This window comes from Callospermophilus lateralis, chromosome 11, assembly GCF_048772815.1.
Source record: "Callospermophilus lateralis isolate mCalLat2 chromosome 11, mCalLat2.hap1, whole genome shotgun sequence".
In the NCBI taxonomy this organism is placed as follows: domain Eukaryota; kingdom Metazoa; phylum Chordata; class Mammalia; order Rodentia; family Sciuridae; genus Callospermophilus; species Callospermophilus lateralis.
This window is the reverse complement of record NC_135315.1, coordinates 63,773,161-63,843,917: the sequence shown is the minus strand read 5'-3', so window position 1 is coordinate 63,843,917 and position 70,757 is coordinate 63,773,161. Positions and strand designations below refer to the sequence as shown.

Here is a 70,757-nt window from a genome sequence, read left to right as displayed (position 1 = left end):
TCATGACGGAAAATAATGGAGACCCAGTTTTGATCACTTATTTTCCAAATGCCATTCTCTTTGATCGGCAAATATATTCCCGTGACTGTAGAATTAGTAAATAATACAATACAAAGGCGAAAAAAAAGACAAGCTTAAAATTGCTAAACCCAGAAAAAATATTCATTCTTCATTGATGTTGACAATCTCATCTGATCCCTTGGCACCTTCCACGGAAATAATTTTAAGGGGATTTTTGTTATTTTTCTACCCTGCATCCTCTGCCGTCTTATTGATGAAAAAAAAGGATATTTGGATGTCTAGTGCTGGTGAAAATCAAAAGAGTTAGCTGTGCTGGTTAAGAATGTATGGACCTGCTACAGGTCCCAGAGTTACGTTAATAAGCAAACGTAGCAGAATCAAGGACATCAGAATGCCCAGAGTTTATTATTACTGTCCACAGGCTGAGCAACATTTTCCAGTGACTGATGTTTTTCTGCCCCCTACTGGCTCCAACTAGAATCCCTTGTTTAGGATAAGCCAGGACAAAGGCTTCAGGGTAGAATTTTGATGAGAGTTTTCCCCTTAAATTCAAAACCAATAAAAATAAAACAAATGAAAGTATGAAAAGCTTGATGTGTACTCTTAGTAGAACAGTCAAGGAGCAGAAAGTATTCTGGCCCTTTAGATCATTTGAAAGTCATCAAAAACTGCAATGCTTTGCCCAGAATCTTAAATTCATGGTTAAAAGTAGAGTTCGGTAATGACTACTCTGAGGAGTGACGTCCTCCGTGCCAGTTTCTGAACAGAGCCGCATCTGCAAGCCCTCACAGAGAAACCCTTTGCTAAGGCGGAAAAAAAAAAAAAAAAAAAAACGCACCCTTTGCTAACCCGGAAAAAATGTAAATATGCCACACATCCAAACATAAGCCTGACGATGTCTTCATCTTTCAAACGCTTTTTATTTGATTTTTGTACGTGTAAGCACCAGGATTTTCCCTGCTGACATCAGGGAGCTTTTGTTAGTTCATAAACTGGTAAAACACACACACACACACACACACACACACACACACACATACACCACACAGAACGGCTTCAGGACCACCTACCCCAGACTCACTCAGTACTGACTCAGGGCTCAGAGTTATCTGTGGCCTGGGACTTCGAGTTCCTTTCTCCAGACCCTTCTCTCTGCGGTTGCTAGGCTACCCCGAGTGCATTCCTTCTTAGGGTCTCTGCAGCTGTGGACAGATGTGCTGATGACCACGCCTGCTAATCAGGCTCCACACGGCACGGTCCAGCCTCCCCAAAGGAGGGATGGGGATGGTAACTTGCAGAATGAGTTGGACAAACAGCTGATGAAACTGACCAGGTCTGGGACTCGGGTTCTGAGGTTTTCTATTTTTATGTGCACATTTCTACTTCTTGTCCCTAAGAAGATACTCGGCCCTTTCCAGATGAGGTGGCGCACACCTGTAATCCCAGCTTCCCAGGAGGCTGAGGCAGAAGGATGGCCAATCTGAGGCCAGCCTGGGCAACTGAACCCCTCTACCGATTTTATTTGTACACACGCCCACCTGGAGAGGGCCCTGTGTCCAGCTCAGGGAGGATACACAGGTAATGCCAGCCCACCCTGCTCTCCTGGGTCCCCCCCGCCCAGGACAGGTTTGGCTGTAACTTAATCAGGCAGATTCTAGGTTCAGTCAATGCCAGGCAACATAGATCCAAAAGCACTGGAGGAAAAAAAAAAAAATGAGGATGTGCCTTTTAAGCAGACACCTGTCCATCTATCTGTCTGCCTGCCAGTCTGTCTTCTTTCTGTGTCTGTGCACCTGTCTCACAAGCTGTTGGTCTTGCCATCCATCTGTCCACTTCTCTGCATTTGTTTCTGTCTTTATATCTGCCTGTCTGTCCACCTTTCCATCTGTTTGTCTATCTATCCGTCGTTCAGCTGTTTGTTTTCATATAATCCATTTGTTAGTCTTCTGTCTAGATATGTGTCCAACTGTCTCTCTCTCTCTCTCTGTTCTGTGTTTGTAGTGCTCTGTTTAGCGATGTTGGAGTGTGTTTTAGTTAGCTTTTTCGTTGTTATGACCAACAAGAACAACTTTACGAGGAAAAGTTTATTTGAAGCTCACCATTTCAGAAGCCTCAGTCCTTAGACAGCCAATTCCATTATTCTGGGTCCAAGATGAGACAGGACATCATGGCCTAAAGGCCCAGCATCGAGAGGGGGAAGATGCACACTTCCAGACACACTCCCAGTGATCCACCTCCTCCAGACACAGCCCACCTTCCTAGAGATACCAGGCAGCCAGTCCCTTCAAACTAGGATGGACCAACTAGGTTACAGCTCTCAGAATCTAATCATTTTACCTCTGACTATTTCTGTATGAACAGGAGCTTTAGGGGGGGGGGGACACCTCATATCCAAATCCTAACAATATGGGACACTACTTAGTGGCTTGTGTGCTGTCTGCAGGGAAGGCAGATGGGATTAGGGGGGCAAGATATGGTCTCAAGGTGGTGGTGACAGAAGCCCAGGGGCAGGGCTTAGGGTTTGGCTCAACAATTACAGAACTTGACTCTGCCAAGAGCCATTGGAAGGACCAAGATTATAAGGGCTGTGGTTTTCATGGTCTGGGTGTGTGTGTGTGTCTGGGTGTAGGCAAGAAGTGTAGTTGGGAGAGGGGAGCCACAGTTGTGAGTGAGGAATCCAGAGGCAGATGCATGGACCCTGAACTCAGCTCCGCCCCCAGATACCTCATCTGGACCACCCCCAACTCCAGCTGCTGTGCTGCCGGTTCCCAATGCCTAGACCCCCCCCACTCCTTGTTGCTTGTCCGGCTGGACATCTTAATGAGGTCTTTAACATCTCCTGATCAATCAGTCCCATCCACACCTTTGACTTCCCAGCCCCCAGCCTCAGACCTGATCTCTTCTCTGAAACCCATACACACCACTGTCTTGGCATGTGAACTTTATCACCAACTTCTTTTTCTTTCCCATAAATTTCATAAAATAAGGTATAATTTACTTATATGCATCCCTTATTGTACGCAGTCTTGCCAGTTCTAACCCAACGCACATACATCCACGTAACTAACCATCCTTACAATCAAGATGCAGTAACTGTTATCCACTCCTGAATTCCCTCTTGCCTCCTGTGGTCCACCAGTCCTCCACCCCATACCCTTGGATGAGTTCTCCTTTGCCTATGGCGCTGCCGTTTCCAGAATGTTCTGTGAAGGTCACATTATTGGATTCCCCCAGCAGGAAGCCTATCGGGTCTGGCTTCTCCCATTCAGCTTGATGCCTTTGAGAGCTTTCCTATTGTACCCATTCCTTCTCGTCACTCAGTGGGATTCCATCACGGGGATGGACCACCATTTGGTTACCCATGAAGGCGTTAAGGACCTGCTAGCGTAAACCATCCTGACTTGGTATACTGATTCTTTTGAACTGAAAACATTGGAGACACTATAGTTGCAGAGAGAGTCATCCTTTCCCTACATGCACGGGCTGTAAGGATCCCTTTATGGAAGAGGGCTGCTTACCTCACACTAGAGGGAGAGAAGAGTCATTTTCACTACAGACTGGGAATTGGGGCTGCAGTGGATCTTAATACATAAATCTGCTGCTATAACCCTTATCCTCCAGTAGCTTCATACCCCCATATATCTTAGTCACTCCCCTGAAATCTGCTTCCTCTAGATTTGAAATCTCTTTGTTCTGTCATTGTTCATTGTCTACAAAGTGTGAAAGTATCTTGTTCCAACAGTGTCTTCCCTCTCTTGTGAGGGTAGAGACCCTGTAAAATTAATAAAACTTGGATGCTTGGGCTGGGGATGTGGCTCAGTGGTAGAGCCCCTGCCTAGCATGTGCAGGGTTATGGGTTCCATCCCCAGCACCACAAAAAAAAAAAAAAAAAAAAAATGAAACAAAAATAAAACAACTCGAATGCTTTTCTCTGTGTTAAACAGTCGTGTGCTCATTTGGTTCTTAGACTCATCCAATAACCCCACTTTAGACCAGTGATGGGTCACTATGAGCATCCCCTCCGCCCATTCACCAGGTGAGAGGCATTGGCATTGCTTCTTGGTCTTGATGAGTCCAGATAAAGCTGCTCTAAACACCCACTTACAAGTTTTTGTGTGAACATAAAAGTCGTCGTTTCGCATAAGCTGCACCTGGTTGTGGAATGGCTGGATCGCCTGCAAAGTGTGTGTGATTTTTATTAATAAACTGCAGACTGAGGGTGTAGCTCAGTGGTAGAGCATGTGCTTAGCAGGAGCAAGTCCCTGGGTTCAATATCCAGTATCAAAAAAATAAAAATTAAAAAAAAAAACAACTGCCAACCTGGTTTTTAAGGTAGCTGGGTCTTTTTTTTTTTTTTTTTTGGCATCTTAAGTTACCCAGAGGCACCCTGCTTGCCCCCAGATCATCTAATCTACAGGGTTAAAGTTGTAGTTAGGTGGCCTCTCTGTGTGCCAGGCTCTTTTACTAACAGTTTCTCTGATTCTTTCTCATTTAATCCTCACATGCTGCTTTGTGATTCCCCTCCCATTTCACAGAGGAGAAAACTGAGGCTCCTAGAAATGAGCTCACCGCAGTCAAGGGCACAAAGTTGGGGAGAGGAAGAGCCAGAGCCACTCCTGAATCCAGAGACCTCAGGCACCGTCTCTGGGTGGCTTCCGGGCTGGCACGAAGACTCCCTCTCCTGAGCCCTCTCTCCCCACCCCACCCCCTCTACACTGCCCTTGTTCTCCACCATCTTCTGGGCAGCCCATTGGAAGGAGGAGTCCTCTGAATACCATTGAACAAAAAGCCTGGCAGCACTTTCCCTGCCTCGGAACAAGTGCTGGAGTGAGTTTGGGGGCTGCCACTTGGACTTTCTCACAGCCCCATGAAGCCATCTCTACCTGGTGGGATGGAGAGAAGGGGGCCGCTCTACCTCTGAAGTTCAATGGAGGGTTCAAGAAATGACCTCAGCCTAGTCCCGTCCCTGTACTCTGAATTGGCCTCAGAGTCCAGGGATAAAACTCAGGGAAGTTTCTTTCCTGCCCTCACGGATGAAAGCAATCCATGGCAGCCATGGTGACTACAGTTCTGTCCCTCTCCGAGCAGGAGGTATATCTGCACCTTGTCAGGACACATTTTTTTTTAAGTACTAGAAATTGAACCGGGGGATGCTTTATCAATGGTCTACCTACCCAGTCCTTTTTTATCATTTTTTTTTATATTTTGAGACAGGGTCTTACTTAAGTTTCCCAGATGGCCTCAGTCTTGCTGTGCTCTTGACTGAACCTTTAGCGTTGCTGGGATTACAGGTGTGCCCCTCTGTACCGTGTAGGGACCCCTTGGAAGAGCAGCAAGGGTCAGGGCAGATGGGCCCTGCCGGCCAGTGGAGAAACACAGCTATTCATATATCCCAAATGTATTTATTCATATTGGAATAACTGCATTTCAATAGAATGCATTTCCTTTGAAGCCCTATGTATTTTCTTCTATGTTCTATCTTTTCAAAATGTTATCCTGAAAGAAGATCACACACGGCACAGGGCATTTAAAAAAAAAAAAAAAAAAAAACCCGGTAGTGGATTCCCTGATCATCCAAGGCAGCTAGGGGCTGCTGGCTTCACAAAAGGGGCCTCTTGGACCTCTGTGGGTCTTACCCGTTTTTGTTCCAAGTCACCAATGGACACTGCCCTCCCCAACCCTGCAGCAGAGCCCAGATTCCTCCCAAGGACAAGAAACAGTGCAGACCTTTTACCTCCTCTGGTTCTTTTCTATCTGGTTGGAGCAGACAAGGATTTATGGAGCACCTACTGGGCACCAGGTGTTTGCTCTTCTGAGTATTGGGACACAGCCATGAAAAAAAATGTCATCTTGAGGATGATATTCGGGAGAGGACGATGCTGCAGCAGAAGCCTAGGAAATGAAGGCTGGGCCCTGCCTGGTGTCCATGGCCTCTGTGTACAGTCCATCGGGCTCTTTGTGATCTGTCCTACTTTGGCCCAGTCAAGCCGCCTCCTTTTACTCTCTCCCACCTCAGGGCCTTTGCTTGTGCTGATCCCTCTTCCTGGGCAGCATCTCCCCATGCACCTGGCATATACCCAGCGTAGCACTCAGACCTCCGAGGAAGCATGCTTCCCAGAAAAGCCCACCGGTCCCTCCAGCCATCCAGGCCTCCCTCTGCCTGCCCCCCACAGCACCCTGGGTGTTGTCCCATTCCAACCTTGGGATCTCACTGTTACTTACTGTTATAGCTCTGTGGTGCCAAGCCTGGACCCTGTCACTGGGAGAAGCACCCATGCCCGGTTAGTTTTCTTGGAAGAATCTCCTGGGTAGATAGGAGCCCTCTTGTTCAGAAATGGCATAGCCCCTCCCCCATTCTCAGGGTGGCCTCCGCCAAGAACCGACTGGTGAGGGGTACAAATCCAAGCCCCCTTGCCTTAATGCGGGATGGCCCCTCCGTGCTCGTCACACTGAGGAGGGTGCAGCGGAGCTGGATTCCAGGTAGACACCCATCACTCTTCATCCTTCCTACCCATGCTGTCTCCCTCCCCGATTCCCTGGAATATGCTCCCTTGGCCAGTCCTGTGCACTAGCATCCCCACTTGTAGGGGACTCAGAGCAAGTCCCTGTCACCCGCAGACTGAAAGCCCCTGAGAGCAGAAGCCAGGCTGGTCTGGCTTCTCCCCATGCCCCCAACGCCCAGCCACCTTCCGTACAAAGTGGCAGCTCATAACATATCAAGGGAGGGATGGAGCTCTCATTTCCTCAAACAGGCCCAGATAGGAGCACTTATAACATGACTTCAGGAGCGGAAGGAACCCAGGATTCAGGCCTTCCAGGTCTCAGCCCAACCTTGGGTGAAGTGGGCCCCCTTCTGTACTTTCTTGGCAGCGCAGAGAAAGAAAGTAGGTGGGGGACCCAGAGCCTTCCTAGGAACCAAGTCCCCTCCAGCCTAGGGCCCCCCCCCACCCTCCTCTGCTCTGAGTTCCCAGTTTCTGTAGCCTTTGACCTCAGGCTGGGCTGGTCTCTCCTGGGCTGATGACCAGAGGCTCTCCAGACTGGGTCAGGGAAAGGGGATCTGCAGGTTGATGAGGATTGCAGGACCCTGGAACCCTGTTGGGAGGTGGGAAACCCACAGGCACGGCACTCCATCCCCCAAGTACACCAGGAGCACATACTATCCCCCATTTAGCCCGAAGACCCAGGGCCAGGGCAGGATTGGGATCTTATTTTCAGTGTGACAGGAAGCGAGAGAAGGTTTTAGGCAGGGGCTTTATTTGGATTTTGAGACTTCTCTGGTGCTGAGTGGCGGTGGACTAGAGGAAGATGGGGGGGGTGTCCTTGGAGGTCCCCACATGGCCAGGAAGCAAATAGGCAGATCTGGTCCCTTGGTGGCAAGGCGACACCCATGGGTGCTTCCCCCACCCCAAGTTGTAGGGGCCTCCACTCCACAGAGTAGGGACCTGCCCCCCCACCCCCGCTGTCTTAGACTCTAGCTCTAGCCCTGTCCCTGGTAGGCAGAGGCCCCGAAGGGTCCACTGCGGCAGCTGGGTCACTTGACCCGACAAGAGAGCCACAGGACAGGTGGGGCTTGAGGTCTGGCTCAGATCCCAGCCCAGATAAAGACCCTCTTGGTAACCTTGGGCAAGGTTCTAATGCCCCACAACCAATTGCCTCCAAAACACAGTAACAGTATCTCCGGGACCTGCCTGGCAGGAGTAAGTCCAGGATCAACAGAAGTGCTTTTAGGATTCAGGGCTCGAGCCAGCAGGTGCTCAATTAACCTCACCCCCTCACCCCCAACCGCAGCCCGGTTCTGGCTGTCGGAAAAGCAGGGTGTGAGGTAGGTTCATTTCCTCTCTAGGGAGGCAGGACAGCGAGGGAAGAGGGCTGGCTCCGGCCCCACACAGGGCTGGGATAGGCCTGGGTACTATCTTTCCTGGCTGTGACCTTGAGCTGGCCCTACCCACTGTCACCAAATCTGTGAGCAACTGTTACAAATAGGCTTTTTACTGATAGGGGATAGTGATAGGGCTAAGGGGAAAGGAATCACTCTGGGTGTCCCAGCAAGCCAGTGGCTTGGAATCTGACCCAGGGGACCCCTGGGGTTTCAGCACAGCCAGGAGACAGGGGACAAGAGGCTGTGAGTTCAGATGGCGCACATTTAAACAATACGTGGTGCTAACAGGGGCCAGATGTCTATGCTCCTGGGGACCCGTGCCTAATGGTCAGTTCTGTGGGAATGTCTTTGGGATGAGAGGACGGAGCAAGGCTACAATGCTCTGACTCCGATTGGCTTAGATTGTACAATTTGGGGTTCCAGAGGAGCTCCAGAGCCAAGGGAAGGCATCTCTCACCAGACCAAGCCACAGGCTCTAAGGTCTCATCGGAGGGAAGTTCCTCCAAGAAGCCTCTATGACCAGTACTGCCCCAGCCCCACAAAAAAAAAACCCACCCGTGTACCCTAGAACATGTCCTCATGACCTAAGAATGACCAGGGGCTTTTTATTGGGTCACCTGGGATCAATATCTGAATCTTACAGAATGAGGATTCCCCGAGGTGCTTCACTGAGGCGGAGGAGTAGAGAACTGACAGGTGGAAACAGGTTGGACAAAGGAAAGGATGCTCCCATAGAATATGGAGATTCCAGAGTTCGAGCCCCTTGGTGCACAGGAGTCTGGTTTCCCGAAAATGTGCCATGCATGTCTTCTACTGGCAGCACTTGTCTGCAAGGGTCAGTCCTCCACCCCCAGCCCCACCCCCTCCTCTTTGCATCACCTGAGCAGGTGTACCATGGCACCCCCCAGTCCCACTTCAGACCCCAAGACCCTCTTCTCCTTTCTTTCAGTGGGAACAGTGTTGCCCGTTATCAGGGGCAGCTGCCCGCTTCTGAGGGAGCCCTGGGAGGGTCTGCTGGGCACAGCACATGTCTGCAGAAGGAAGGGAGATGGGCAGGGAGGTGTGATGTCCGTGGGAGAGAGTTCAGGGAGGCCGCATTCTGTCCCTTCACCCTGGTGCTGCTATGTCCCAAATCCAGCCCTGAAAATAGGCTCTGGGAGCCCCTGTGGCCCCTCCTGGGGCATTGAGGAGGCAGCATATGCCCAGCACTCAGCGCAGCCAGGCAGGGGACAGTCAGACACACATCTCGACACAGTGGCACTCAAAGAGATCAAAATGCATTTAATGTGATCTAGTCTCGTTGCCTACATCTTTAGATACCGCTATGTATTGAAAATAACATGAAAATTCTCCGGTTTCACCATTTAAAATAGATTTGACATTCTATTGACCTCACGCAGGGCAGACACCCCATACAGGGGCCTCCTGACGGTGGCTCCTTCCCGCCCGCCGCCCCAGAACCCTTGGTTGGGCGGGGACCGGGCGGCACAGCACCAGCAGGGTTGGGGGGGTGGCTGCCTGTGTTCTGAGCAGCAACCACACAGGCTGCACAAGGATTCACCACCCCACTGACACAGACACACACCTCCAGGACCCGCACACACTCACACGCCTCCAGGACCCACACACTCACACACACACACACACACACACACACACACGCATGGACATGTGTCCGCATGGACACACACACACCCACGGCCTCCAACACATAATCCAGACACAGATGCTCTCCTGCAATGCCCCACGGTGGCACACACACCCGTCCGTCCACAGACTATATCAGAGAGTCGGGAACCATCAGGTTGGATTGTACCAACAATCTGAGATCAGGGTCCAATCTGACCAGTGGGCGCCCAGCCTCAACATGATACCAGCATGCGCACCAACCGGTGGGTAGACACACGCACACACTAACAGATCCATGTTGTCACTCCAGAGACACATGTGGAGACAGTCATGCACATGCGCACACATGCCCACATGTGCACTGCACACACACACACACACACACACACACACACCTCCTTTCCCCACACACTCCCCGGGAGGCCAGTCTCCCGGACCCCACACACACATACAAGGCTCCCCACATCCTGCCTCCCGCATCCAGTGCACTAAAGAGGGGACTATTTTGGTCTTTAGCACAAGCAATAAATAAATAAATAAATAAATAAATAAATACAGGGACGGGGAAGAGGGCAGAAGCATTCGAAAACACGGATCTGCCTTGCCTTTGGTGAGAGATGAAAGACAGCACTGGGCTGCTCTCCCGCAGGGGCTGGAGGCTGACCATTCAGGCCCAGTGTGGTGGACCTGGGAGGACGGGCCTAAGAGGCAGATGATCACGCCTCAGGGATGGCTGGAGAGCAGACCCTGGGGGGACGCAGAGACCTTGGGTTCCGGTCTGGAGGTGGGGAGTAGGAGGCCCCCCCCCCACCCCCGTTCCTGGCCCGGAAGGACAAAGCAGGGCACAGACTCTAGGCAGGCACCCAGTGCCCGGGGGCCACCCTTGTCCCTCTCATCTCTCAGCCTGGCAATCTGAGCAGGAGTGGTGAGAACCAAGCACTCTCATGCCAACTCCACCCTCAAGACCCCCCCCCCAAAACGAAGGCTTATAAAAGCCAGGCTTTGGAGACAGGGGCCAAGCCCAGGAGCCCAGAAGGAGCTGAGGTTGCTCCAAAAAAACAGTCTGGGGCTGAAGCTTCCAGGCCAGAAGTTAGGGTAAGGTCAGAGGCTAGGGTGGAGTGCCTGGAGTCAGGCTTGCCTCCAGGTGGTGATGCGGGGCGGGGGGCGGGGGGCGCTGGGTGTCTCTGCCTCCTGCCCCAGGCACCTTGCAGAGAAGTGGTAGCCAGCGTTCCAAGCCTCGGTGGCCCGAAAGTGGAGAGAAGAGGCAGGAGCCCCTACCCCAGGGCCTTGGCCTTCCCCCGGCCCCCCTACACCCCACCCACCGCACACCACCCTTGCCACTCTCTGCCTCGGTTTCCCCACTTGGGCCAGAGAGTTCCCGGTGCTTTCCGGCTCCCGGCTGGTCTCGTGGGGCACAGGGGGTTGGAGCAATCTGGGCCGCCAGGGCAGGGGAGACTACCCGCTTTCTAATGATCGCCTCCCTGAGGGGGCGAGGCCCGGGGAGGACGGCCTTGCTCCTCAGTCCTGGGAAAGCTCTAGAAGGAGGGCGCTTCTTCCTGCCAGCGGTAGGCACCAGACAGGGCTGGCAGCACCAATGCCAGTGACCAGGGGCCCCCTTCCTGGTGAAGGATAAGGACGCGTGGTGGCAGGCCCACGGCAAGGCGCGGGAGCTGGGGTGACCCTGAGCATCCCCCGACCCCAGGCACCAAGCCAGTTAGACCCCCTTCATTGCTCTGAAGCCAGAGAGGGATTTCTTTGATTCACGGCCAAGGTCTCAGCTTGGCTCTAACCATCTCAGCGGGTAGGAGGAGGATGACCGTTCCTATCCCTTTCCTAAACTCGCATGAAGCAGCCTACCACAGCCTGGTGGTGGGCTGGGGGACGGGGGGGACCCTTCCTGGGTTCACCTGTCCAGCCCCAGGTCGGGGAGAGGAAGGGGCAGGCAGGATTGTAGCCCTGGGCCTGGCGGGCACAGCCTCTGCCACCACCTTCCCAGGGCAGACTCGAGAGGGGCTGGCAGGGGGACTTCAGAAGGGGAGACAGGGACCGCAGAGGAGGACGGGCAAGTCCAAGAAAAACAGAAACAACTCGAGTGGGACAACCCGAAGTCTCTAAGGCACGACTCACACTGTGGGCCCAGGGGGCGGGGGGAGATGGGGACAGATCTGCTTCCTTCTCAGGGTGGGGAATCTGGCTTCCCAACAAGAAGCCCCCGTCCACTCTGGCGTTTCCCAATTGCCCCTCCCCTGTGCCAGGGGTGGACGCTCCCCCCCCCCCGGCCCCCCGCCAGCAGAAATGAATAGGTGGGGGCTGTGAACCCTCAAGGGCCCGTCCTGTACCCAGCCCTGAAACGCACCTCTGAGGTACAAAGTCAAGCTCGGAAAGATCAAACCGGCTTCCTGCCAGCCTCCCCCCCACCCCACACCAGTGACATTTGAAAGCTTTTATTGTGATGATTAACATGGTTCTTCTATCACAAACATGACCTGAATTCACCCCTAAGCACTATAGACTGAGCCTGGAGTACTGTGCTTGCTTGGGCCTCCCCCCACCACCACCACCAAACACAGGGAGAGGCCAGTCCAACCTTGGGGAACCTTCTAGAGCTTCCATCCAACCACCTGCATCCTGGCAGGCCAATGGGATTCCAATTGTCCTCTCTCCCTCCCCACAAATTTAAAAAAAAAAGAATTTTGTTTCAATTGCATGTTGATGGTTTTTGTTTTTGTTTTGTAAACAGTCTTACTCAAGCTAAGATCGAGAAAGCCAAAATCCGGTGTTTCTCCCCAAGTTAAAAACCAGCAAGGTGCACTGCAGCCTGCCGGCCTTTGACCACAGAGTTGGGGCCCACTGCTGAGCCACTTCCAGGCAGGCTACCCAGCTCCATCTTCAGGCAGAGGATCTGGCTCTTATGGCCGGGCCCCCCGCCCACCGCCACTCCCCGTAGGAGACCACCTCCCTGCCCTGTCTGTGCCTGGTCAGCCTCTGAGGCTGGGGGCTGCCCAATCTGGCCGCCCACTCTCCCGCCAACCTTCCAAGACTATTGCGAAGAAACATAAAACAACTAAAACACTACTGAGTCTGCAACCCGGGGCACCTGGCCCATTTCTGCTCAAAACCCAGAGCCCTCCGAGGACGCCAGGCCTCTCCCTGGCGGGGTGGGTGCTGCACCTAGGCCCAAAGTGGCTCAGATCTCTGACTCCCTTCTGTAGGGCCGCTGTTCAAGGGCACCACCACCGCCAGGCTGGAGCCTGTCAAAGTCATGCCGGGGCTGGGGGCTGAGGCCATCTCGGCTGCGGCCATCCTGGTCTCCGTCCGCCTCGTCCTCCTCATCCCGGCTCAGGAAGGCCAGCTCATTCTCATAGCAGAAGGAGTTGGCGCTGGGCAAGAGGAACTTGTTCTCCACCAGTTCCTTGGCACTACAGCGGGGTGTGGAGGGCACCTCGTAGGTCTTATGGAAGTGGGAGTAGTCAATCTTATACTGATTCTTCTCCTCAAAGAGCACTGGCTCAAAGCGGTGGCCCCACAGGATCTCGTTGGCCAGGTAGGAGCTGCGGGCCTGCGTGGTCATGGCCGTGGCCTCCACCATGCCCTCCAGAATGACCACGATCTCAAAGTCGTCGGTCTCCAAGTCCTGCCGGCTGATGCCGAACAGCGGGCTGGCCTCGTCGATCTCGTGCAGGATGGTGATGGGTGACACCAGGAAGATGCGGTCCAGGCCCTTGTCAAAGCCCACATCGATGTCAATCTGATCCAGCGGGATGTACTCACCCTCCTCTGTGACCCTGGGCTTAATGAGCTGCGCCCGCACGTGGGCCTCCACGATGTGACTCTTGCGAAGGTTGCCCACCCGCCACATGAGGCAGAGCTTGCCGTCGCGCAGGGCCACCACGGCATTGTGGCTGAACAGCAGCGTCTGCGCCCGCTTCTTGGGACGCGCCATCTTGGCCATGATGGCGCCAATCATGAAGGAGTCAATGATGCAGCCCACGATGGACTGGGCCACCACCATAAAGACGGCCACTGGGCACTCCTCAGTCACACAGCGCAGCCCATAGCCAATGGTGGTCTGCGTCTCGATGGAGAAGAGGAAGGCCGCCATGAAGCCGTGCACCTGCAGCACGCAAGGGGTGCGGCCACGGCCCTCGGCCGGCTCCAGGTCGCCGTGTGCCACGGCGATGACCCAGAAGATGACGCCAAAGAGCAGCCAGGAAGCCAGGAAGGCCAGCGAGAAGATGAGCAACATGTAGCGCCAGCGGATGTCCACGCAGGTGGTGAACATGTCCGCCAGGTAGCGCTGCGACTTCTCGTCCATGTTGGCGAACTCAATGTTGCACTGGCCGTTCTTCTTGACAAAGCGGTTGCGGCACCGGCGCCGCGTGTGGACCTTGCCGTTGCCGAAGCCGTTGGCACCCGACATGGTGACCAGGTGCAGACCGTCCTCCTCGGACGACACGATGCTGTAGGGGTTGGCCCGGCTGGCCGCGGTCATCCCGGGGTTGGGGGGGCCCTGACCCGCCCCCCGGCTGCCTCCAGGTGGGAGGGCTCCTGCAACGAAAAGGACAGTGGGTGTGTGGCTGGCCCTGTCCCCTCCACTGTCCCCACCAGGGCTTCCCCACTTCCCCTCCAAAACTGAGCCCCCTCTGCCCTCTTATCCTAAGCCCACTCCCTACGCCACCTTCTCAGCTTGGAAAATGGCCTCCCTTGGCCTCCCGAAAACTCTTGGACTCATCTTAACTCCTCTGACCCCGACGCTAAGACCTGCTTTCAAAATATGTTTAGGATCCAACGCTTCCTCCCACCTTCACGGCCTCAGACCCCATCATCCACCCTCCTGGACCATACAGGGGCTGCTGCCTGGTCGCTGCCCAAATCCCTCAACTCCTGCGGTGGCCATGGGGAGCCGGAGGATGCTGTTGAATCCTTTGCATCCCTTGACCCCGCTGACCTCACTCGGAACGCCCCCCCTTCACCTGCCTGGCTGGGTGCCCCCCCCACCAGACGTCCCCCTGCTGCTCGCCCCCCCCCATCTCCGGAGGCCTCCGCACACCCCAGGAGGACTGGATGCCCCATCCCAGCTGTCACCCCACAGAATGGACCCTCTGATGGGACGACAATGGCAATAATAGCAAAATGTTGCAGACGGGGTTGCGCTGACCCAGTGTCCCCGCCAAAGACCGCCTGCTCCCTGACAGCAAGGCCCCTTTCTACCTGGTTTACTGCTCTCTCACCCACCCCAGGGCCTAGCACAGCGCCTGCCAGTCCCAGTCTCTGCACCCCTCACTTCAGACGCCTTAAGCTCTCCTCTGACGCCTGTGTACCTTGCCTATGGCGCCCATTCAGGCCCCCACAGGCCACACCTGGGGTCTCCTCATGGGCAGCACTGAGGGGTAGCCGTCCAGACAGGGATAACTTAACAGCTACCCAGAACCTCAGCCCAGGAGCCTCTCCATGCCCTGCTTTCCTAAATGAGGACCACGGGGCCCCTTACCCGGCCCTGTGGGAGTGCTTACAAGTGTCACCTGCTCCTTTCACCACCCTTGGCCCACTCGGAAGGGGACCCTAGCTCTGAGCCACCTGCCACACGCCATCATGCCTACAATACAGGCCCTCCCAGAGCAGGCCCTGCAGCACCTCTTGGTACCTGGGCAGCAGAACAACCTGCTCTCAGGCCCGGGATGCACAGGCTGAGTCACCCTTGCCCCTCACCCCACGGGTGCCACACAGTCCAATTGGTGTCATTCTAGGAGTCACAGCATTGCCTGGTCCTACGGCCGCTGACACCGTCTGGAGTACAGTAGTCTGTCTGGCTGGGCTGAGCTGGAAGAAGGAGAGAGCTGGGACCTGCTGCTGGATGCGGGATGCTGAGGAGCTGGGCCTGGCATGGAGGCCCCGTGTACCCCCCATCCCCACCTGGTCATGCCACAAGGTCAGAGCCAGACAGAGCCTCTAATACCTGCCTCCACAGAACCAGAAAGGCGCTGAGGCGTCCAGAAGGTCCCAAATGGCTGAGCCACCCACTATGGACACCAGGCCCAAGGTGGTAATGCCAGGATTCAGCCCATCTGTGCCACGCAGCTCCCGACCAAGTCCACAGGAGCCAGATACAGCCTCCAACCTCAGGAAAGGAGGAAGGCCACACTCCTAGCTACATCAGAAAGCACCCTCAGAGTCTGTGCTGGACCAGCGCTGCTGAGCCCTGTGGCCTGTTGGGTATAAGACGCTCAGAGCTATAGAGGCTTGAAAAACCAGAGCAAGAGCTGAACAGCTGGGTACCTTGAGACCAGACACAGCTAATGCCCTCAGATCATCTTCTGACAACCTACGGAGAGGTAACTACCATTGTCACATCTACTCCCTGAACGGAGGCTCAGAGAGGTTAAGTGATCGCCCTCAAGCCACCAAGCAGCAGAGCTGAGATTCAAACCCCTCCCGTCGAATGCAAAGTGCTCCACCAGGGAACAAGGCTCTGCAGGAGAACACCTGTCCTCCTCTGTCCTTCCCCCACAGCTGCTCCAGCTGACCACCTCACCATGGGTCTGAGGAGCTGAGGCCTGAGGCCATACTGGTAGATGCCCCTTCTGCCTGGGCCAGGAGGAGGGGAGTCGGCAGGGGTGGGGAACCCCGGGGCTGTTCTGGAGAGATGATTCAGCCCCAGATTCCCGGACCCTCCAGGGGGAGGTGGCCAGGGTCGGGGCACTCAGACGCCGGCGGGGGGCCGCCAGATCACAGGGGGCAGGTTTGTGTGGCCTGGAGGCCTGGAGGGATGTCCACCGAGTCATGGCTGCTCCAGCTAGTGCTCTGAGCAGATGGAGGCCTGCAGGAAACAGAATCGCAGAGCATCAAAGGCCAGGCCGGCCAGGCCGACCAGCCCGGCCCCTGTTCCCAGTGGCCAGAGGCAAAAGCTACCGGGCAGGCAAGGGTGCTACAAATGGCTCCTGGCATTTCTGCCAGGGCTGGACACCTGAGACCCACCTAGACAGTGTCATACAGGCCTGGGAACTCCCGCTTCAGTTGATGTTCCTCCTAAAAAAACCACACAGAGAAAAATCCGCAAGGTCAAGTTCACAACGGCTTCCCCATTTCTCAGAGCCAGAAACCGACTTGGAACAAAGTCTCTTGTCCAAAAAAAAAAAAAAAAAAAAAAACAAACCACCCCAAAACCAAATAGAGAAAGAGTTGGAACCCCCAGAGTGTCAGCCCTTAGCTTCTTGGGATCTTGTTTTACTCTGTGTGTGTGTGCACACGCCTGGGTATCAGAGACAGACTCCTAGAGATGTGGAGAGTCCCCTGGCCGAGTATGTAGTGAACACAGAACCACAAGAAAGACCCAGAAGAGGCCCGGGAGTAGGAACCTGGCACCACACACTTGCCAAATGCCCAATGGAACGCTCCCCACACAAACACAGGCGTGGCGGCAAGGTTACAAAACTCGGCAGCCTTTAAGGACTCAATTTAAGAAATGTAGGACAGAACCCTCAGCCCGAGGTAGGCAGGCCTGTCTGACTCTCGTTGAATGGGGTGCATATGGTAAAAATAAGCAAGGAAAGCCAGAGAACTTGTTTTTTTTTTTTTTTTTTTTTTTCTGGAAGAGACCTCAGCAAGCAACGAGGCTCGCTCCGTATTTCATAGGTAGGAAAACAAAGGCCAAAGGAGGAAAAAGAGGTTACAGAGGAATGCATGAGCCAGGAGGAGATGCTCCAGACAACAGCAGATGAGTTCCAGGCCTCACCGACGGGGGGCCACGGGGAGAGGCGCCGGGGTTGCTACCTGAGCCAGTCAAGGCGATTCATACCAGACAGGCGGCGTTCCAAGCAAATTCAGCAGGCGAGAGGACAGGGGGCACCGACCATGCGAGAGGTGGTGAAGCTGTCCCAGGACCGGCAGCCATGCAACCTGCTTCCTGAGAGCCGGGCTCCCGTAGATGCAGCCTCTCAGGACCCAGGCTGGAGCTTTTTAGAGAGGACACCAGACAGCAGCTGCTACCCGACCCAAGGGTGGGGCCTCAGAGTCACCGGGAGGTGTCTCCGGATGGATGGAGTAGGACACCCCATGCCCAGTCCCTGAGGCTCTGGGCAACTCAGGTTTCGGTAACATCCGGGAGGAACCAGGACAAGGCCCGGGCCCACATTCCCGGGTGACAGAGAAGCACAGACTGGAGGGGGATGGTAGAAGGACCCACGTGGCCCACGCAAAACCTCTCCTTTAGGGAACACTAGCTGGGGGGCAGGGGTACCCTTCCAGAGTTAGGAGTAAATGGTCAAAATCTATCAAATATTCACCATTCATCTGCTAGACAGTCTTCCAAAAGTTGAGATGAATTCAATTATGTCATGTGCGTGTGTGACTACGTCACAATGACTCCCACTGTTCTGTATAATTATACTGTACCGATAAAAAATCCTTAAAAAAAAATAAAAGTTCCAATAACCTCACTCATGTCATCCCTCTAATAACACCATGGCTATTAGCCCCCCAATTTCCCGGGATGGAAACTAAAGTTCCGAGAGATCAAGTCACTCATTGAGGGTCACACAGCCTTTAAGGAGTGGCACTTCCAATCTGGGGAGCAGAGGTGTAGACCAACACCCAAGGTTGTAAGTCCTGATGAACGGCAATGCTGCGGTCCAGTCTCAAGTCACCCAGGCCCCTGCAAAATCTGTTTTGACGATTAAGTCAGACAAACTGCCCGAATCTACTCTGTAAAGTGGAGATTTTTACACATCCTCACCAGCACGGACCCGTGGCCATTTGCCCCCCTCTCTTTGAAAGTCCAGGGACAAAGTACTCACTACCTCATGAGGAAGCCCCCCCGCCACGTCAGAAGACCCTTCCATGCAGGGAAGGCCAGGGGTGGCTTGCGTACACCTCTCCCGATAGCTAGCCCCCACGGTCATCGCCAATCAATCACAGAACTTTGGTCCACCAAGTGCCGGGCTGCCGCAGAATCTTTCTCATCTAGTTACTGTCCATCAGGCTTAGCATGAGAGGCTCTGAGAAGACCTCCTTGGTCAGTTCCACAGGACCTGAGAGGCTGGGGGCTGCAGAGTTCTCTCTTGTGCCAGGTCTTGCTCAAAGAATGGAACAGCAAAGGGCAGGCTATTAATGCAGGGGGCAGTGAAAAGGGTCATCCCTGTGGGGGCGTGGCCAGAGCGAGGAGCCAGGGGCCAGAGAAGAGGCTGGGGGCTGGCTGGCAAGAGCAGCGCATGGGTGTGGAGGGGGATGGAGAACTGGGAGGGACCTGCCATTTGTTGTTGTTGTTGTTGTTGTTGGTTTCTCCCAATCTAGAGAAAGGGATCTCTCTCGTGCCCGACCACCTTTCCAGACAGACTCCTCTACAGGTACTCCAGCAGCCTCTGCCCTTGGTGCTGGCCCGCGGCCGGCAGACACCTGGGATCCATGCGGTGGAGGCTCTCTGCACCAAGCCCACGCAGGGCCTGAGGAGAGAATCGGCCATGACAGGACAGGGTGCGCCAGGGCTGCGGACCCGGGGTTCAGTACCCGAGTCACCACTTCAAGGTCGGCCTACCCATTCCAACAGCCAACACGGGTGTCTTTTGGCCCCAAAGCTTTCTCCGGCCACTTTCTCCGGCCTGTGCACAGCCATGGGGAGGTCAGGAGCAGATGGCTCAAGACCCCCCTGCTCCCTGCCCCTTGGATAGATCACTCTGAGGATGTGTCTAAGGCTGCCTCCCCTGGAGTCCCCAGCCGGACTGAATTCCAACTCCCCAAGCGGTAACCATGACAACAACACACCCTTCCGTGGTCCCTTCTCTTCCTGAATTCACCTCCCCACGACTTACACTGGATCTTCCCTCTCCTGGGTTCCTGCTCACGGGGCCTCAGGTGGCAAAGACTCTTCCCCTCTTGGCTGTCCATACGGGGGCCAGTCTGCTTCTCTAAGACTTGCTCTTGCCCCACCTCTTCCTCTCCCCTCCTCTATTAAAGCCTTTTTTTAGGGTTCTCTAGCCCTGTTAGGGCCCAAAGCTACTTTCTACCTCGTGTGAGGGTTCATCTTGCCCAGACCCCACCATCTCTGACACCACCCCAGAGGCCCAGAGAGGCTGGCGCCAGGGCCTGCCCGGCACAGAGGAGGCACCCAAGAAATGGTCCCTGCCCAGAGGAAAGACTGAAGGTATAAAGCAGGGAATCGAGGGAGGGACGAGGAGGTGACAGAGCCATGAATGAGAGACAGACATATGCACAGGTGGGTGGTCAAGCAGATGGACGGATAAATCGGGCTGACAGATGGGTAGGTGGACGGATAGGGTGACCAGATACACGTATGGGTTAGGTAGGTGGAGAAGTGGGTGGACGGATAGTCGAGCAGAGGAATGGGTGGGGGAAAATGAGTAAGAAAATGGATAGGATGGGCGGGTGTATGGATGGATTAGTGAGTGGACGGATAAATGGGCAGGTCAGTGAATGGGTGAGTAGATGATGGATGGATGTGTGGACGGATAGCGAGGTGGGTGCATCAAACTACTGGATGGATAAAGGGTGAATGAGAGGTCAGAGAGGTGGGTGGACGAGCAGAAGAAGAGACAGAGAAGTGGGTGAGGGGACCTCCAATCAGCCTTTGGTGGACGGATGATGAGCCGGACGGGTTTGCCTCAGTAACCCTCATCTTACCTCTTGAACTCTATCTTCTAAGTAATGGTGCTAAGCGGACAAGTGACACTCTTCAGGGCTGGATGAGCAGCAGCTGCCATTTCCCAGGCACCAGTTGGAGAGGATCCGGTCACTAGAAGACCCTAAAGTGAACAAGGAAAACCCAAGTTACGGTGCGGGCCAATGCTCTCCCCAAAGGGAGAGTCAGAACTTTTCACACAAACCCACGTTTCTCTTCACTTCCCTCAAGACCCCCAGGAGAGGTGGAGGAGCCCCCCACCCCAGCCTGGGCCTCTGATACCCCCCCAACACATACACTTTCACAGTCTTCAGGCACTGTCCACAACCCCCGCACGAAGAGCCAGACAAGGGCAGAAGGAGATGGGTCATTTGAGAGAAGTAACAGCTGCCAATTTTAGCGCCCCCTGCAGGCGAGACATGGGCATAGATATTTTACAGGCGGAATCCTCAGGACCCCCCAAGGTTGGCACTATCTCTGTTCCCATTCTAGAGAGGCAGGTAATGGGGCAATGCTCCTAGTATTCCAGAGGCCCCCAGCCTGTGCTCCTGGCCATCACCTGCTGAGCCTTCCCCACGCCACCCTGGGGCCAGCTGTGGACAGCTGGAAGGGTGGGCATGTGAATGGATGAATTAACGGGGGTGGGGGTGGGGAGGGGGGCGGGATTGACAGAGGAATGGATGGATGAGGTGGTGCTCAGATGAGTGGCCTCAGAGCACGGACAGCTACACGAACGGACGGACACTTTCCAGGGACTTCCGTTGGGCATGCACACCTACCACGTGGTGTCAGCAATCCCCTAGAATCAACGTGGCCCTCGGTCAAAGGGGTCCCTTGCCTTCCCCCCGCCCCTTCCAGCATGCTGTGAGGATCAAGGGTAGATGGTGGGAAGGGACCCTGTGACTTTCCAGAGGTCAGCTCCCCTGAGCTACTTCCAATCTTCCCCTCCTCCCAGGCACTGGGTCCATATGCCCTGCCCTATCCAAGGGTACAGTCATGTCTTGTTTGTCACACTGTCCCACACTGGCTTTTCTGGCTAGGGATTAAGGGGAACGGTTGGTGAGTCACCTCCATATCATATAAGCCTCGAGGCAGGTGTGACGGTGGTAGGTTTTAGAGGTGCACAGGCAGGCGTTCAAATCCCAGTTCTGCCCCTCACAAGCTGGGTGACTCCAAGTGAGTCATTTCACCCCCCACCGAAGCCTCCCACAGCCCTCGGCTTCCTGATTCCCCACCCCCCCACCCCCCAATTACTCCCTTAGCAGCTGCAACGGACCAGGGTTGGTTGCTCGGCCCTTCCTCCTGAACCTTCTTTGGCTCCCTATTGCCCTGTGGCCACAGCCCACCTCCACAGAGTTCCAGCTCTCAAGACCTCATTCCTGACTCGCTCTGTTTCCTGGAAGGGGCTTCCTCCAGACTTAAAACTCCAGCCCTAACCTCCTCATCTTGTGAGTTCCACAGAGGAGCCCTGAGGCTCAGAGCAGAGCCAGCAAAGGAGTGTCCTAAAAACCCCCGGTCTCCAGACACCTTGTCCAGGATTTTCCTTGTCCACCCTGCAGTGGCCACACAACCCACCCAGTGAGCGAACCCTCCCAGGTTCACCAGATTCTTTCCTGGGTCATGATCACCACCCCGGATGAGGGAGGCCAGACCTGGGGGTGGGCAGTGCTTCTACTGGACAGAGGGCCAGACAGGCTGGCCTGGCCTGCGGCTTCCAGCAAGCGAGGAGGGCAGGGCAGGACTGATCCCGAACCTCCCTCCGTGCCAAACCTGGCAGCGGAGACCAAAGCTGAAACCACCCAGGGGACAGGGCAAGGCACTTCCCCTTCCTGAGGCTCAGCTTCCTCCTCCCAAAATGGGGATGAGGCCGCCCGCCTGCCTGGTTTCCCAGAGGATGTGCCCACGAAATTGAATGTGGTGTCGGGAGGCCCCAAGGCCAGGGACAGGACCTGACATCAGTAGGGTTCAGGAGGCAGCCACCATCATCATCAACAAGTCACCCCGGAGAGGCATGACACCCCCAGATTAGCGGGGCACCTCCCTGAGTCTCCGGTTCACCAGCCCAAAAAAAAAAAAAAATGGGAAGACCCCATCACCCCAGGAGGCTCTCATCAGGGATCCACCAAGACATGTCCCTGGTGTCTGGCACACAGCAAACACACAATAAGTGCAGGTTCCTAAAAAGTGGGGAGTGCCGGGATGTGGCACTTAGACGGCCCAACCCGACAGACAGCTGACATGTGCCTGACCCTCCCCCAGAGGACCCCGCCCAAGGTTTCATGGGGGGCAGGAACCAGGCTGCCTCCCTCCTCAGTGCCCAGAACATACCCAGCGCACAGACGGGGCTCAGTAAGTACTGGTTGCAGAAAATGCAAGGGATCTTTGCAATCTATAGTCCGGAGACAGGGGCTGGACCCGCTGACCTCACGGACAGCCTTGCACCAAGGGGCCAGGAGAGATGGACACCCACCCCCATGAGCCCTGAGGTGAGGCCAGGGCAAGAGGCTCTGGCCCCACCAAAGTGGATGACAGTCACATCACCAGACACCAGAGAATGTTTCTGGTTGTATTTTTATCTCGAGAACATCCTTTGCAGAGGGTGGGGGCAGGGGAGATAGGGTGTCCTTGGCCCCAGGCCCCCGGGAGCAACAGAGGACAGAGGTCCCTCTGTGTCCTCTCTGGGATGATGACTGCGGTCATCTTTCCTGGGCTTTTGTTGAATCCTAGGAGCGGGGGGCACCTAAAGGGTTTTGGGGGGCTTCATGGGGCTCCATCTTGTTGGTCACTGACAGGCCTCTCTGTCCCTCTCTGGCCTCTCTCTGACCGTCTAACCCTTCCTGGAGGCCTGCTCAATGCCAAGTTCAGCTCTGGGCACTGGGGACTTGAAGAGGAACCAGCAGGCACCCGCCTTCGCGGGACTCCCTGCCTAGCAGGGCAGACAGCAAGGAAATTAGCGGTCACGGCGCAGCCGGTCAGAGCCACGTCAGAGCCCTCGGGAGCCCGGGGGAGGTGTCTAGCCCAGTGGGGAGACATCAGGAAGGCTTCCTGGAGGAGGGTCAGTGGCCCCAGGAGCAGTGAGCAGGAACAGAGAGAGCCCAGACTGAGCCCCACCGCAGCCCAGGGGAGGAGCCAAGAGCCACTCAGGTCACCCTGGGTCTCGGAAGGGCCCTCAGAGTCCCCTCCGATCTGGGAGCAGATTCTGGCTCAGCTCCTCACATGCTGCATCTGGGGAAGGCTCTCTCCACCTCTGAGCTTCCCTGCTCTTGTCTGCAAATCCGGGGGGGGGGGGCATCGCGACACCCCAGCACCCTAAGGGATCTGGGCCTGGAGTCAGGGTGCACAGAAACAGGCAGGGGTACATCACTGTCATCCTAACAGGGAAGGGGAACACTCCTGAATGCCTGCTGTGTGCAGGCACGGGGGCCAAGGTGTCACACTGACAGCAGAAAGAAACCAAGGCCCCCCAAAGCACTGGGTATCCTATTAGCAAGCTTGAACTTGATCCCAAGGGGCTCCAGAGCCATAAGAGAGTTCTGCAACAGAAGGTCCTGGATCCAAGTCCCATCTCTGCTCCTTTTCTGTGTGGCCTTGGGCAAATCCCATTACCTCTCTGGACCCCAATTTTCTCGCCCGTAAAAATCAGACTAAATCAAGTTAAATACCATCTCACGAGGTTGCAATGAGTTAGCATATTGTGATTCCCCTGCGGAAACTTCCCGTCTCCCGGCCTATCCCTGTTGTCATCTGAGACCCTGCCCCACTTCAGAGATCGGGGCCTCAGTTGGACCCCCACTTCCGGCAGGAAGGAATGAGCAGATAGTCATGATGGGAAGGAACCCCAAAGGGATTTTTGACCCAGGTGGGCAAAGATCTCAGAGCTTCTGTTTTTCACACAGCTGTCATCTTTCCAATGTCCACTTAATTCAAGACTCAGATGTTTCCTGCACGTGCAGGGGACTCATGATCAAAGAGACAAGCGGCAACCTGGGTCCAGAAAGACTGCTGAAGAAAAGACTGGAAGTTTTGCCAAAATAAAAATGTTTATGGTGTGGCTTACCAAAAACCCATCATAAATAAAATAAAAGGCAAATGATAAATCTTTTGTGATTAAAAAAAAAAAAAGGATTCATGTACCCATATGCAAAGAGTTCTTACGAATCAACAAGAAAAGGACAGTGGGAATGAGCAGAGAGCTACAGAAGGACTCTTCTTTGACGTGACCCTCAACATCTCAGGAACATCCACACCTCAGGGCCTCAGGACAAGCCAGCCCCCTCGCCCTGAAATGCGTTTCTCTGCCTTTCAGAACTCAGGGTATGCTTTAGAAACTTCAAACGATGCTCCTCCCATCAAGGTTTCTCTGTTGTTCCTCCTTTAGTACCTTCCTGGGCCCCTGGAACTGAATCCCTGGCTCCGGCTCATTTTCTCAGAGTTCAAGAGGGATGGCACCGGCATGTTTGACGGCAGGAAATTAGCTGCCTAGAGGAGCCATGTCCCAATCTATGAGCCATCGAGCAAGGCCTACCATCTGTCCCTGGCCCCTCTGTGCTCCAGCCTCCATTCACCAAGATCCCCCCGGGGTCCACCTTGCTCCCAACAGGGTAGGCCCCAGTTTGGGGCTGAGTTTATCCCCCAATGAGCTGTACCAACCTAAAACCTGCAGGATCCGGGCTACAGCCTCCAAAATCCAACCCACTCTGCTGACAGAGCACAGAGATGGTTGCTTTCTTCGCTTCTCTTTTTCTCCCCTCCCTTCCTCCCCATTTTAAAATCTGGCCTTATTTCCGGAGTAGAATATCCCCTGGGAAGGCCTGACAGACGGCCGGGAGCCCTGGGGTCCGTCTGCCAAGGACAGGAGGCTGAGCTTTGAGATGAGGTGGCCAGGTAGAAAGGGTGACTTCCAGAGGGCCCGTCCCCACGCCTGCCCCCTTTTACCGCAGGGAACTGAGAGTACAGCCCAGGCCTGGGCCCAGGCATGCCCCCCCACCTCTCCACCTGCTGCAGCGGGTCCCACTCGGCCTTCAAATGGGGGAGTCCCTGCTCTGTGCAGATTCTAATGCTGGGGCCAACTCCTGGGGTGGAGCAAGACCAGCAAAATGTACTGAGAAGACAGAACCAGGGTGACTTCAGGGACCCGTGGGACCACTCCAAAGGCTTCTGAGGAGGAAGTGTTCGACTGGACACCTTAATGAGGAAAAAAAAAATGTGGGAACGGAGTATGAGTGGAAATGGGAACAGCAGATAAAGCCCCTGAGGCTGGGCTGGGCTGGGACTCCAGGTGCCAGACCAGGGACTGGAGCTGAGCATACCAGGGAGAGGGGAGGGCGGGCAGAGAAGGCTCCCCAGAGGACACACAGACAAGTTGGGCAGATCTGGCCTGTGCCCCCTCCCCCTGCACAGGACAGATCCCCTGCGGGAAGATCTTTCTTCTCCATTTGCCCTCAAACTCCTACACATCCTTCAACGCCCACTTTCAATTCCCCATTACCTATCCCTCTGAGTCCCCCACCACCACCTGGGTCTGGAGTTCCACCTGGTCTTGGAGCTGCAGCCAGTCCCAAGACACACCCCCCTCCTGGGACCCTCTCTAACACTGCCACCCTCTGGTCTCAGTTTTCCCGATGGCCAATTGAGATACCCCTCAGAATCCTGTTCACCTTGTCACAGGGAGAAGCCTGAGACCTGGAGGCGGGTGGTCACACACACACACACACACACACACACACACACACACACCTTATTAACCGCTCCCAGCAGGGCTACCCCAGCAGGAGGGCACAGAACTGTCATCCTCAGGGCACCAGCTGAGCTTGTCCCTCAGGACAGGAAATGTCAACTTTCTGCCAGGCCAGCCAAGAGGGGGGGCTCCGAGCCAAGCCCAGAAGTGAGGCGAAGGGGGGGTTCCTCCTGTCCCTGTGACCCTGCCGGGACTCTCCCAGGCCTGGCTTGGGCATCTCTAAGGGCCACATGAGTAGGTCTGGTGATGCAGCTGATCCCTGGCCCTTGATCTCCCACCACGGCCAGGAAACTAAAGCCCAGGTCACAGGATACTCTCTTGCCAAGGGCAGGCTCTGTGGTCCTTGCAAAACCCCAGCATGGTCCAGAAGGGCTCTGGATGGAACCCAGGTGTTGGGTAAACATCACAGGAGGCCATCGTTTTGGGACTCAGCTCCTGCACCCACCCTCCCAGACCAGACTAAAAACCAAAATGGAGTCACTCCTGCCAAAGCTCAATGTCCGCACTCTGAAACCAAGCTTTTTATCTGACCTCCCAAGAAACCAGGAATATGAGAGATTCTTCCCATTTTTATTTCCCCAGACAGCCCAGTTTTAATCTGCATGACAATGAAGTTCTCTCGGCCTTAATCCTTTCACACACAAAAATATATATATATATATATATAAGTGATGTTAACTAATCAGTTATTTTTTCGTTGTTCTGTCTCCTCTGCCCACCCTGCCTTCCCAAGTCGCTTCCCAATCTGTTTTTGTTTGGGCTCTGCTTTCTGCAGCCTTTCTCTGCCTGTAAAATCAACCTCCTCTGCTGGGTTCAGTTGGAACACTTTTATTCTATTTTACGGAATAAAGTGTTGCCCGATTATAAAGCCATCAAAGATATTTAAACTAAATTTTGTCATTTTGACCCTTTGACGGGATCTGGCCTCTAACCAAGGGACTCCAATGACATTGCTGATGATAACTGAGACCCCCTTGAGGGTGCTACTGGCCCCTTACAAGGTCCCCTGTCTTCCTCAGGGAGCTGCAAAGGTTCCAAGTCGGGTCTGGGAACTCGATGAGGAGCCAATGGCCATTTTGGCAATTTCGTCTCCCCCAGCCTCTCTGCAAACTGCAGGCTGTCCGGTTCCCCTGCGGCGCCTGGCCTCCGCCTAGGCACGGCCATGACACAGGCGGCGCTGCAGACGCTGTGGCTGCACCTGCTCCCCCCCTCCCTGCCTCCAGTGCAGCTGCTCCTAGAGCCTCAGCCAGGTCTGGATGGTTGTAGGCGCTCATCAGGCGGCTGCATGCTAATTACTACATCGCACATTTAGAGATACTGTCTGGATAAGCAGCACAACATTTCTGGTTTCCTTTGTAGTCCTAGGTGGGTTCTCTCATGCGTGAAGAGAATGTCATCCCGAAGCCAGGCATGGCGGTACACGCCTGTTAATCCCCGCAACTCCGAAAGCTGAGACAGGAGGATCCCAAGTCCAATCTAGGTAATTTAGCGAGACCCTGTCTCAAAATAAAATGAGAAGGCCAGGTACCGTTGCGTACGCCCTGCCCCTCAGTGCTCCTAACAGAGAGACAGACAGACATGCCAGGAGAAAATAAATGATAATGTAGAAGGTTGCAGGAAGTGCAGTTTGGCCACCCAGGAAGGTGAGATTCCAGGCTGACTGCGAGACAGTCAGGTCTTAAAGCAGGAAGCAGGGCTTCAAGGAGAGGTACAGCAAGTGCAAAGGCCCTGAGGCCAGAATAAGGAGCCAAGTCAGAGGGAAGTGAGATAGGACAGAGTTTGGGGGTGGGAAGGGCAGCTCAGAGGTCTGGGCAGGGTCAACCCAGAACTTGACCCTCCCACCCTCAAGTTTCCTCTTGTTGTCCCACGTCCCATCTCCCAGGTCAAACCCACAGTCACAGGGAGGGGGGGGCGGGCTGGAGGCCCAAGCCAGGAGCATGAAACTGAGGAAGTTTCCAGAAGGCAGGACGGGGGTGTCCACAGCATTGGCCTTCCAGGTATCACCTCATCTTGGTCCTGGGTGAGGTACAGCTCTCAATAGCTCCACCTCACAATGAGGAGACTAAGGCACCCCAGAGCCAGAGTGCAGTGAGCAGGTTCCTTGAGGCCATTCTGACCCCAGTGCCGCCTGGCACCAACCTCTAATGCCACTCATGCTTTTCCAACCCCAACAAACTGGTTCTGCATGCCTTCTGTGTGTGAGGAACGCCCCACACCATGACACACACCATTTCCTTCACGCTATTGTTTCTTCTTACAGAGGTATAAAACTGGGGCTCAGAGAGGGCAAGTTTCCTGCCCAAGGCCACAGAGCCCCAGCACAAAGTTCACAGCAGGCAGAAGTGAGAATTCAGGACTTGGCATAGACCCACGATGTTGGCTCTAATGTCTCCAATAGAACTCACAGCCACACACCTGGGTTAGAATCACCTTCCTGCCAGGAAGCTTTCTCTGATTATGTGGCTCCCAATGCTTGGGTGGCAGCAAACTGGTGCCTGAGAAGGCCGGTGATGACAGAAACTAGAGCTAGTGAGGCAGGGACCTAACATCTACCTCCTGTTGGGCCCTGCTGCTCTGTGACCTTGAGCTGGTGCCTCTCACCAAAGCTGGCCCTAGGAGGACAAGGTCAATTTTGGGGAGCAAGAGCACCATCAGCAGGTCTCCGCTCCAATAGCAGCAGGGCAGACATGAAGGGTCCCAGGGAAAGCTTTCCCTGCCCCACTCAGGAAGAAAGGAGTTTTTATTTTGTACCTGCTGTATGCACCTCTCAACGACTCGGGGACCACCCTACTCCTTCAAAAGAAAGAGATTCAGAGAGAGACCCCAGCAGCCCAGGACAGAATGACCAGCCAGTGCCTGGGAGCTGGGCATCCTGGGGAGGTCACTGAGGTGTATGACTGGGACGCTGCCAGCTGGGCTCTTCAGGGCGTAAAGACAAATATGGTGGCCCCCAGACCCCCGCGCTGGCTCCACCCCCTCTGGCTCCACCCCTCTGGCTCCACCCCTCTGGCTCCACCCCTCTGGCTCCACCCCTCTGGCTCCACCCCTCTGGTTCCACGCCCTGGCTCCACGCCCTGGCTCCACCCCCTCTGGCTCCACCCCTCTGGCTCCACCCCCTCTGGCTCCACCCCTCTGGCTCCACCCCCTCTGGCTCCACCCCTCTGGCTCCACCCCTCTGGCTCCACCCCCTGCACTGGCTCCACCCCCGCGCTGGCTCCACCCCCTGCAGCAGGGCAGGTGTTGAGCTGGGTGCAAGTTCTGTCTACAGCTGGTCCCAGCCTCAGCCAGCTTTAGCTTGTCTTCCTCCTTTTCTTTCTTCCTCCTACAGTGGGACTGGGAGCTGAGCCCAGGGGTGCTCTACCACTGAGCTCCATCTCCAGCCCTTTTTATTTTTTATTTTGAGACAGTCTCCCGAAGCTGCCCAGGCTGGTCTCCAAAGGACCAATCTCTTGCCTGGCCTCCCAGGTCTCTGCAGGCTCCCACCACCACACCCAGCCTCCGCCTCCGCCCTCTGGGCCCGGGCTGCCATCGTTGATCCTTGCCTCAGTTTCCACATCTATAAAGTGGGCCTCATCTGTACCCCTCCCTGGGGCAGCTGTGGGGAGTTCATGGCATCAGTCTCTGCTCAGGGCCCAGAACAGGGCCCAGCACACAGCAGGCAGCCTGCAGGTGATGAGAGCGCTGCACAAAACCCTTGCTGGTGGCGTGTCCCTGAGTGTGCCCAGCATGTAGCCTGGGGAGGGACTTGTGCTTTCCTAGCCTTTCCCCAGGGACAGACCTTGAGTCAAGGATTTGGGAACAAGATGTCTATTTTGGGATGTGACCCCAGAAAGCACCCTAAGGGGATATGAGACAGGAAAGAAGGGCAGCCAGCACTGGCGAGTGATGACCACTTGGACAGCCAGACATCAGTGCCCTGGGCATTATCCCCCTAGGTTATCCCCGCTGGTGGGAAAGGAAGCCCCTGGAGGATACTCCAGTGTGCTGTGAGTGGCAGGGCTGTGAGGTGGCCTGGTGTCAGGCACCATAGCTGCCAAGGGCTGAGAAGCAGCACATTCACTCCTATGGCCACTCGTGCAGGCTACTGGATCGGCCAGAGAAGCCTCTGGGCAGAGCCCGGTGCTGAAGGAAGTCTGAGAAGGGAGCAGTCAGCCAGCAGCTCCCGCCTCACACACAGGTACGGTGTTGAGTGTGCAACCCACCTACGTGTGCACTCCTGTGCATGCACAGGGGCCTGCGTCCTTCCCCGGACCCTGGCTCTGTGCGTGTCCACATGCAGCTGCCCACCTGGAGGCGTCCCCCTGTATCTGCTCTCACACACGTGTTCACACAGGCAAGCACGCACACGCATCCATGTCCATGGCTACGCACATGTGCACACCCCATGGTCCCTCACCCAACCCTGGCAATGGCCACAGGGCGGCAGAGCCACTTTGGTCACCTTGGCAACAGGGCAGGAAGAGGCTAGTCTGGGACAGCCTTGGTTCAAAAGCAGGGAAGAAAAAAAAAAAAAAAAAAAACCCAAACACTGAACACAAAGAGACTAGGTGACATAAAGGAGCTGAAAGTGGGCACGGCTAAGCCCCCTGCTTTGCCCGCAGCTCCTGATCCCCCCGTCCCCGGCCTGTTTGTCCTTGCCCCATCTGAGGGCTACCAGAGCAGGGGTGCTGGTCCACATCAAGCTGGCTGGGCTGAACTCCAGGAATGGGTCCCTTCAGAGTCCTGGGGAGTCCACTCAAGGCACAGTCAGCAGGAGAGAAATACCTTGCAGGTGCCTACTCCCCAAAACACAGAGCCCCAGAAACAGGCACCCCAGACATCAGGCACTCTGCAAACCTGGGGATGCTGGGCCGCACCCATACAAAAGTTGCCCTCTCTGGACAATTAATGCACTAATTGCACACACTGCCCGTGGCCAGTGCATTAGCCCAGATCATGTGATGATTAATTCACGAGCTCCCTTCTCTTGCTCATCCCCACGGCCAGCTCATCGGCCTCAGGTACCTTTGCTGGGCAGGGAGGGGAGGGAGGGAGGGAGGGAGGGCAGGGAGGAAGGGCCCGACCCACAGACGTTTTCCTATCCATGCTCGAAAACATTGCATGCTATTTATATTTCATCAGACAAGAGTGCTCCGGGATGAAACTGCCGGTGATCTGCTCCCTGCAGGCAGCGGGAGCCGCCACCCCCACTCGGGCGGTGGCGAGGATGTGGACTCTTGCTCTCCAGCCTGAAGAGCTAAGGTTTCCTGTATTCTCTGGGATGGCCCTTACTCCAGAGCCCATGGCAGGAACTTTGGTCACAGCTACCTGGACTGCCCTGCAGTGCCCCGAGAAAGCCCCTACAGGGCAGATTCAGCTATTATCCTATCTGACACATGAGGGAACTGACATTCAGAGAGGTCAAGTGATTCACCCAAGGCCACACAGCCTGGAAGAGGCAGAGCTGGGCAGGCAAACGCAGGCAGGTATATCCAGAGCCTGTGCCTTTAATGCCACAGCATTTGGCGCCCCCGATTTAGTCTCAACGGTAGCCTCAAGGGTTAGGCACATTATGATTCCTGTTTCACGCAGACGAGGAAACTGAGGCCCAGAGTAGCTAGAGACTTGCCTGGGGTCACACAGCCAAGAATGGAAATCAGACATGGCCTTGACGGACAATGTGCTCCTGTCCAGGTTCTGGGTGAGACCCCTGGACGGAACCCCTGGCCAGAGCCTCCCTAACACCTGGGTCCAGGGAGCGGCTCCAGAGAAAGTGAGAATGGTCCGGGGCGGAAGATGCAGCCAAAACAGAGTCCCCTCACCTGCTGGGGACATCTGTCTCAATGCCCAGCCCACCTCCAGACACCACATGGAGGCCCAGCCTGGCCAGCTCTATGACTGCAGGACATGACACATGGAATGGGCCCTTGAATCGGCCCTTAAATCCCAGCACCAACCTCTCCCTGTCACCCTCAGAAGCCCCGCAGCCTGGCCAGGACAGGCCTGTCCCGTCATCACTGGCCCGGGACCCCTGTCTACCTACCCCCCCCCCAGGGTATCCCACAACTACTGGCTTCTTCTGAGCTCTAGGAAGGCCAGCCCCTGCCCAGCAAGGCTCTGCCTGGGCTTCAGTGTCCCCATCAGTGGGCACCAATAGCCCCTCCAAGGGCTGAGGTGGGCATCGGGGACCAGACCCCCAGCACGAAGCCATCACCAAGTCACACCCAGCAGATGTAGCTACGGCCATCACACATGCTGTCTGCAGACGGGGCACCTGGCAGGGCACATGGCAGGCTCATCAGCGCGATGGCCCCCTGACTCCCTGTCTATGTACCAGCAGGTACCCTGCCACCCCCTCCGGGCCTCACTTTTCCCGCCCGTCACCTGGGGACTTCTCACAGGACTCCAGGACAACAAGACTCTAGATTTGTACAGCTCTCAGCTCCAACATCACCCCCACATTCTGACTCCAAGCCAGGACAGCTGGCACTTCTGAGTGTCCTCTGTCCCCTGCCCACGCTCTGAGGGCCCAGTGTGGCCACGGTGCCAGACCTCACCGGGACCCAGGTACAGCAGGACTGTGGCCCAGCTGAGGAATCGGGGGACAGCCCAGGCTGGCTACAGAGGCCCCAGGGCCCCGAGACGGCCTGGATCACACAGCAAGCCAGGCCAGACCACACTCTGAAGATGGCCCTGCCCACCAAGCACAGAGGCTCCTCCCTGGTCTCACCTAAACCCCAAACACACACCCTCCCCATCACCCCAGGGCAGTGCACAACCTTCCCCGGAGATCAGCAGCAGCTCGGTCACTGAAAACCCTTGGGCAGGCAGCTTCACCTCTCCGACCTCCGTCTTCCCATCTGTAACGTGGGTCGGCACAACGTGATTCTCGTGAGGATCACGGAGCTCACGAAGAGCGTAGAGTCAGGACTAGCATCAAGAAGTATTCCTATCATTAACTCTGCGGTCATCATTTCTGTGCCAGAAACCAGGGGTCGACAGGAGGTAGCCCATCCACCCCCGTGTGGACCACACCAGGTAGTTACGGTTGTGTCCACGCTTGGTAGAGCCTCAGGGGTCCTTCAATGCTGAATTCCCAGGAGTTCCCACCCAGCCGTTCTCCTCCCCAGGATGCGCAGCACCAGGGTGGCTCTGTGACAGCTGACCACATAACAGTCACTGTCCTCCCTCTCCCCACCCCCCCGAGCCTCAGTCTGAGCCCCCCAGTCCTCTCTGAAATCACTGCGTCCCCCCCAGGGCGGGGTGGGCACAGAGCAAGGGGCTCCACGTCCGTTTGCCCAACGAAAATCTATCGCGGGAGCTTACACTTAGGGAGCATCTGCCGGCCAGGTACTATAATTGGATTCTCGTTGAAACCTCGTAAGAGCCCTGGGTGTCAGATGGTCTAACTCTACAGATGAGGCACAGGGAGGGGACCTGCAAACACTGGAGACTCAAGTGGACCCCAGCACCCCGTCTGTTCCAGCACATCCTCTGTGGCCTCACCCAGCTCAGTGGGTGGGAAAGGAAAAACCTGGCACTGGTGACCAGGAGTGCCCTACAGAGGGACGGTGCCCACCGTCGCACCCTCATCAATCTGAGCTTGGAGAAGCCACATTCTGAGGCGCACAGGCACAGCTGAGTGGACCCGGGGAGGATGTGCCCAGCCTCAGACCAGGGGCCAGGCGTATACCCCAGTGCTCAGGGTGGGGGCTAGGTGGCAGGGGATTACGGGATTACGGGTATGGCGGCTGATCTACGAGATCCAATTGTGCACTCTGGGTCTAATACGGGCCTTGGGAGCCAGGTATGGAGGCACACGCCCGTAATCCCAGCCACTGAGAGGCTGAGGCAGGAGGATGGCGAGCTCGAGGTCAGCCTGAGAAACTTATCAAGACCCGGTCTCAAAATAAAATAAAAAGGGCTGGGGGCGCAGCTTGGTGATTGAGCATCTGCCTAACATGTGGGAGCCCCCTGGGTCCAATCCCTAATACTGGAGATGGACCTTAGGGGGACTAAGTGCAACAAGACCACCCGCTGGAGAGAGTGGGTGCTCAAGGACATGGTGGAAGGGCCCTCAAGGGGCTGCAGAAGCCGAGGAACAGGGCGGGTAGCAGGGCCAGCTGGGAGGGCACATCCAGCCACGGGTACAGATCATTTGGGAGGGTCCCGAAGCTGGGCTTCTGAGGGCTGAATCCTTTGATTATAGCTCAGGGAAGCATCAGGAGCCCCCCCTCCCCAAATCCCTCGGGGACCTCATCCACACAGTGGAGAACAAGAACCCTGACACTTTCCAAGGCTACTACGTGACAAGCCACGTGAGCCTCTGACCCAGGTGCTTCCACAAGCCCCAGCAGCCAAGGTGGGCGGGCAGCGGGTACAGCAGAGGCAGCCTCGCCAGGGACGTCACAGGAGACACGTGTGGGTTTGAGATTTCAACTCTGCAGCAGGTGGAGTGACCCCTCCCGGGGCAGCGGGCTGCACAGGAGGGGACGACAGAAGTTCCTAAGGTTCAGAACACAGAGCGCAAGGGAGCGACGGGTCCGTGGGACCTGGGGCCCCAGGTTGTCCACAGATGCCCTCCCTGCCGGTGACTGTCCACGCACAGGTGTCTACGCAGCACGCCACTCGCTCTGCCTGCAAAGTTCAGACAGGTGGACGCTGCCCGGGTCCTCCCCATGGTCCCAGAGCCCACACAACTAAGGCCGCACCTCAGTGTTGCCCACAACGTCAGCCTTTCCAGTTCTCTTCACAATCCACATCTGCCCAGGCCGCCCCAGTGCTGTAGCGACCAACGTCTCTACCATCTGCAGTGTAGACAGCCAAACCTGGTCTACACGACCCACCCCGGGCCCCATCTCCTGAACCCACTTGCCTGGGCTTCACTGGCTCCTTCACTTGCAAGGAGGGTCGGGGCCCATGAAACCCCCACTATACACAGCAGAAGAACCCCAGACTGAGGGGAGCAGCTGGCTTGGAGCCCCTCCAAATATAGCCTTTGGGCACAGCCCCAGAGGGGGCTCCTGCCAGCCCTCAATGCTGACAGGCTGATTAGGGGGTGGGGGATCTGCTGGGACCGCGCCCCCCGCCTCGAGCAGCTGCAGCTGGGGGGCAGGGTGCAGCACAAAGGGAGAGGGCCCCTGTTGAGGGCATCTGTCCATCTGTCATCTGTCTGCCTTGGTGACCCTTTCAAGCAACTAGACTGGTCCTTCCCTGGTGGGTCCCAGCCAACAGACTGTGACCCCCAAGTAAACACACACGGATCGCCAACTCCATGCCAGACCTGGGGGAACCCCCAGACACACGATTACACTGGGCCTTGGATGGGCAGCTTACACCTGGGGGCGCTGAAGCCGAGAAGCGCTGGTGGCATGGCCCGGAGAAGTCACAGCAACTCAGGAAGAGAGCTCCCCTGGACTCCTCCACCAGCCCCACTCCCAGCCCTGGGCACAAGTCAGCCTGGGTCACGGAAACCACAACCCTAGTAGGGAGACTACTGTCCCCTCTGCTGCTGCTCAGGTGAGGAGCTCCCAGACCCACAGGCACAGCAATGCCAGATCTGGGAACCGCCCAGCCAACCCCAACCATGGGCCCCAAGCTCAGCCCTCCCCACCCACTAACCAGAGCGGGCCAGGCCTGGACGGCCGACTGTAAGCATCCCACAGAGGTCGCTCAGCCCGCAGCAGCCCCAGCTTCCAGGGAAGGGTGGAGGTTCAGAGGTCAGAGCCGGTGCTGACCTCCAGGGGAGGGCTCACTGTGGCAAGTAAAATCTGGGCTAGAGATGATCCCAGGGTGCAGAGCCCAGGGGCTGACCACGGGGTGCAGGGGAAGGAGTGTGGATAAGAAGAGGCCTGAGCCCTGGGGAAGGAGTGGGAAGAAGGAGACGGAGGGTCAGGGAGCCAGGCTTCCGGGGCCAGGAGACTTTCAGTAAGGCAGGCCCAGGTGACACCCCAGGGCACCGAGACCCTGCTGTGAATATTTTCAGAGACATCGAAGTGGCGAAGGTCAAGAAAAGAAGTTGGGGTAAGCAAAGGAACCCCAGAGACGAGGCAGAGGCCGGAGGAAGGTCAAGAGCACATGCTCTCGAGCCGGGAGACGGCTTTCAAAGACCGATTCTCAAAAGCGAATCACAGCTACCACCTGCCCCTGCAATGGCACTCCTGGGTCTACAGCAAGACCATGGAGACAGGGGTTCAAACCAAACCACGCACGCGGCTGTGCACCGCGGCCTCGGTCCCAATTGCCAACGGTGGAAATAACCCTGGTGTCCATCAGGTGACACGCGGACAAAAATTCTGCGGGGTCTGTCCACACAGCGGTGTGCTGTCCGGCATTCTGACACACACAGCGCAACACGGGTGAACCTTGAAACCTGGACGCTCCATGAAAGAAGCCAGGCACCAGGAGCCACATGCTCCATGAAATGTCCTGATTGGGAAAATCCAGATACAGAAAGCAGCCTGGTGATTGCAGGGAGGGAATGAAGAGGGACTGCAGATGGCTATACGGGGGTTTACTACTGGGGTTAGGAAATGTCTGGGGGACTAGACAGACTGCTGAAATGTTCACTTCAAAATGATTCATTTGGCCTTTTTTTTTCTCTTTCTTTCTTTTTGGTAACAGAGATGGAACCCACAGAAGCCTGACCACGCATCTAGATCCCCAGTCCCTTTTAGCTTCCATTCTGAGACGGGGGTCTTGCTAAATTGCCGAGGGTCCCCATACGTTGCTGAGGCTGACCTTGAACTTGGGATCCTTCGGCCTCTGCCTCCTATATCGCCAGGGTGACAGGCGTGCGCCACCAGGCCCAGCCCTAATAGGGTTCCTTTTATATGATATGAACTTCAACTTCCCCCTTAAAAAAAAAAAAAAAAAAAAAAAAAAAAACTGGAGATGAAGAGATGCTCAAAGTTTGAACGAAATCACAGCCTGACAAATCCAAACCCAACAGCCCTCAGCAGAGCCACGGCTAACCCCTAGACCAGGCCATGGGGAAGGTATGCTCGCTGCTGTAAGAACGAGAGAACGTCAGAAATGCCACCCCCGTGGCCCCTCTTCCTTCAGACCCCCTCCCACTCCCTCCCTGACTGCCTGCAGGTCTCTGCTCCGATGGAGTCTATATGGTCCTTACCCTTGGAACATAAGCTCCCTGGGGCAGAACTCTGTTTTGTCCCCTGGAATGTCCCGAGGCCAGCGGGAGCCATGCCAGTCCCCCGTGAGCTCTCCGTGGTCACCTCTGGAAGGCATCCTTCCCGACCACCCTATAGCTGCTGTCTAGAGAAGGGTCCAGTAATAAGAGGGAGCCTGGATGCAGCAGCGGCCTTGGGTATGTGAGAGGTGCCAGGCCCCCCCCCCCGCCCCCCGAGAGACAGCGGGGTAACAAGCCGTCTGCAGGGAGGGGCAAGGCAGGTCCCAGAAGGTGAGCCGTCCTGGGGCGGCCAGGGGAAAGTCTCTTCTTTGATTTTCCCAGTTGAGAGGAACGGTCACACTGTCCAGAGGGTCTGGGACCTTAAAGAGACAGGAAGGTGGTCCCCCAGAAGGGAGCTCAAGTTCTGGAATAGGAGGGAAGGGGAGGATCCAGGATGACACCCCAAGCTCAGAAGCAGGCCTCCTGGCAGTGAGCAGAGGGGTCTGTGACCCAGAGGGCCACCCTAGCTGCCAGGACTGTGACCGAGCTCAGGGTTTGGTATTTTTTAATTTGTGCTCCCTGGCAAGTATCCAGGGGCCCCCACCCCAGGGTCGGCTCTGAAGGCTCCCGGGGCTGGACACCCCACCCCACCCCCGCCCCGTGGAGGGCACAGGTGTGACAGAAGCCCCCAGAAGGCAAGCACCCAGAGAGTCCCTTCCCCTGGAAGCCTTCTCTGCTCCACACCCAGCCAGCCTCTGCAGAGACTTCTACCCAACCCAGGGATCTGTGGGGACAGCTGCTTACCCACAGGACTAGGGATCCCCAAGTCAAACCGCGGACGAATTCATAAGCAACCGACAACTCAACTGTCCTCCCAAACGGCAAAGCGGCCCCATCACATCCTGGAGCATCCTGTAGTACTTACTTATAGACAGGTTTCTGGAAAAGACAGACAGGCCCCCACTTCACCTCCACAGAACCTGGAAGCCCGGCTCTGGTGAGCAGAGGGCTCTCGGGGACATGAGACAGTGCGGTCACTCTAGGCCAGAGACACTCTCTGGGACAAGACATCTCCTAGGATCCTGGGGGCAGGGGTCTCCCTCCTACTAAGGGAGAACCCAGCATGGCCCTGGGCCTCTTCCTGTGGGGCTTCCGGATCTGAGCTGACATCGGGTTTGGCCACCTGCCTCCCCGGGCAGCTCCCATGTCTCAAGTCTCTTTTCCTCGTCCAACCAGGACATTTTTTTGAGAATTAAATGAGATAATGTTCGGGAAAGCACTGAGCACAGCGCCTGGCACAAGCAGATGTGGGGTAAACAGTCATTTTCATTATTGTATTTGGGTGCCAAATCTCAGGGAGACGTCGCGCCACTTCCTGAGAAGTAAAGGGCGCCCAGTGACACCGCGGCGTACTGAAGCCACCATCAGGCATGTGCTGTGCTGGAGCCCCCCAAAATATCCTGATGGTGGCCAGGAGCCCAGGGAGAGGCAGGCGGCAGGCCAGCGCATCAGAGTGAGCCATCAAAAAAAAAAAACAACACAGGCCACCTCTAGGGGGACATGCCTGGCTGGTGGCCCAGGGAGGGGATCTGGAGGAGTGAAACCCAACCTCACCTCCCATGACTGCAGCTAATGGAGAAACTCCAAAGTCCCTGGACCCCTTAGACTCTAGGCACAGGCAGGGATGCTGGGAGATAAGCATGAGGTCACCCAGCAAGTGGGTGACCCCCACTTAGAGCCATGCCATCCTGGCCCACGCCCAGGTCCTCTGTGAAGTGGGGCAGCAGCTCCCTGTCCCTGAAGTCAGCCACAAAGACCCCAATAGGATGAGAAGTCTCCCACCCCACCCCCCCGCCATGAGGCAGGGACATCCCACCTGACTCCCTATGGTGGGGGGGGAGGTGGATATGGAGGTCTGAAAATACCCCCCACCCTGCCTGCCAGAGAAGAAACCTCAAGAAGATGCATTAACATGGAAAGATGTCCCACCATTAACATGGTTCCCACCTCGGAACCAAGAGAAATACACTCCCCTGTTAGACCTCCCTGTCTGCAAACTGGGAGGTGGGCCGTGGCAGAGGCAGACCCACAAACCCCAAGCCAGCACGACCCCATTGGAGGGCGCAGTGGTAACAGCTCTCAAAGTCACAAAGGCACGGCCCCTCCAACCTGGCAAGACCGCTTTTCCAGAACTTTCTGTTGGGACTGCCCAGGCACCGGGAACCTAAGTGTCACATTATGGCAGCAGCCGTATGTTAACAATAGCCGCCCCGCCAGGCTGGATAGAGACCTAGAAGTGAGTACATCACAGTGAGGCAGGTTAACCAAACGGAAATTCAGCCTCTTCCGGAAATACCAGTCCGATTTTTAAAGCCATTTTGCTGATTGCTGTAATCATAAAAGGCGTTGTCTCCCACACCCTCCCCTTGTCCCAGGGCTGCCTGAGAACTGATTGCTCCAAGCAGCCCCACAGGGAAAGGGCCATTACTATCTCCATGACACAGAGCAACTGGGTCATCTGCCCAAGGACATACAGATGGTAAGTGGCACCGACCAACAAACAGAACCCCAATGGTATGTGTCTCCAAGGTAGATTGCCCGAAAAGAACATTTTTCTTTTTTTTTTTTTTTTAAGACTTTGTTTTCCCCCGTGCTAGGGATGAAACCCAGGACTTTGCACAAGCTAGACAAGTGCTCTACCACTGAGCTACGCCCCCAACCCTTTTTATTTTTACTTTTTATTATTATTTTTTTTTATGATCATGTACATTGTTTATTTTTGTTTTCGATATTTAAATAATGTCAGGCTTTTTTGTGTGAGTTGCTTTCTTTTGATTTTTCTTTTTTTTTATTTATTTCTTATTAGTTGCTCACGACAATACAATGATCTTTGTTTTTAGACAGTGTCTCGCTAAGTTGCCCCGGCTGGCCTCCAAACTTGGAATCCTCCTGCCTCAGTCTCTCCCAAGCAATTGGGATTACAGGAGCGGGCCACCCACACCTGGCTACTCTAATTTTCTTTGAAGAAGACAATGTCAAGATACAGGGTGGTACTTCCAGGTAAGACCCTGTGTTGTGGGTCGACAAAAGATATGTCCACCCGGAAACTGTGAACGTGACCTTATGTAGGTAAAGGATTTTTTTTGCAAATGTAAATAGCTTAAAGGTCCAGAGATGAACTCCCCAGAATTAGGGTGGTTCTTAAATCCAACCCAAGCATCTTTCTAAGAGAAGGAAAGATAGTCTAAGGAGAAAGCCACGAAGCTACAAGCCAAGGGTCATCGCGAACGGCCAGCAGACACTAAAAGCCGGGAGAGGCCCAGAACAACTGTCTCTCAGAGGTGACAGAAGGAACCAACCCTGCCCACACCAGGATCCCAAACTTCGGGCCACCAAAACATTTGCACCAGTTTTTGAGCCTCCTTCATCCCCCAATCCAAAATCTCAAATGCTCAAACCTCCAGCCTTTTTGAACCCTGACATGACAATCCATTTGGGGTGTCCTCACCTAGCTACAGCTGGCTCTGAGGCCACCAGGAGGCAACAGGGTCGGGACCAGCCCAGAGCCTGGTCATCGGGTCCTGGTGCTACAGGGGCCAGGGCATCTGCTGTGGGGTCAGAGCCAAGACCCCTAAATGGACGAAGCTCTGCTCATCAGACCCAGGCCAGCTCACGCCCAGCAGAGGAAAGGAAGAGGGCACGCATCAGGGTGTCAGTCCTCTGTCACTGCATCCCCAGAGCGGGGCTTGGGTCACGCTAAGACTGCGGCACAGGTTCCTGGGGACGCTCCCTGAGATGATCCTCAAATCTCCCATGGCCCACGGAGGGACCTGGCTGCTCTGTCTGGCAGGTGCTCCTGACAGCTTGAGACCCAGCGGGGGTAAAGGGATGGCGTGGCTGAGCCTCCGGCCACACAGCAGAGAGGCGCAGGGAGGAGAGGAAGCCGCCCTGCCCCGCCCCGCCCTGCCCTGCCCACGGAGCCAACGCACTCAGGGGGGAGGCTGGTGCCCATTTCACAAATGGGAGAAACTGAAGCTTGAAGAGGAAGAACACTAGGGCGGGGGGGGGCGGTCATTATTCACACCCCCCCCCCAGAATCAGGGCATCAGATTCTTCTTCCTAAGTAGGAGCCCAATTCTTCTCACATCATTCCTTCAGGGATGACAGGGGGGTTGAACAGCAGAGGGGCACAGTGATCTGGGTCTCCCAGAAGGATCAGGGGGTGACCCTCCTCAGGACAAAGGATCTTCATCTGAAGACCATGAAGAAGCCAGCGATTCTCCCTCTGGGAGGTCAAGGGCACCAGAGAAGCAAAGAGTCTATCTGGAGAAGTGGTGGGTGCTCCCCCTTGGGAATCCAAGTGGGGGGGGCTCACTCTACCCTAAGAGGAAGCTGGACTCACCCCCATAAATTCCACAGCCTCAAAGGAATGGGACCTGCCCCGGGGGGCCTGGGGGCTTGACTGCGGCAAAGAATGGCTACTGGGCAAGATTAGAAACTGAACTCCCAGACGCCCCTCCAAACCCAGAATTCTCGGAATGGAGCCAGGGGGACCTTCGAAATTGCTAGTGGGATCTGAGAAAGGAGGTACCTAGGCAAAGAGTCAGCACCTCTCCTGGTGCTAAGATGCTCCAATTCTGCAGTTCAGGTTGCCTGTCTCAAAGCCGCAAAAACTCTACAAAGAATCCACGATGCATGAACTTCAGTGGCTCGGCGCGCATTCAAAGACTCCACAACTAGGATTCTGTGATCCAGAGACTCGGTGACTCAGCCCGCAACCCATATGCAAAGAAGACAGGATGGGTTCATCAGGCATTGGGACACCACACATTCAAAGGGACACAGTGGCATGGATGGGAAGGAAGGAAAGAAGGGAGGAGGGAAAATAGCATGCTTATATACCTACTTTGCATACTAACATTTGCACAACCACTGAGAAAATCCAGAAAGTTCTCTAATGATGGTCCCCTCAAGAACACGAAGCTTTTTTTGGGGGGGGTGGGGAGGGAGTGAGAAACAAAATTTGAAAAGGAGAGGGTCACTTTCCACCCTGCCGATGGCTAGATACTTAACCAGGAGCATGCAACCCTCTTGCAATTACAAACTGTAATGAGTGACAAAGGAATATGGGCACGCCTGTGATTCTTCCTGAGTGGGTTTACTTGTCCATTGGAACCTCCCTCACCCACCGAGATACCAGCCCCACAGCACAGACATGTGATAAGGCAAGACCTCTAGGATTCTCTGGGAAGGGAAAGGAGAGGCCGGAAAGAGCAGAGATGGGCCCGAGGATGGCCTGGAAGAGGGGTGTGTTCCCTGAGTTTGCCGCACCCCAGCCCTACCTAGACCCTATCTCCATATGGCTGAAGCCAGGACCTCTAGGAAGCTCCACCAATGAGCATTCGTCACCTGCCTCAGGACTCCAGCACCCCCCAAGCCCCAGGTGTCCACCCTGTCTCTGCCCTCCACGTGACCCATCAGGTCCCGCCACCCTGCTCCTTGGGCGATGCCAAGCCCCCCCTGAGCCCTCTACAGCTCCATACAGCCTGAGTGCGAGTCTGGCCTTGGCCTGGAACCAGGAGCCCAGAGGCAGAGGGTCGGGGCAGGGGGTGGCGCTGCTGCTGTCACCCAAAACGCCAGCTGCTGGCAGCGATTTATTTTTGCTTTAAGTGCTGGAGAATTGCAGGGCTGCAGCCGCCAGCTCAGGGGGGCCCAAGCTGCAGCTGGAAGGAGGAGGAGGTGGGGTGAGGGGCCCGCCCCAAACCTACAGCTCCTTCTCAACCAACCTCCCTTGCCCCAGTCTTTCAGCCTCCCTGACTCCCCGTCACACACCGCCCAGCCAGCACCTCCCTGTCTGCGTGCCCTCCCCCACTTCAAGTCTCCAAACAGCTGCAAGAAGGCCGAGCAGGGTGAAGTTCCTACCTTGCTTCTCATGAGCTGTGCAACCTTGGGCTGCGGCTCTCCCTCTCTGGCCTCAGGGTGCTCCATTTCACAAGGGAGGTGTCACCGTCACACATACACTCCCCGGGATACCCATTCAGGGGTGGGAACTCGGAGAGCTGCAAATGGCTCTGGTTCTCCCATTTCCTGGTCCGTCCTCTGTGTCCAGGTGAACTCCAGGAGCTGGTGACCTGTCCCTGCACACCTGGCTGAGCTGAGCTGAGTGGCTCACCACTAAGTGGCTCATGTTGGAAACACAAGCCCTGTCTTTTCAGAGGCCACCAAATATGAACTAACCAGTGTGCATCCGGGTCTCTTGACAACTAGGAAGCTGCTAACGTTGATCAGTGCCGATTTTAAAAAATCAATATACGTATATAATAGACATAGAGGGGTATGTGTGTGTGTGTGTGTGTGTGTGTGTGTGTGTGCATATAAACTTGGGTGGTGTGTCCAAAAAGAGGCTGGAAAAGAAAAGTCAAGTGCACTGACACAAAACACATACAGCCAGAAGTGTGAAAATGCTAAACTGGGCCAGGAATGGAGATCTCTCCCCATCAACCCCACCTTCTGAGGCCTCCATACGTTTTTATGATTTGTACGGAAGGAAGCTAAGATTCACTGATTCAAAAAAAAAAAAAAAAAAATTGGCTGAAGGTTAAGCGGTCCGCCTCCCCGGGCCTCAGTGCACTTAGATCTGCAATGGGAACAGCTTCTGCCCCTTGCAGGGTTGGGGCAGGGACATGGTGAGCTGGAAGCAGGCCAGGTGCCGGGGACGTGACGAACGAAGCTCAGAACTTGCAGCCAGTGAGGGCACCGATACAAAGAATTCAGTCCAGAACTGAAGCTTGACATAAATCCAACTCCTTTTCCCCGTAGCCGAACAGACGGTAGGCCAAAGGCCCCGGAGAAAAGGCCTGAATCTCAGCTCTGCCCTGGACCAGTCTACAATTCTGGAGCAGAAATGTCATCCTTCTGAGGCTCAGTCTTCTCCTCTGCAGAATGGGCAGCAATTCTAGCTAACCATGCCCACTGAGCGTTTGCTGGGTGTTAGGCATGATGCACGTCTGAAGCTGCCCATTCCACCCGATGTGTTTACTGAGCACCTACTATACGCGGGAGGGCAGGCCCTGGGGATAGAGCTAAGGGGGAACCACATAGTCGAGGAGTTTATATCCCCAGGGGAGGCAGACAATAAACAAGACAAAATGTATTGAAGCAGACGGCATCAAGAGAAAAAGGAGAGCAGGAGGGAGGGAATATGGGGTGAAGGAGGCCAGTCAGGGAGGCCTTAGAGAGGAGGTAGCATTTGGACTAGACCTGAAGGGCAGGAAGAAGTAGAGATCTGGGAAAGAGTGGCCCAGGCAGGGGGAATAGCATAGGCCATGGCCCTGAGGTCGGTGTGAGCCTCGTCTGTTGGAGGCTCAGCAAGAACAAGCGGAAGGAGAAAGGGTGGTAGGGGGGAATCCAAGCTGGGATGGAGGAAAGGCCCTGACACCCAGAGATCATCAAGAACATAGTAGGTGCTCAAGTAACCATGTTCCGGTGGGAGCCTCTCTGCTCCATACCATTTCTACCATTTCTTGTTTGCTCCGTGACCCCTGCCCGAGCCTGAGTCCTTCAAAGAAGTCCAGGCCACCAGTGAAGGGTGCAGAGGGGCTTCTGCTGCCCAAGGCCTGCAGGAGAGGTTGGGGCTTTTCTAGGCAGGATTCGGGAGGCTGTGCTCCACCGACTCTAGGAGCAGCCTTAAGGCCTAGCCAGGGCAGAACTGCTCCCTGGGGCACTAAGAAGGGAACTCTAGCTCCTGGTTAGCCATGCCACAGAGCACTGTCCAGTGCCACAGGGCGGAAGGCTAAGGAGGGGGCCCCGGGCCAGGGTCTGCAAAGTCCTCGCAGCCTCTTAACGCCCCTGCAGTCAAGCAGAAGGATTTGAGCTGTGGAACCTCAGAGGGGTGTGGAAGGAGGAGACACAGAGCACACACCAGGGCGGGAGGCCTGCGTGCGAGGCCTCTCTCACTGCAGCATACGCCTCCCCTCTCTGGGGCCATTTTCCACACCTCCATGGGAAGGGTGGGCTGGAACAGCAGACTCCCAAGGCTCCCCGGGTGCTCACACCCCCTCCTTCCAGGGCCTCTTTTGCACACCCCCCTTTCTGCTGAGACCACCACCCCTGGGCCTCAGAGGTACACACACCAAAGCTCACATTTCTTCTTCCCCATCCCAGGTAATCCCAGGGGCCTTCCTGTGGCTGGGGCATCAGATCCACTGCACGGTCAAGAAACCAAGGCCAAAGAGAAGCGAGGCCCAGAGAAGTGCATCTCCCTCACCCCACCTCCTCCCCGGCACTACTCCCCTCGAGTCTCCCTCCCACATAGTGAGCGCCATTCATTCAACAGCCATGTATGAAGCACTTCTGTTTATGCTGGACACACTGCACAGGGGACCACGGGGCACTTCACCCCCAGAGAGCATGTGCCTCCACAATTCGTGCCAGTCCAGCAAAGCCAGAGTCACTGAAGCATCTCTGGACACTTACTGAGCACCTACTACATGCCAGGCCTTCACTAGGTCCTGAGGATGAAGCTCTCTGGGGGCTGGAATGGCAGGCCCCCAGGGCCTGCGTGGGACCTTTCTCAGGGGCCAGCCTGGCACATACGTACCGCTGGGTGGGGTGTCTGCTGAGCAAGGAAGAGTAAGGTCAGTGCCTAGGAAAGTTCCAGGACTCTGGGTCAGAGGCTCACAGCTTATGGCCCCTCCAGAGCCTCCTCAGCCTCCAATCCCATCTGTAGAATGAAGCTAATGCCACCCTCTGCACTGGCAAGCCATTAGGAAATTAAATCAACTAGCAGAACGCTGGGCCCTCAGCCAGTGTGCCCAGTAAGGGCTCTGGTCCTGCCTGAGGCCTGGCTCCTCCAGAAAACCCACCTGCCCCCACCCAATCCCCCAACCCCCAACCCCATGGCTCCTCTTGAAGCCTCCGGCAGCCCTGCCCGCGGCCCAGTTTTCAGGCGGCTAGCTTTCATCTGCAGCCTTTCCCTCTGCAGGCTCCCTACCACACTGCCAATCCCCCACAGCAGCCTCTGTGGGGCTGAGCCCACGCCCACCACACCTTCCCCACGGCCGGCCCAGCCTCCCCCCCCTCCTGCTGCCCACAAGCTGCCCCCCTCCCAGCTTCTCCCTGGTGCCAGCCGTGGCAGGGCTCCAGCAGCAGGCCCCAGGGGACAGGCAGGTGTGCCCATGTGTCACTCACAGGAAAACCCTGGCCAAGTCTCAGCCACAGGCACCAGGTGCACCTGTCAAAGGGAGGGCCCAGCCCAGAGTTCCTGGGCACATGGGGGCTGAGGGGGACCGCTGGGCGAGCATAGAGGTGCAGCAGCAGCCCCTGCCTGCAGGCCTAGCAAGTAACCATACGGGTTACTAGGAGTGACAACACAGTCACTTTCGCCCCCCTACCTTGTGCCAAGGCCTCCAGTTTACCACGCATGGCGCTGCCAACTGTGGCCCAGGGCACCAGAGGCCTGGCCAGGGAAGAGGAAATTGCACACAGGCCGGCTGGCCCAGTGCTGAAGCACTGCAGGGTGCTGCTGTCCCCGATACTGGGGTTACTATTATCACCGCTGTTGTTATTATTTCACTGTCTTCGGGGCCACCTAGTGTCACCCCGTCCTTCTTGGAGCAGACTTGGGGAGATGGATATGGTAGCCCCGGGGCAGGAAGGCTGGCAGGGCAGCCCCAGGCCAGGAGAGAGCTACCTGAAGGTTTATTTCAACCCAACCTGCTGCAAGGCTTTGGGCAACAGCTTCTCCAGCACAGCTCAGCCCCCTGAACACCCCTCCACCAGGTATACGTCTGGAGGGACCCCCTGCCTCAGTCACCAGGTGGCCCTGTGGAGATCTGACATGGCAACTGGGCACAGCCAAGCAGCCAGAGATACCCCGACAAACTCAGGCCTTCCCCAAGAGAAGGCTCATTCTCTTCAGAGCGGAGGACGGAGCTCAACTAGGTTCTCACCACGGAGGGGAACAAGGAGGTGATCTGAAACTTGGGTTCCACTTCTTCTAGGCTTGGGCCAACTCTCAACATTTAGAGAGCGCCTACTGGATGTGCACAGAGCCCTTCCTTAAGGATGCTCAAGCTCCTCCCCCTTCACACCATGCTCTCTCTCAAGAGGCCTGGCCCCACCTGATGCCAGCCCTTCCAGGGTATCCCCCCGCCACTCCCCGGCAGCCAACCTGAGGTCCCCTAGCTGGTGGGAGGGGCCACCAGAAAACTGAGATGTCGACTCTAATGACAAGTCTCTTTGGAGATCCCCGGCAGACAAGGAGGGGGCTCTTCTGGGAATACAAGAGGGAGCACTCCTCCAAAAGACCCCCAAGTCTCTGGTGCTGAGCTGTCTCTCTCCTGCCACATGGCGGCGGTCCAGGGTGGAGCTTCGGGTGAGAAGGGGGCTGTCAACGTGCAACCTAGCGCAAAGTGAGGCTGAGGTCCGGTCCCGGGTGGGGGGGGGGTGGTCAGCACCCAGGGGCTGGCCTTTGCTGGCACCTCAGGGAGGGAGCCAAGGGTAGGCCGGAGGCTAACGCCTTCTGGGTTCGCACCTTCGAGGAGGCGGCTGCCGATTTCAGCGGCGTGTGGGCGCCTTGGCGCTCCCGGGAGACAGAGCCTAGGAACCCCGGTTCGGAGACGCGGATGTAGGGGCGCAGGAGGTCCCCCAGCGCTTTATAGCAAGGCTCAGACCCGGGCACAGGGGAGTGAAGAAGAAACTAGAAATGGCCCCAGGCAGCACCACACTCCGGGATGGGTACGCCCCCTGGGAAACGGGAAGGGGATGGCTCCAAGTCTCCACAAGTCCGGGCTGCAGGGAGGTAGAACCTCCCAGAAGGGGAGGCCACCTCCAAAGAAACACTTTCCTGTGACCCCATTCGTAACACAGGTTTTTAAGGCACTCACATGACATGTGCACAGAGGCACAGACACGGCCAAGGCCTCCAATCGCATTGGAAGCCCCCCCCACCCAAGGCGCTTCCCAGCCCAGTTGTCACTTGCCTTGAGCCGCTGAATCCCCTTCCAGCTTTCCCCCCACCCCAGGGCACGTAGAGCAGGCATGCCCGCTCAGGAGGGACCCTCAGCCCTGAAGCCCTGCGGGCTTCTCCAAAAGCAGAACGAACCTCTGGCTGAGAACCATTTCCAGAATGTTTTTACTCCAGGAGAGCACAAGAGACCGAAAGAGAAACGACTTCAAGGACCCCGCCGGTATCCAGCTGGGAACACCCCAGAGGCCAGCTCCTAAAACCCACGCGCCCTCTCAGTGGCCCCACCTTGATGGTGGGGTCTCTAGGAAGGTCACCGCCTGGAGAGACCAAAGCCGCGCGCCAAAGTAGCTCCTCCAGCTCCTTTCTGAGCCCCCCCCCCCCCGACCTCATGCAAACCGGCCAGAGGGGGGCCGAGGCTCCTCAAAGTTTTCCGGAGCGCCCCCCGGGACGAAGGTTAGCCCGGAGCAAAGTTCCCTGGTGGCGGTAGCCCGGAGACATGGCAGAGGAAGAAAAGCTCGCAGTCAGCATTTCCTCCGATGGTTCACCAAGGGAGGAAAAAAAAAAAAAAAGATGAAAAACGAGAGCGAGGAAGAACCCTCCTGCCCCACCTTCCCTGTTGCTGCACCGCCTCGTGCGCACACCGGGCCGGGAAGGCGGCCTGCGGGGAGCTGGGGGCCGGGTTCCTGGGGGTGGGGGGGAGGGTCCGTGCGCCCGCGGCCACACACTTACCTCGGTCAGTAGCCCGGGCGCGGCGCGCTCCGCGTCCTCCGAGCTCCGGGCGGCCGTTCCTGGCCCCGGCTGCCGCTGCGCTGGCTGCATCGCCGCCGCCGCCGCCGCCGCCGCCGCCTCCTCCTCAGGGCAGCCCCCGGGGGTGCTCCATGCCGAGGGGCGCGTCCGTCCCTGACGCGGATCGCCGGGGTCTAGCCACGGGTCGGGGGCGCGCGCCTGGACGGCGCCCCCGGCCGCAGGGCGCTCGCTCGGGCCAGCGCAGCTGGCGTCGGTCCCTCAGTCCCACTGTGAGCGCGGCCGGTCCACCCCCTCCCCCGCCGGCTGTTATCTGATCTCGGGCAGGGCCCGGCGCGCTCCCCTACGCCCCGGGAGTCCTGCACCTCCCGCGGGCTTCAGCCGCGCCAGGCCCCCCCCTCCCCCGGCTACCGTTCCCAGGGAGGCGGCCGCAGCGGCGGCAGCGGCGGCGTGGCCCGGGGAAGACGGGGAGCGAGGAATGGAGGCGAGGAGGCGGCGGGAGGCAGAAGCTCGGCGCGCACCCAGCTCCGCGCCCCGCTGCCACCGTTGCCCAGCTCGGCAACTCGTCTAACTCTCCGCCGAGAGCACGCCCGCCCTGCACCGCGGTGCTGCTGCTGCTGCTGCTGCTGCCCCCGCCCACCACGGCCCTGGCCTGGCCCTGCGCCCCCCTCCTAGCCCCAGGCTGCCCCCCCACAAACACACACTCCGCCAGCCACTTGCGCACTGGGACGCGCGCGCGCGCACACACACACACACACACACACACACACACAAGCACATCCTCCCGGGGACACGCGCACCACACACAGGTGCATGGCGAGCATACACACACAGGCATGCATACACAGGCAGGGGAATCTTGAACAGGAGTGCACACAGCCAGACACACAAGCCCAGGCATCGCGTCCACACACGCAAAACATGCGTCCTGACATGCGTGGTGGTCGCAGGTACACAGGTGCATACACACTTGCACGTGCACACAAATGGTGGTGTCTACACATGTGCACCCACACACATAGCTAAACTCATGCACTCTTCACATAATCCTTTCGCTTTGCACACCAGGCACACACATTCACGCACATACCACCACCTCCCCTTAATGCCATATCTCCCCTCCCCATCCTGTGCTCAGTTTGGCTTCTCCCATTTCCTGCTTTCTCCTCTGTGTTCCTCCCCCCCCCCTGCCCTCTCTCGGCTGACTTGACCGTCGTGTGACCCCCTCCTCTTGCCCACCCCTGTCTGGGAGGCTCAGGCTTCCTCCCCAGCCTGTCCCCAGGCGCCCTGCCCTCTCAGCCTCCTGGGGCCTATTGTCTGAGCCTCACATCTCTCTGCCTCCTGCAGGGCCCAGGCCTTTCATCCTGGCAGACAGACCAGCCTGGCTGGGCCCTGACCCAGGGAAGCCCCATTTTATCACTGGCCTGAACCCCCAGCTCAGCCCAGGGGCCAGAGAATTGGGCTGGGGAGGCAGGGTCTATGCCCAGAGCATAAATCTCAAAAGGGCTCCTAGGCCCCCCTCAGCCTCCAGCTTCCCCTTTAATGTGAAATATAATTATGTGTCTGCACAGCGGGGAGACTGGCTGCAGGATTCTAACCAAGGAGGACGGCTCTCTGGCCTCCGCCCAGATTGCTGGCAGGCAGCTCAGTGCAGAGCCGTCTGCAGGCTCCCCCCAGCCCAGGGCTCTGACCCAGGCTCTTCACCTAGGCTCCACAGTCATCTGGAGCACTCACCATCCTCAGGCTGTGCTGAGTTTGAAAATCCCACTTCTTCGACTGACAAGTTGGAGGCAAGTCATTTGCCACTCAGGGTTTCAGTTTCCCTATGGTCAAGTGAAGATACGGGGAATCCCTGTCTTACGGAGCTGGAGTGAGGGCTAAAGGAGATCAGTATACATAAAGTGCTCAGCATGGTGATAGGCTGGGTAAAATGGGCTCAGGTCACGGGGTGCTCAGCTCTATGCAAAGGTCCTGACTAGTTTTACACCATCACTTTGACCCTCTGGGGTAGATCCCCTCATTGCCACATTTTACAAATAAAGAAACTGAGACCCTGCCTTACAAGTGGAGAGAAAAGAGATATCCTAGAGGACTTGACCCCAACACCCCCACACCCGCCCTGGAGGGTCTCCTGGGACAGGGGGTGAGTCTAGGCTGTCATCAAGCCTGGATAATCAATATGCATGAACACATGCACCAGCACGCCCGAGCACGCACACATACACACACACACACACACACACACACACACACACACACCCCTCCCAGTTGTTCTCCAAGATGGCCCATGGAAGGCAGGTGGGGGGGTCTTCTTCCTGGGCCCCATTCTCAGACTCATTTCACAGAAAGAGCAAGTGTCTTGCCCAAGGTCAGCCAGCGGAGAATGCCCCAGGAGAGAAGCAAACCAAATGGTCCAGGTCACTGCCTTTAGGTTTCACACTTTACGCACCCAACCCACTAGCAAGGTTGGAGTTCAATTCTTAATGGCCCACGGCTGTTGTGGGTCCTCTGCCAGGCATAGGGGCACCAACCTCCCTTTGAGGAACATTCCCATGCTCCAGACGCAGAGACTGAGGACCAGGAGGACAGACACACAGCAGACCTCTAATCAGTACACACACCTGCACTGGTGGGCTCCACCTGTGGGCAGAAGGGCTCATGACTTCCCCCTGCAAGAGCAGAGGCATGCTGCCTGCTTCCTGTTGAGCTAGCAGTGTTTGGGAGTGTCCCAAGGTGGACCCACACCCCAGCACTGCCACTCCCAGGAGACAGCCCTTGGATACATCCCTCGCTGAGGTCCCACTTCCTTCTCTGTAAACTGGGGAGGTAACAGCCCCAGCAATAAGAATAATAACCTCCCCCTCTGACACAACCAGAGGAGAAGCCAGCGAGATGGGCCTATGCAGGGTGTCCTGTGGCACTGCCTTGTACCCAACTGTCCCTTAACCTGAAATTCCCCTTCTTCCCCTCCAGGGAAGGAGGTGCCCCAGGACAAGGATGTTGTCAAGGTACTTCCCAACCCTGTCCTCAGTACATAACCAACAAAGGTATGCAAGGTGAGCATCCCTAGAGCCACAGTCTAGGAGGTCAGAGGAGCCCCTCGTATCATTTTTGATCTCTCCATTTTGAGGACAGTGAGGCTCACCAAGTGGCTCCCAGAGAGTGCCTCCAAGCCTGGGTTGTGTTGTCTGTGCACAGCAGGGTCAGAGCCTCAGCTCTCTATGCTACAATTGCCAGTTCTCTTTTTCTTTCTTTCTATTTTCCTTTTTGTTTTGTTTTGTTTTGTTTTTCATACTGGGGATTGAACCCAGGAGCACTCTATACTGCGCTTTTTATTGTTTAATTTTCTTTGGAGACAGGGTCTCATTAAACTGCCGACTCTGGCCTCCTGCCTCTGCCTCCCGAGTTGCTGGGATTACAGGTGTGTGCCGTCATACCTGGCTAGCTGCTGGCTCTTAGGATCGTCACATCTTCATAAAACGCCACTGCTTTTATTTTAGGCATACGTCAAGCATTTGCTATTATCAACTGAGACCCCGAACCCAGATGACCCCTGGCCGGTATCTCTTCTCAGCCAGACAGACAGCTGCACCTACCTGATGCTCCCCAGGAATGCTTCCTCCAGAGACACGTCAGGATTTCTCCTGCCTGCCCTAGACCATGGCCTGGACTCAGCACTCGGGGCCTCTCCTGGCCAGCAGAAGACGATCAAAATGCACAATGGATATGAAATCTCCCAGGCTGGGGACCTGCCACTCTCAAGACAACCCAGGGCCCTGGGACTCCCTCTTCCAGACCCACTGGCTGGCCATGCAGGCCGGCTACCGGCTGGGTCTCAGCAACCCACTGACCGTGCTGGGTCAAGAATGGTGTTTCTTAGAATCATTCTTCCTTTAGAACAGCTAGTTCAGCCAGCTCCCCTGAAAGAGATCTACCCCTGGGACTCTTCCACCTCACTACTCTGAGGTGTCAAGTTTAATGTTTCTCTCTCCCCTTGTCCAGCTCTTTGAGGACAGAGACAGGTCCCTGGGTGCACCACCCAGGGTTCAGCACACCATGGGTGTATGGTAAGTGTCTACAGAATGAGAATGGCAGACGCGTGCATGAATGGATCTCCTCTGCTGAGTACTTGCAGCCATGCCTCCCTGCACCTGTACTATTGTAGACCCGCACTTGACCCTGTGTGAAATCACAGTCTACCTATCAGCACAAAACTTGCAGGTGGCCAGGGTCGGAGCCTTAATACCCTCTTTCTCAGTGCTTACCCCGCCAGAGAGACCTGTGTGCTGGCTGGTTCCAGAATACACATTTCTGTTCTGAGCCCAGGGCAGGAAGCCCAGAAGGGCAGGGTTGCATTCCACTTAAGCTCCATCCACCCCAGGGGGGGGTCAAAGGCCAGTTGAGCTGGAAAGAAAGGTTCCCAGCTCTCTCTCTCTCTCTCTCTCTCTCTCTCTCTCTCTCTCTCTCTCTCGGACAAGAAGCCACAAAGCAGAACCCAGGCCCGGTAGCTTTACCCACAGCCTGGTCTCTTTCCTTAGCACCATTTGTCCCAAGACAGTCTGTGATGATAATGACCAAAACTGATGGTGACAATGGCCGATGCCAGCTGTGCTCTTGGCATGTGCTAGGCAACACACAGGTGGGAGTGATTGCCGAGGGAAGACAAGGGCCCTGTCCCCAGAGATGCTGTGGGTGGGGTGGGGGGGTGGGGGTGGGGAGTGGCTAGGACCTTGCAGGCAGTCACACAGGCATGCACATCCACCCCTCCCCCACCCAGGTGCCTGAAGGCCCCAGGCTGACCCTGAAGCATTGATCTGAGGCGTGCAGAACTTCAGGAATGATGGCAGCCTGGGGAACAGGACACTGAGTCCCTCCCGCCCCTCCCCGCCTGCCGGAAGCAGGCATTGATCAGCTCTGGGAGCTGGCGCTGACTGATTCCCTTGTGCTGGGCTCTGACAGTCCCTGGGCCTACCTCTCCTCCCCGGGCTCCTCCCCTGGAGCTCTGGCTTTGAGGAGGATGCTCTCACGGTGGCCAGGCAGGCAGCAGGGGGCCAAGTGGAAGGCCAAGACTTTCCATTGGGCTCCATCCTGCATCTCCTGGGCATCAGGAGGGTCTGGATGTTTAGGGTTTTGTCCAGGCTGGGCAACTTTCAGAGGTGTCATGGGTCCCAAGTCCTGCCACTGTTTAGCCCCCCCCCCTCTTCTGAGAACCTTACTCTTGGGGATCTCACCCCACTCCTCGGACCCCATACCCTCCAATCAAATTGTTTCCCGTGGGCTTGGGGCCATCCCCAGGCCCAGGGGGAAGAAGTGACCGGGCCTGGCAGTAGGCATCACAGTGATGGGTTGAATGATAACATTTTGTGATAAAGCCAACCAGCGAGATTCAGCCCTAGGACTTTGGTTGGGTCTGCAGGAAGAGGAGGCGTTTTACTTCCCAGGGCTGCTAGAGTGGTGGAACGGAGCCTCTGGGGACACCTCTGCCCCCCCCCCCCACGTTGGGTGAACCCACCTGAGATGACACCCACCCACTCAGAGGAAAGCAGAGCTGAGATACTGAGAGAAGCAAGATTCTAGCCCCATCTTTTGAGTCCCTAAGACCCCCTAGACCTTTGGTTATGAACCCAACAATCCTGGTTGGTTGGTTGGTTTTCAAATATTTATTTTTTAGTTTTCGGTGGAAACAACCTCTTTATTTTCTTTTTTATATATATATCTATTTTTTTTTATTTTTTAGTTATCGGCGGATATGACATCTTTGTTTGTATGTGGTGCTGAGGATGGAACCCAGGGACCCGCGCTTGCCAGGCGAGCGCGCTACCGCTGGAGCCACATCCCCAGCCCCATCCTGTTTTTAATTTAAGAAATTTCCAGTACCCTCAAGGGGCTCCTGGTGGAGGCCACAGAGGGTAAAAAGCCCGAGGCCTCCAAAAAAAAACATCCCTTAAGCTTCCCCCCAAAACCTCTTTCTTCCTCTAGAACAGGGCGCAGAAGAGGCGCCCGGGCAGAAGCTCGTGGGGACCAGAGATGTGGGTCCATGCAGAGGGCTGCTTTCCCCTCTCCCTGCCCCCTTTTCATTCTGTCTCCTCCCCTAAAGGGACACAGCTTCCAGGAAGGCGGGCCAGGCCTCCAGGCCCCAGGAGGACAGGAATAAAGGGCAATAATGGGAGGGAGGGAAGTGGCTTCAGTCTCTCAGAGTTTAAAAATAGCTGTCCCCCAAGGAGGCCTTCCCGCTGGGATAATCCGGCCAATTACCCAGCCCCTCTCCACCCTAGTGGGCACTGCCTGCCCCCCTCCCTGCCTCCCCCACTGTGGTCCCCACGTGGGGGCCATCACTCCACAGACCCCGGGGAGGACTCTGCCCCAAAGCCAGGACTGGCCCCTCCTGGCCCTGGCCCTCGTCCTCCTTCCTCAGCAGCGGGCAAAGCCCTTGGCCTGCAGTGTTTCATCTGAGTCCGTGAATTGTCCCAAACTGCCCCCTCCCACTGGAATCAAGAGGCAGATTAGGGACTGCTATGTGATCCTGTTTATGTTAAGAAGAAAAAAAAACACTACAAATGTATTTGCATCAGCCAATGGAGAAAGCTAAGAGTTTGGAGACAAAAACTGTTGGTGATTTGTCTTCCCAGGAGGGGACTTCTGCTCATTCATTTCTGTGTCCAGCCCTGACCCCGAGGGCTCTGGACTCCAGCTGATTTGGAAGGGTGGGGATCCCACTGCTTCTCTGGCTGCTGACAGGTCTCTCCAGGCCCAGCACCCCCCACCCCCACCCCCCGGGGGGGAGGGCGTCTGCTCAGTGATGAGGAGTATGTGAGGCACTTTAAAAAAAAAAATTTAAGTCGAGTTACTCTGTGAATGGAATAAGCTGGATAACTGGGCGATGGGGAGGGACAAGGCTTCCTGGTGGTCAACAGGACAGGAATCCAGCCTGGTTGGAACTCAGCTCTGCCCCTACCCACCCATTTCTGGGTCTTTTGAGGCCTCTGATCTCCCACTTGCCCTATGCTCAGGCTGGACTCTAGAATATCCTGAGTACCATCTAAGTGGGCCTGCCCCCAGGTGGCTGGCTTAGATTCCCAAAGGAATCTGCTGTCCTGTTGGGCCGGGGAGATTTTCTAACTGCCGACTTGACCCTTGTCTGCTCTAAGGCTGAGCAGAGTCTGGGGAGTGGGTCTCTCTGGGGTAAAACAAATTTGTGCTTCAGAGAGCTCAGCCAGCTAAGGCCTTCGGTGCCCTGGGCCTCCGTGTGCACGGGTCTGACCTTCCAAGGGGCATTACTCTGTGAGAGTCAGGTGAGGAGGTGCTGGGCCGCCCACCCCAGCAGGAGCTGAAGATAAACCACACATCTTTGAAGCTGTGGAGCCATGGGAACAGGGCTGGAAATCTTCTTTCTTTATTTTTTTAATATTTATTTTTTAGGTGTAGATGGACACAACTCAATGCCTTTATGTTTAGGTGGTGCTGAGGATCGAACCCGGGTCCCGCCCATGCTAGGCGGGTGCTCTACCACTGAGCCACAATCCCAGCCCAGGGCTGGAAATCTTGTCAGGCCAGAGCAGATTTTGTGGGGGCCCAGCCCCAGTATCGGGCCCATAGGCAGGACAGGAGGGCTGGACTGGCCAGCTGAAGCCCAATCCCAGGAATCAACTGGGGCTGGAAGCGCCGACTTACAGGAGCGTCCTCAGCCCAGGCAATTCTCAGGGGTGGGAAGCAGGAAGGATAGAGATGGGATTTGGGGGACCCAAGCCTTTGCCTTCTCCTTCCAAACCTCAGTTTCCTGAGCTGCAGAATGGGTACGATGTTCCCCCCAAAGGTGAACTGCTTCCCCTTCCGTGCTCTGTGCACTGACTAGTGGCAGTAGTGCAGGAATACTCAGAGTGTTCCCTGGGTGAGTGGAGGGACCACCCAGAGCTCCCAAGACAGCACACAGGGAGTCCCAGGCTGAGTCTCAGGCCTCCTCCGGGCACACACAGCCTCCCGGACTCCTCTATCACAGCTCTCCAGGAACATTATCCCTCTCTACTTCTGCTCTGCCTCAGCCTGAGGGCTCCCCGCTCCTCCCTCCCCAGCACACGTTCCCTTCACAGTCCTCGCATGTGCCTCTCAACCCCTATCAGCCCCATCTCCCGCAGGGTCACCTGGGTCCCCAAGCTGGGACACCTCCCTGTCCCCAACCTACACCTGACATTGCAACCAAAATCTGGTCACAGCGGGCCACATTCAGACACATCCCCTTAATCCTGGAAAATTCAGGCCTAGGAATTTATCCCTCTGATAATCTTGCAAGTTGTGCATCCAAATTTGCTCACGCTGTGATAGGACAGAGCGGCACAGTGTCCCCCCAGGCGAAGGCCACCACGGCACAGCGTCAGTGCCGCGGAGCAGGACAGCCAGCCGCCAGGACTCTGAGGGCAGGGCTGCCCACCTGGCCACGAGACAGCACTGCCTGGCCCTTAGTAGGTGCTCCATAAACGTCTGTGGGATGCATCTCACATAGAAGTGTCATGAGACATGGCGAAAAACCAGTACAAAAGAGAGGGCGTTGGGTGCCACCCGTGAGCTTTTTTTTTTTTTTAAAGCAAGCAAGGTACGTACACACAAGGGTGTATTTAATAGAATATTCTAGAAGGAGACACCAGAAACTGGTTGCCGGGAGGGGAGATAGGAGGTTAAGGGAGGACAAGAGAGAAGAGCCATTTATCTCTAGACCATGTTCGGTGGTTCCATGTGGTCTCCCCAAATTCATTAATTTTAAAAACAGCTAAAGCCAAAAGAAGAGAGAGACCGCCCCATTCCAGGGGAGGAGGCTGGCCCAGAGGCCCCAGCCCCTGCTCCCCTGAGCTGAACTCCAAAACCCACCTCCCCGTGGGTTCCCTCCTGCGGCCGATGCCCCCATGGAGTTGCTCAGCAGGCCCGACCCCATCCTGTCGGTGGTGATTAATGAACACACAGTGATGGCCTGGATCTCACAGGAGCTCTAGGGAGTGGTACATCCTCTTCTTGGGGACAGCCTTGCCCCATGCCCCGGCAGCAGGAGGGCTGACTGATAACCAGGACACCCTTGCCCAGGCTGTCCCTTCTACCCAGCATCCCCTCTGCTCACATCCTGGACTATTGAAATCGGTGATGTAGGTCCCCCGTGAGGGTCCCTGCTCAGAAATTTGGACCCAGAGCTGGAGGAAACCCTCCCCACAGGCAGCCTCATCCACAGCAAGAGGGCAACTCATATCGACTCCATTTAAAACCCATTGACCTGCCCAGGACTTTAGGAGCCACTGTGGATCCACAGAGCCCAGCCCAGCCCAGAAAACGTCCCTTTGTGAACACAGAGGATTCGGCGATGACCCTTGAAACGGGTCAAACACCTATTCAACCCCATTTGTGTGCCCACTATTCTATGGTGGGCAGTGGGAGATCAAATAGCACAAGCTCCCTGGGCCAGACAATCTGGGGCTCAAATTCTGACACCCTTGCTTAAGAGCTGTGTGACCTTAGGCAAGTTACTTAGCCTCTCTGTGTCTCCGTTTCTTCCTCTGCACAATAGGGACTACACTAGTGGCTGCTTCACAGACACGTAAGGATGAGATGAGGGAAGCTCTATGCCTAGAGTCTGGCACAGAGCAAGCCCTCTATGAAGACTAGTAGCTGTTATTTTGTCACCATCATTTTTTTTGCATGTGACCTTACTGATGTTGTTGAGGCTCTATTCCTGGCAGGAAGTTCTAGAGCAGGAGACATGTAAGGGATGGGACTTAGGGGCACATGTATTTGAATGAGAAAAAAAAAAAAAAAAAAGTATCCTTATTTCTAGCCACCTCCACCTGAAATTTAGCCTTTCCTTCTACTCTGAATGGAGGCAACAAGCCCCAGCCTGAGACTTCGTCACAGCCCACTCAAGGCTCACAGACTTCTCCAAATGTCCTTTAACAGTTCATTTCTGATTCAAAGGTATGATTGCCGGGCTTTGATCTGCTCTTCAATCTCCGTGCAGGAGCACATTTCCCCAGATCACAGTGTGCTTCTTGACTACTCTGACGCCTGGATTTCTGGGCACCATTGGATGCTTCAAGACCAGGGTCCTGAGCAAGGGTCTGCACCACCTGACCAGAGGAATGGCCCCAAGGTGGTGCTGGTCCCCTCTTAGCCAACACTCCACGGGCTCCGGTCCTGGCCCTGACACCATTGGCCACAGAACCCTGAGCCAACCCATCCTCTGTCTGCACCTTGCAGATCCATCTGAGCAGGCATCTCTGTGACCGTCAGGGAGCTCAGCAGGTATCTGAGTCCTGACAGGCGTTGCGGGGGAGCTGGGCAGGCGTGCTGGGATTGGGGTGCCTCTGCCCATCTTATGCCCTGGGGAGACAACCGCCATTCAACCCCACAACCCCAGTTTCCAAGTCTGCCCAGAGAGCCCTCTCACCTCCAGCTGCACCTGGCCCTCCCTCCCAGAATCTCTTGCAAGTCCGCCACCGTCTCCAGCCCTCTGGAACAGCCAGGCAGAAGCTACGGAGGGCAGGGTACAGGAGGCGAGGGAACTAGGGTGTCCACAGCAAGGGGCTCCGGAATGAGGCAGGAGGGTGGCATGGAGAAAGCAGCCCCTCCCTGCTCCCCCACATCTGGCGGCTGGGCTGAACAGGAGACCCAGTCCCCCCACCTCTTAGAGAGGTCCCCAAATCCCAGGTTATCAGCTCATCCGGAGCCACCACCAGCATGCTGATTTCTCCAGATAGCCAGATCGCCACACTCACCCCCTCATCTAAAGCATTTTGCCATTTTTGCAAAGAAGGGAAACATGTTGCCATTTTTGCAAAGAAGGGAAACATGTTGCCATTTTTGCAAAGAAGGGAAACATGTTGCCATTTTGCAAAGAAGGGAAACCCAGGACGACATGAAGGCTGTGTACCTGGTAGTCATGCTGCACGGTTGGGGGAAACAACTGCACAGGTTCCGCTTGGGCAACACTTTTGTGCATGTGTGGGGAGCTGGGGATTGAACCCACTGGCCCTCCACCACTGAGCTGCACCCCAGCCCTTATTTATTTATTTATTTATTTATTTATTTAAATTTGAGACAGGGTCTCGCTAAGTTGCCCAGGCTGGGCCTTGAACTTGCTGTCCTCCTGCCTCAGCCTTCTGAGCGACTGGGATCCCAGGCTGTGCTGCTGCTACCGACAGGTGCAAATTTTTTTTTTTTTTTTTTTCTAATTTTTCAATTGCTATTGGCTGGGCCCAAGGTTGTGGAGTCATGGACAGAGAGGGCCAGTCACACCCGCTGCCTGAAGAAGTCATTCCAGGTCTGAAGCCCCACCCCCATCCGGGTCCTCTGCTGTTTAGAGGCCCAACATTGCAGCAGGGGAGAGGGCTGGGGCGGGGGGGGGGGGAGGGGGGGGGATTCAGGGCTGGGAGAACAGTGAGCACAGAGGGCTGGCCGTGGGAACCCAGAGGGACACATGGCTAGCGCTCTTGGAAGCCCAAAACTCGGCCTCTTTCCACCGCTGGCACAGAAGAAAGAACAGCTTTTTCCTGTGATCCTAGTAGCTCAAAGCCAAGCACGGCTGCCCTGGGAGGTAGTGAGCCCCACAGCACAAGAAGCATGCAAGTAGCAGGGACACTCTGTCCCCGAATGGCAGGCCTGGGTGGGAGACTCGACTCTGCTCACCCTGGTTCGGGGGGAGGCTGGGGGGGGGATACTGCCATGAAGCCCATCCGGGCACGACCATGAGGTCAGCAGCCAGAGCTGGACACCATTGTCCTGGGATCCCCCCTGGGCCTTCCACTGAGCCCGGGCTTAGGCACAGAATGAGTGCAGTGAAGGGAAGCCAGATGCGGAATTTGGGGCTTTGTGTCAGCACATAGCTCCTGCGGGGGGTGAGGCGGCTCCCCCTCCACCCCCCACCACCCCCACCATCAGAGCCCCCCAGTCCCACCCACCCCCACCCCCAGCACCCCACTGGGGACACCAGTGGGAGCTTGAGAAAGGATTTTCATCCTTTTGCTTTTGAACAATTTGGGTTTATGTTCCATGCATATCCTTGGGGGTTCCCACCGTGGGAAAAGCGGGCCACAGACTTGTTTCCAAATTAAAAACCCCGAGTTTCTGAAGGCGGCTGTGAAAGGGATGCAGGCTCCACACTGCAGGGTAGGGCAGCCACCCACCGGCACGCATCCGGGTGCCTCCTGCACCTTCCTTGCATTTGGCAGTCAGGAGTCCAGGTTTGGGGGACTCAGGTGCTTCTCCAAGTTGGGGCCCCATGAGTTCCCGGCCTCCTCAGGTCAACCTTTGCCTGGACCCTAGTGGGGACAGTGACCAGCTCCCTGCAACCTCCACTGGGGAAGGGGGAGGCAGGGCTCAACCCTACCAAGTTCCGACGGACAGCCCCTTCCTCGCACATGACAGCCCCCGGGAGCCTGTTCGAATCTCGGCTGTAAGCCCTCCTTCCAGCTCAGCCACAACCTCTAAGCTGTCATCACCTCTCAGGTCTTAGGCGCCTAGCCTTCTCCCTCTCACCCCTCCTTTCTATCCCTGAACATACCAGGTCCATACCGACCCCAGGGCCTTTGCACCTGCTGCACCCACCAGTGGATACTCCCCCCCTTCCAGATTTCAGTATGGCTCACTTTTTCATCAATGTGGGGTCTCTATTCAAAGGCCTCTTCTCAGGGATATATCTGTCCTAGATATTTTATTTAAAATTGTACCCTGTTCTTCACCCTCCTTCCCCTGTTTTATTTTTCTCTATCCTACCCCACATGACATGTGCATAATTTGCTTAATTTGTTGTGTTCATTATCAGATCCCCCAAAGCAGGAATATTTGACTGTTTTGATTTTTGTTTCGTTTTCTTTTTTTTTTTTTTTTTTTTTTTTGAGATGGGTCTCACTGTGTGGCCCAGGCTACCTCAGCCTCCCTAGTCACGGGGGGTACAGGTGTGCACTGCTGTTATCTGTCTCATTTGTCCGTTTGATCGACGGCTGTGTCCCTAACTCCTAGAAAATAAATCTGGGGAAATAAATCTCTGCTAACGAGACTGGAATCATCTTAATGAAGCTGCCGGTCAGGGATCTACGCCTCCATTTTAGAGTGCGGGAACATCAGACTACTCTGGAAGGATCACCGGGCCTGGGGGTCACGTGGCAGAGCCGGTGGGATGGGCCCCAGTAGGAGAAGCACCTCTGTTCACAGTGTTCCCTGAGCCAGCTGAGGAGTGGGATCCCCCCCTACACCGTGGGTCTGTGGACTGTTGCTGTGCTGTGCTCAGAGGCCTGGGCACCAAGGATTCTTGCTGGAACGAGCTCTCTTCATCCCCAGTGAATCCTGCCAGCCGCTCTCCCACCCACGCCCTTTCCCCACGGGGTGGGCACCAGTGCCGAGAGTCCCGTGGAGGATTGTGGGTTGGTCTCCCCCCACCACCGTCTCACTCTCCTGGGAGGGTACATGACACCCAACATCAGATTAGACCGCACAGATCTTCACAGAGACCCCCCCCCCAAGAGGCCAGCCAGGGGGCAAGCCTGCTCCCGAGACGGACCCTCTCGCAGGACAGAGACAACATCCCCAAATTTTCAGGAGAGCAGAAGGGGACTCAGCTTTACCTGAGAGCAAATGTGGCCTCCACTTCTCCTCAGCTGTGAACTCTTGGTGAGCCATTTCATGACTCTGAGCCTTTGGTTTTTCCATCTGTAAAATGGAGACCGAAATGGTTCCAGGCTAAGGTTGTAGCAGGAGGTCGATGATTACAAAGTGCAGGACACACGGATAGCACTCGGAAAATGATTCATCATCATCCTTATGGTCACCCTCTCCATCTGTCCACCCATCCATCAATGACTGATCCACCATCTATGGGCCTTCTGTCCCTTCCTCCCTCCATCTACCCTTCCATTCATTTTTCCATCCACCCACACACTCATCCATCCATTCACTTATCCACCTATCCACTTGTCCGTCTGTCTATCCATCTACTCATCCGTCCATCCTTCCACTCATCTTTCCATCCACCTATACACCCATCCATCCATTCACTTATCCATCTATCCACTTGTCCGTTGGTCTATCCATATACTCATCCATCCATCCTTCCACTCATCTTTCCATCCACCCATACACCCATCCATCCATTCACTTTTCCACCTATCCACTTGTCCATCTGTCTATCCATCTTCTCATCCGTCCATCCTTCCACTCATCTTTCCAACTACCCACACACCCATCCATCCATTCACTTATCCACCTATCCACTTGTCCGTCTGTCTATCTATCTACTCATCCGTCCATCCTTCCACTCATCTTTCCATCCACCTATACACCCATCCTTCCATTCACTTATCCACCTATCCACTTGTCCATCTGTCTATCCATCTACTCATCCGTCCATCCTTCCACTCATCTTTCCAACTACCCACACACCCATCCATCCATTCACTTATCCACCTATCCACTTGTCCATCTGTCTATCCATCTTCTCATCCGTCCATCCTTCCACTCATCTTTCCAACTACCCACACACCCATCCATCCATTCACTTATCCACCTATCCACTTGTCCATCTGTCTATCCATCTTCTCATCCATCCATCCTTCCACTCATCTTTCCATCCACCCCACACACCCATCCATCCATTCACTTATCCACCTATCCACATGTCCATCTATCTATCCATCTTCTCATCCGTCCATCCTTCCACTCATCTTTCCAACTACCCACACACCCATCCATCCCTTCACTTATCCACCTATCCACTTGTCCATCTGTCTATCCATCTTCTCATCCGTCCATCCTTCCACTCATCTTTCCAACTACCCACACACCCATCCATCCATTCACTTATCCACCTATCCACTTGTCCATCTGTCTATCCATCTACTCATCCATCCATCCTTCCACTCATCTTTCCATACACCCATACACCCATCCATCCCTTCACTTATCCACCTATCCACTTGTCCATCTGTCTATCCATCTTCTCATCCGTCCATCCTTCCACTCATCTTTCCAACTACCCACACACCCATCCATCCATTCACTTATCCATCTATCCACTTGTCCATCTGTCTATCCATCTACTCATCCATCCATCCTTCCACCCATCTTTCCATCCACCCACACACCCATCCATCCATTCATCCACTCACCCATCCACTCATCCATCCATCCCTCCCTCCATCCTTCCGTCCATCTCTCCATCTATCCACACATCCACCCACTCACTCATTCCTCCACTCATCCATCCATCCATCCTCTCACCCATTGATCCACCCCTCCATCCATCCTTCCGTCCATCTCTCCATCTATCCACACATCCATCCATTCCTCCATCCAACCATTCACTCCTCTGTCCATTCATTCACTTATCCAGACACCCATCCACTCATCCATCCTTCTGTCCATCCATCCATCCATCCATCCTTCCGTCCGTCCGCCCATCCACCTATCCATCCATCCATGCACCTGTTTTCCTTTCTTCATCACAGCATGAGCTTTCTCACCCTTCCATTCTCTCTCTCTTCCAGAGACTTAAAATTTTAGCATCTGACCCCAACTTTCCCTACCTAAACCCCCCCCACCTCTGACTTCTGCTGACAGAATCAAATCCAAACTTCAGACTTAGCAGGGTTCTCACCTTCTACTCCAGGCTCAGGCACCCAATTCCCCCTCACCCTGCCCTCCAGCATACCCAGGGCTGGCCACCTGGGAGCAGGCAGGGTGCCCTGCCGGCTATCTGTCCATCAGTCAATCACTGAAGCCATATTTATTAGGCACTCCCCGTGTGTGCCAGGCACTGTGCCAGCTGTTGGGGACAGGTCAGTAAACAAAACAGACAGATTTCCTGTCCTTGCAAAACTGACAGCCTAGTACAGGCGGTAGAGTGTATGAGTGGGGAATTAGAATGCCCAGATGAAAAATCAAAACAGGCAGGGTCAGAGAAGGGACTGCAAGTTTAGGTTAGGTCACCCAAAGATTGCACTGAGTCAGAGCTGAAGGAGATAAGAGAAGAAGCCCAGGAGCGTCTGGGGAAAGAGGGATCCAGGTAGAGGGGACGGCATGTGCAAAGGTCCTGGTGTGGAAGTTGCCTGGTGAGTTTCAGCAGAGGGCTGTGTGGTTGGGCAGAGGGAATGAAGGCAAGTGGAGTGGGAGGTACCCACCCCTCTCTCTGAGTCACGGGCTACTCACTCCCCACCCCCACTCCTGTCCCTGAGACCATTAGAGCCACTCTCTGTCCACCAAGCCTCTGTGATAATGGTTCAGCCCTCCCCGGAGGCCTCCTCCCAGGCCCAGGACCTCAGGGACAATTAGCTCCTCTATTTCACAGATGAGGAAGAGAAGCTGCCCAGGCCAGCTCCAGAGCACCCCTCCCCGACCCCTACCGATAATCCTCCATCCAGCTCCATCCGGCTCCCCTTTCCCAGTCACCGTCCCAGCCCCAGACGTAATTGTGAAGCCTAAAACCCTGTTTTCAAGAATCAGTTTGAAATTTTTTAAATTTTTCAAGATCGAAACAATTATGTCCCTGCCCAAGCCAGGCTCTAGGGACACAGCTCTCCTAGAACACCCAGAATTCCAGGATTTTAGCCCTCCCCACCCCCCCCCCACCCCATGGAATGGATGCACTAAGTAAGGCCTCCTGGAAGCTGATTTTACTAGCCTGCTTTAGAATAGTGGCTCAGCAGGTAGTAATCCTAGGGACTCAGAAGGCTGAGGCAGGAGGATCGAAAGTTCAAGGCCAGCCTTGACAACTTAGTGAGACCCTGTTTCTAAGTAAAAAAATTAAAAGAGCTGGGGATGTAGCTCATCAGTAGAGTGTGGTTCAATCTCAATAATAATAATAATAATAGAATAGAGCTTTGTCCAATGCTTTGTTAACCTAACCAATGGTTGTTGATTGACTGACTGATCCAACGCAGCTCCGCCTATGTAAAAAACCTCCACCCAGGGCAGTGACACGGTAGGGTGCCAGGGGCAGCGGAAGGTCACAAGGGATCACTGGGGACCGAGGAAGTGCAATGGGGAGCCACGAGAGGAAATTCAGCTGAGTAGTGACTCACACTTTGAAACGTGGGTCCCTCCCTCTGCAGGTCTCCCCCCAGCCCCAAAACAACCCAACAGCCTGACACGTCTCCCCCTTCCCTTCCATTGTGGGCAACGAGAGAGGGTCTCCTGGATTCTGGGATCTTCACCAGAAGCGTCCCCTCCTTCCCCATCCGCGGCTGATAATAATTCCCCCATTATTAGTGGCTCGTTAGGGGAGTGCAGCGACTCAAGGGATACAGCTCAGGCAGGGAGAGGCTGACTCCGGCTCACACCCAGGAGAAAGAGCTTCCCTCCATCGCTCCCTCGCCCCCACATCAGCACTCACCCCACCCTCTCTCTCTCTCTCTCTCTCTCTCTCTCTCTCTCTCTCTCTCTGAAAATGTTTGTGGCGCTCTTCGCACACTGGCGGGCTCATTATGAAATAATTGAGCACTTGTAACAGTTTTTCTCCTCAAGGATCCCAATTAAGACATCACTTTACGCTCTCCCTCCCTGGGAAGAGCGGCTCTGAGTCCCCTCCCCGAGCACGCTGGGCAGCAGCCGCTAAAAATACTTGCCAGGCCTGGCTCTTTCTGCAGCTCTTTGTCCCCCCACCCCCACCCCCACCCCACCCCCGCCACTGAGGTCATCCCCCCCCCAGCCCCCACCCCCGCCCAGGACCCAGGCCCCGCTCTGAACAAGCGATCCCACCTCTCTGGGCCTGTTTCCTCTCCTACAAAATAGGGAGGATCATGGTACCCGGCTCCTGGGGGGGGACACCAAGGGAACAGATGAAATGACCGAAGTGAGTGACGTGCTCAGCACAGGGCCCTTGGGGACAGCAGCCAGGACCTCTACTGCCCCCAAAGGCATCTATGGCGGGGAAAGGGGTTGGTCAGGCAGGGAGGGCAGCTAGTCTAGGGCAGCTCAGCTCCCTGTCACAGTGGAGGGGGCCAGGCTGGTCCCCCCACCCCACCCCCCGCCATGAGCTGACAGCCACCCTCCACTGCCAGAACGTCATGAGGCTTCTGATTCCATTCTAACTCCGGATTCAGAGACTCTCATAATTATGAGATTCCTGAGGATCCTAGTTCCTGACCCCTCGGTCCCAAGCAGGTCAGAGTCTGTCCCCTTCTGTCCGTCACCCTGCCTGACTGGAGCCCCCCGACTTCTCTTGCCGTGAGATGGGCAGCAGAGAGAGAGAGAGAGTAGCCTCTCTGCTCGCAGTTTAAGGATTCTATGAACCAGAGCCAGGTCCTGTCCTTCAGGCTCTGAACACCCAAAGGAGCAACACGGCTGTCCAGGGCTCTGCCACACAATAAATATTTGTTCATGAATGAATGAGTCCTGTCATCAGGAGTCTGAGGTCTCGGCCCTCCTGCCAATGTCCAGTGCTTTGTTAACCTCACCAATGCTTGTTGATTGACTGACGGATCCAACGTAGCTCCGCCTGTGTAAAAAAGCAATCCACATAGGATAAGGGAGAGAAAGAGACCGGCATATAACCCGTCTTTGGCAAAGATGTCAGAGGAATCCTCTTGCTGATTTGCTGGGCCCACAGCCCACACCTCTGGATCTACCATCTCCACCTGCCTCTGGTAAGGACTGGTAAAGCCCAGCCTTGAGAGTCCAGCTAATAGCTCACAACTTGACTCTCTTCCTCTCTAGATCTACAAGGGGTGGCCCTGGCCCTGCCCAGACTGACCAGGCCTTAACCTCAGATGGGGACTTCTGAGGCCTGGGGCGGGGGGCGGCCAGGAGGTCTGCCAGGAAGTGAAGAGCAGGTCCCAAGACTGGGGCTGGGGGCTACACGAGGGAGGAGGATGGGACTAATGGGCTGCTAATGGCCTCACAGCTGGGCCCCAGTGACCCCTGGGTCCCCAGGGTCTGGTAACTGTGCTAATGAGGGCTGCCACTCCTGCAGCAGGCCCTTCCTTCCTGGCCAGGACCCATCAGAGCTAAGTGGGTATGTGGCAGGGAGTGGGGGGCAGAGCGTGCACCCCTCCGTCACAGTCCCCTTTCCCCCAGGCACAGGAGGCAGCTTCGGAAGCCCAGCATCTAGCCAGCCCCTTGTGATGAGAAAGATGGGGTCAGATGGCAGAAAAGTCTCTGGAGGAAGGAAAAGAATGCTGAGGCTGATGAAGACACAGAGGCAGGTAGAGGAGTGGACAAAGGGTGAGCACCTGTTTAAGAAGGGACCACTGGATGTATGGAGACAGAGCTGGATGGATGGAATGGATGGGTGGGTGGATGCGTGGACAGGTAGACAGGTGGGTGGATGAATGGAGGACCGGTGGGCGGATGAGTAGGTGGGTGGATGATGGGGAAGTGGATAGATGGTTGGATGAATGAATGGATGGGCAGGTAGAAAGATGGATTGGTGGGTGGATGGGGGAATGAATGGGTGGGATGGATGGATGGATGGATGGAGGATGGATGGATGGATGAACAGAAAGATGGATTTTGAATGGATAGATGGATGGATGGATGGATGAACAGGAGGATGGGCAGGTGGATGGATGAATGCATGGATAGAAGAACAGGTAGATTTGTGGGTAGATGGGTGGATGGATGTGTGGACAGGTGGACAGGTGGGTGGATGAATGGATGGGCAGAGAGACTGGTGAGTGGATGAGTAGGTAGGTGGATGATGGGGGAAGTGGCTGGGTGGTTGGATGAATGAATGGATGGGCAGGTAGAAAGGTGGATTGGTAGATGGATGGGTGGGAGAGGGAATGAATGGGTGGATTAAATGGATGCATGGATGGATGTTATGGATGGATGGATGGATAGACACGTGGATTGACGGGTGGGTGGATGGATGGGTAGATGGATGAGGATTGATGGACAGGTAGATGGGTGGGTGGAGATGGCTGAATGGATAGATGAATGGGTGGATTGGTGGGAGGGGGGATGAATGACAAACAGAAGAATGGATAATGGATGGATGGATGGATGGATGAACAGGAGGATGGGCAGGTGGATGGATGAATGGATGGGTAGAAGAACAGTAGATTGGTGAGTAGATGGGTGCGAGGATGGATGTGTGGATAGGTGGACAGGTGGGTGGATGAATGGATGGGCAGAGAGATTGGTGAGTGGATGAGTAGGTGGGTGGATGATGGGGAAGTGGCTGGGTGGTTGGATGAATGAATGGATGGGCAGGTAGAAAGGTGGATTGGTGGATGGATGGGTGGGAGGGGAATGAATGAGTGGATTGGATGGGTGGATGGATGGATGGATGGACAGATTGTGAATGGATGGATGGATGGATGGGTAGATGGATGGATGAACAGGAGGATGGGCAGGTGGATGGATGAGTGGATGGATAGAAGAACAGGTAGATTTGTGGGTAGATGAGTAGATAGATGTGTGGACAGGTAGACAGGTGGGTGGATGAATGGATGGGCAGAGAGATTGGTGGGTGGATGAGTAGGTGGGTGGATAATGGGGGAAGTGGCTAGGTGGTTGGATGAATAAATGGATGGTAGAGGGAATGAATGGATGGATTGGATGGATGGATGGATGGATGGACAGATGGACAAGTGGATTGATTGGTGGGTGGATGGATGGGGATTGATGGGCAGGTAGATGGGTGGGTGGAGATGGCTGAATGGATAGATGAACGGGTGGCTTGGTGAGACGGGGGATGAATGATGGACAGGTGGATGGATGGATAGACAGGTAGATGAGTAGATGGATGAACAGATGGACAGGTGGATGAATGGATGGATGGATGGATAGATAGATAGATAGATAGATAGATAGATAGATAGAAAGATAGATAGATAGACAGACAGGTGGATGAGTGGATGGGATGGACAGATGGCCAGGTGGATGAGTGGATGGATGAATGGATGGATGGATGGATGGATGGATGGTTGGATGGATGGAAATGTGGATTGGTGGGTGGGTGGGTGGGTGAGCAGGCAGGTAGGTGGATATTTTGGTAAATGTATGAATAGATGGGTGGTTCAGTGAGCAAATTGACTCAAAGGAACGGATGCATAGATGAATAGACAACTGGATGATCAACAAATCCTATTCATCTCTATACCAATGCAGTCATAGAGTTCAATTTTAGTATTTTTCAAGGAATAATTGATTCATGAAAGCAGTAGTTCTCTGGGTGACTGGAGTCACAACGTGTGTCTGGGGAGGGCCCAGCAGCCCTCCTCTGGTGACCAGCTAGGGGATTTTTTCCTCATCTTCCTCTCTCCATTATGGCTCAGCTCTAAGATGTGTCTATTTCCCCACCTCCAGACCTTGGCTTAGACTGTTTCCCATACCTGCAGCCTCTCCTCCTCCAGGAAGCTCTCCCAAACTGGCTCAGGGCCACATTTGGGCTCCTGGAGGGCTTTGGTGGCCACCCAGTGGGTCCTGGGCTCCGTTATCTCCCCACATGGATTGAGAGCCCTGGGAACAGGAAGTGACAGCCCTAGGTATTCTGATTTTCCTAGACCTTGATTGTGTGCCAGGCCCTTCATTGCAGCCTCTCGCCATTCCCATTTGGGGATCGGGTAAGGTAGGTGACCAACCCCAGCTCAGTAAGTAGATTCTTCTTCAGCCTCTAGATCCCTGTCCACAGGAAGTGGGTAGGAGGGTCAGACGGCAAAAACTCCCGGGACAGGGACCCCCAGCAACAATACCAACAGTAACAAAAAACTACCAACCATAAACCAAAATGCATCTTTAATACCACAGCAGATCCTCCCCTTCCTGGCTCTGTGACCTTGGAGAACTTCTTTAACCTCTCTGAGCCTCACAGTTATTTCACCTGAAAAAAAAAATAAGGTTCGTTATCACTCAACCAGGATCCAGGGGGCTGAGGATCATGGTTAATGGATGTCCAGGTGCACAGGAGAACTTCCGTGATTGTTATCATCATGTTCCCTCCTCCAATACTTCTTAGCTCCCCTCCCATCCTGGCATCAGGGTCCAGAGGAGAAGCTAGAGCTGAGGAGACCTGGTGTATTAGACAGCTTTCTGTGACTGTGACAAAATGCCCCAGGTAAGCACCCGAAAGGTTTATTT

General features: G+C 55.6%; 1 protein-coding gene across 11 annotated transcripts; it reads right to left on the bottom strand.

Moving 5' to 3' along the window:
• Positions 1-11,831: 11,831 nt before the first annotated feature.
• On the bottom strand, positions 11,832-49,275 carry Kcnj12 (potassium inwardly rectifying channel subfamily J member 12). Of its 11 annotated transcripts, none has more exons than XM_076870098.1 (5): positions 48,702-49,275; positions 20,162-20,283; positions 16,505-16,555; positions 16,062-16,346; positions 11,832-14,077 (listed from the first exon to the last, which is right to left on the bottom strand). In XM_076870098.1, exons 4-5 carry the CDS (start codon positions 16,309-16,311, stop codon positions 12,717-12,719), a joined length of 1,611 nt encoding a protein of 536 aa, XP_076726213.1. In that variant the 5' UTR covers positions 16,312-16,346; positions 16,505-16,555; positions 20,162-20,283; positions 48,702-49,275; the 3' UTR covers positions 11,832-12,716. The 11 variants fall into 11 exon arrangements, with proteins under 11 accessions (XP_076726213.1, XP_076726219.1, XP_076726220.1 ...); XM_076870104.1 differs by lacking the exon at positions 48,702-49,275 and adding an exon at positions 48,581-48,617; XM_076870105.1 differs by lacking the exon at positions 48,702-49,275 and adding an exon at positions 48,258-48,290.
• Positions 49,276-70,757: the final 21,482 nt, after the last annotated feature.

Coding starts and splice junctions, on each gene's coding strand:
- Kcnj12 (XM_076870098.1), bottom strand. CDS start 16,311: ATGACTCGGTGGACATCCCTCCAGGCCTCCAGGCCACACAAACCTGCC. Junction 14,078..16,061: donor CTCAGCTCCTCAGACCCATG/GTGAGGTGGTCA, acceptor TTTTCGTTGCAG/GAGCCCTCCCACCTGGAGGC.